Source organism: Dipodomys spectabilis, unplaced genomic scaffold (genome assembly GCF_019054845.1).
Source record: "Dipodomys spectabilis isolate Male_0828 unplaced genomic scaffold, ASM1905484v1 ptg000615l, whole genome shotgun sequence".
NCBI classification, from domain to species: Eukaryota; Metazoa; Chordata; class Mammalia; order Rodentia; family Heteromyidae; genus Dipodomys; species Dipodomys spectabilis.
The window spans coordinates 1-68,399 of NW_024871292.1; the positions used below are offsets into that span (position 1 = coordinate 1).

The 68,399-nt window shown below is 54.9% G+C and overlaps 6 protein-coding genes across 7 annotated transcripts; all 6 read right to left on the reverse strand.

Annotated features, from left to right (window-relative positions):
- Positions 1 to 5: 5 nt before the first annotated feature.
- LOC122101016 (heat-stable enterotoxin receptor-like) lies at positions 6 to 14,290 on the reverse strand (the record flags this gene model as incomplete). Its single annotated transcript, XM_042671384.1, has 13 exons — positions 14,062 to 14,290; positions 13,201 to 13,313; positions 11,888 to 11,952; positions 10,694 to 10,912; positions 8,274 to 8,395; positions 7,674 to 7,770; positions 6,862 to 6,979; positions 5,178 to 5,313; positions 3,927 to 4,012; positions 2,078 to 2,189; positions 1,028 to 1,109; positions 665 to 770; positions 6 to 68 (listed from the first exon to the last, which is right to left on the reverse strand). Coding segments are annotated over exons 1-13 (1,548 nt in total), but the record flags the coding sequence as incomplete, so codon positions are not given.
- Positions 14,291 to 19,753: 5,463 nt separating this feature from the next.
- LOC122101015 (histone H4) lies at positions 19,754 to 20,112 on the reverse strand. Its single transcript, XM_042671383.1, has one exon. The coding sequence runs from the start codon at positions 20,103 to 20,105 to the stop codon at positions 19,794 to 19,796; it is 312 nt and encodes a 103-aa protein (XP_042527317.1). The 5' UTR covers positions 20,106 to 20,112; the 3' UTR covers positions 19,754 to 19,793.
- A 3,803-nt stretch (positions 20,113 to 23,915) lies between these two features.
- Wbp11 (WW domain binding protein 11) lies at positions 23,916 to 35,388 on the reverse strand. The gene is given in 13 exon segments (XM_042671388.1): positions 23,916 to 24,499; positions 25,040 to 25,222; positions 26,015 to 26,166; positions 26,168 to 26,306; positions 26,436 to 26,537; positions 28,130 to 28,321; positions 28,946 to 29,145; positions 29,230 to 29,363; positions 30,540 to 30,736; positions 32,418 to 32,511; positions 33,255 to 33,286; positions 33,756 to 33,880; positions 35,296 to 35,388. Coding segments are annotated over 12 exon segments (1,923 nt in total). The 5' UTR covers positions 33,820 to 33,880; positions 35,296 to 35,388; the 3' UTR covers positions 23,916 to 24,065.
- A 3,720-nt stretch (positions 35,389 to 39,108) lies between these two features.
- Smco3 (single-pass membrane protein with coiled-coil domains 3) lies at positions 39,109 to 43,275 on the reverse strand. Its single transcript, XM_042671387.1, has 2 exons — positions 43,113 to 43,275; positions 39,109 to 40,040 (listed from the first exon to the last, which is right to left on the reverse strand). The coding sequence occupies exon 2, from the start codon at positions 40,022 to 40,024 to the stop codon at positions 39,347 to 39,349; it is 678 nt and encodes a 225-aa protein (XP_042527321.1). The 5' UTR covers positions 40,025 to 40,040; positions 43,113 to 43,275; the 3' UTR covers positions 39,109 to 39,346.
- A 415-nt stretch (positions 43,276 to 43,690) lies between these two features.
- Positions 43,691 to 47,327, reverse strand: Art4 (ADP-ribosyltransferase 4 (inactive) (Dombrock blood group)). The gene is made up of 5 exons (XM_042671375.1): positions 47,282 to 47,327; positions 46,669 to 46,711; positions 46,438 to 46,555; positions 45,026 to 45,734; positions 43,691 to 43,879 (listed from the first exon to the last, which is right to left on the reverse strand). Exons 1-5 carry the CDS (start codon positions 47,325 to 47,327, stop codon positions 43,755 to 43,757), a joined length of 1,041 nt encoding a protein of 346 aa, XP_042527309.1. The 3' UTR covers positions 43,691 to 43,754.
- Positions 47,328 to 50,403: 3,076 nt separating this feature from the next.
- LOC122101011 (matrix Gla protein) lies at positions 50,404 to 60,450 on the reverse strand. Of its 2 annotated transcripts, XM_042671377.1 has the most exons (5): positions 60,289 to 60,450; positions 58,938 to 58,970; positions 57,892 to 57,967; positions 56,482 to 56,625; positions 50,404 to 50,422 (listed from the first exon to the last, which is right to left on the reverse strand). In XM_042671377.1, exons 1-4 carry the CDS (start codon positions 60,347 to 60,349, stop codon positions 56,484 to 56,486), a joined length of 312 nt encoding a protein of 103 aa, XP_042527311.1. In that variant the 5' UTR covers positions 60,350 to 60,450; the 3' UTR covers positions 50,404 to 50,422; positions 56,482 to 56,483. The 2 variants fall into 2 exon arrangements, with proteins under 2 accessions (XP_042527311.1, XP_042527310.1); XM_042671376.1 differs by lacking the exon at positions 50,404 to 50,422 and having other exon boundaries at positions 56,221 to 56,625.
- Between the last annotated feature and the right edge of the window lie 7,949 nt (positions 60,451 to 68,399).

The following is a 68,399-nucleotide window of genomic DNA, read 5'->3' on the forward strand; positions in this document are numbered from 1 at the left end:
GTCACCTTCTTGTCGTACTTCCACTGCTGCAGCCGCTGCGTGGCGTCGCCCCTCCTGTCCTCGTCGATCTGCGTGGAACGTCCCCTGTGCGTCCATCTGGCCGAGGGCCGCCCCGCGTGGGGGCTGTGCCGCTGCGCGCCCAGGAACTCGGGGGGACTACCTGCCCCCCCACACCTCCTTCCCGGGTGTCTAATATTCCACCCCTCGCTCCGTGTCCCCCAATACCTCCCCCCGGCCCCCCTCCCTCCTTCTCTGCTCCCCCCCACCCTCAGCCCCTTCCAGGCAGGGATGGACAGACAGATGGGTGGGCAGATGGACAGACAGTCCTACGGGAGGGACCCATGTCTCTCTCTGCATCTGTCTCTGGTCTCTGTCTCTCTGAGACTGTCCCTCTCTGTCTCTGTCTGTCTCTGTCTCTGTCTCTGTCTCTGTCTGTCTGTCTCTGTCTGTCTGTCTGAGCCTCAGTCCCCATCTCTCTGTCTCTCTCTGTCTCTGAGCCCCTGTCTCTGTTTCTCCCTCTCTGAGCCTGTCCCTCTGTCTGTCTCTGTGTGTCTCTCTGTCCTCTTCTCTGCTCTCTGAAGGACCAACCCTGTGCACAGCCCATCCTCCCTCCCCGTCCCCCCTCCCACTCCCTCTCCCTGGCCCCCCCCAGGCCCGGCCTCACCTTGAGGCTCACGGGGCCGGCCTCGCTGGTCTCCAGGGGCAGGAGGCAGGCGGAGGGGATGTGCGACCACTTCTTCTGGCGGAGCTGGTGGTCCCTCTTGTATTTCCTGCCAAGGGGGAGGCACTCAGCACGTGGTGTCCATGGGACCCTGGGGGGGGGGGGGCGTGTGCACCCCAATGTCCTCGGCGGGGGGGGCACAGGGTGGGGGGGCGTGTGCACCCCAATGTCCTCGGCGGGGGGGGGCACAGGGTGGGGGGGGGCGTGTGCACCCCAATGTCCTCGGCCGGGAGGGGGCACGGGGCCAGGGGGGCGTGTGCACCCCAATGTCCTCGGCGGGGGGGGCACGGGGCCAGTGGGGCGCACCTGAGCACCAGCAGCGCGATGAGCAGCAGCAGCACCACCGTGCCCGTGAGCGTGAACACGGCGATCAGCAGCACCTGCGGGCCTGCGGGGGGGGGGGGGGGGTCAGGGCAGGTGAAGACGCCGTGCAACACTGCAGTGGGACACGGCGACACGGTACCACAGCGGCCATGGCGCCACGGGGACACTGCCACAGGCCACGGACGCCACAGCGGGACACGGACAGCACAAAGACACCGCAGCGGCCACGGACACCACAGCGGGACACGGACACCACAGCGGGACACGGACACCACAGCGGGACACGGACACCACAGCAGCCACGGACACCACAGCAGCCACAGACACCACAGCAGCCACAGACACCACAGCAGCCACGGGCTCCGCAGCAGCCCACGGACACCACAGCAGCCCACGGACACCACAGCAGCCACAGACACCACAGCAGCCACAGACACCACAGCAGCCACGGACACCACAGCGGGACACGGACACCACAGCAGCCACAGACACCACAGCAGCCACAGACACCACAGCAGCCACGGACACCACAGCAGCCCACGGACACCACAGCAGCCCACGGACACCACAGCAGCCACAGACACCACAGCAGCCACAGACACCACAGCAGCCACGGACACCACAGCAGCCACGGACACCACAGCAGCCACGGACACCACAGCAGCCACAGACACCACAGCAGCCACGGACACCACAGCAGCCACGGACACCACAGCAGCCCACGGACACCACAGCAGCCACAGACACCACAGCAGCCCACGGACACCACAGCAGCCCACGGACACCACAGCAGCCACAGACACCACAGCAGCCACAGACACCACAGCAGCCACGGACACCACAGCAGCCACGGACACCACAGCAGCCACAGACACCACAGCAGCCACGGACACCACAGCAGCCATGGACACCACAGCAGCCACAGACACCACAGCAGCCACGGGCTCCGCAGCAGCCACAATGTCATGGTGGGGTCGCACGGGCCACGGCATGGCAGCGACACCTCAGCGGGCCGTGGCATCCAGGACCCACCCAGGCCCGGCACGTCGTTGGGGAGACGGTGGTTCTTCCAGAGGAACGAGGGGCTGGCGTCCTCGGCGTGCGTGCGGTTCAGGTGCGTGTCGTAGGTGAGCAGGAGCTTGTACTGCCGGGAGGAAGGAGAGGGCATGGCGCACACCCCACCGGCCGCCACAGACACACACCGGCCGGCCCGGCCGCCACAGACACACACCTGCCGGCCCGGGACACGGCCACCAGCGTGGGAAGTCAGCCTGCAGACCACACGGCCACAACCTGGGCCTATGCCAGGGGCTGGCCCTCCCCCTCCCTCCCCTGCCTCCCCTGCCTCCCCTCCCTCCCCTTCCCTCCCTCTTTCCCTCTTCTCCCCACTTCTTGTTTTGTTTCTTCTCTTTCACTGTCTTTCTCTCCTTCCTTCTCTCCCCTTCCCTCCTTTCCTTCCTCCCTCCCTCCCTCCCCTCCCTCCTTCCCTCCCCTCCCTCCCTTCCTTCCTCCCTTCTTCCTTCCCTCCTCATTCATGCTTTCCCTTCCCTCCCTCCTTCCCCTTCTTTTCTTTTTTTTTTTTTTAGGTCCTGTCATGGGGCCTGAACTCTGGGCCTGGGCGCTGTCCCTCAGCTCTTCAGCTCAAGGCTAGCGCTCTACCACTTGAGCCACAGCGCCACTTCTGGCTTATTTTTTCTGCTTATGTGGTGCTGAGGAATTGAACCCAGGGCCTCATGCATGCAAGGCAAGCGCTCTACCACTGAGCCACCTTCCCAGCCCCCTCCTTCCCCTTCTTTCCTTCCTTCCTTCCTCCCTCCCTCCCTCCTTCCCTCCCTCCTTCCTTCCTTTCCTTCCTTCCTCCCTTCCCTCCCTCCCTTCCTTTCCTTCCTCTTTCTCTCCCTCCTCTTTTCTTCCTTCTTTCCTTCTCTTCCTTTCCTCTTTCTTGGCCTGGGCACTGTCCCTGAGCTTTTTTGCTCAAGGCAAGTGCTCTACCACTTGAGCCAGAGTTCTACTTTGGCTTTTTGCTGGGTTCATTGGAGATCAGAGTCTCACAGACTTTCCTGCCTGGGCTGGCTTTGAACCGTGATCCTCAGATCTCAGCCTCCTGAGTAGCTGAGTTTCTTTATGCTGCAGTATCTGTCCATCGCTGGCCCTGATTGATACGGACTCCTGAGGCTGTGGGGGGCTCATCCGCCATGCTGACATTAAAGCCGAAAAGACGGAAGGGAGCGCTGCTGGCAGGCAGCAGCTTTCCACGTTCAATTGAAGCATTTTCTTACTGGCATTCCATCAACAATCTGGTCTCTATGCACACTTATTTTGGATAATTGTTATATGTGTATATGCCGGTCCTGGGGCTTGAACTCGGGGCCTGGGTGCTGTCCCTGAGCCTCTTGGTGCTCAAGGCTGGTGCTCTACCACTTGAGCCACAGCTCCACTTCCGGCTTTTTGGTGGATCAGCGGAGCTGAGTGTCAGGGACTTTCCTGGCCGGGCTGGCTTTGAACTGGGGGCTGGGGTGACCGCACAAGCCGCTGCGGTCCGGATGGATCATTTTCCAGCACATGCATTCGCACAGCTGTGTCTGTGCACGCATGCGCGTGCACACACGCACACACTCACACATGCACACACACCTGTCAGCAGGAAATCACGCATGGCCTGCGCTCAGGAGAGAAGCGTAGCGAGAAGCCCTGGGCGACACTGCCCCCTGGTGGTGGACAGCTGTAACAGCCAGCCGCCCCGTGCCAGCCCCGCTTCTCTCTGCCCCCCGCCCCTCCCTCCGCCCCTGCGGCCCCCCGCCCCTCCCCCCTGCCCCTGCGGCCCCCCCCCCTCCCCCCCTCACCTGGCCTGAGGCCCAGCGCCTCCTGCAGCCTCACCCACCTTCCGGGTGTCCACAGAGGTGTACAGGAGCGCCATGGTGTTGTCAATGTCACCCCAGTCATCCAAGGTCACGGGGCCCCTGTAACCTAGGGGGGAGGGGAGCATGAGAGGCTGGGGGAGGGGAGAGGCTGGGGGAGGGGAGAGGCTGGGGGAGGGGGAGAGGCTGGAGGGAGGGGGAGAGGCTGGGGGAGGGGAGAGGCTGGGGGAGGGGGAGAGGCTGGGAGAGGGGGAGAGGCTGGAGGGAGGGGGAGAGGCTGGGAGAGGGGGAGAGGCTGGGGGAGGGGAGAGGCTGGGGGAGGGGAGGGGCGGGGGGGAGAGGCTGGGGGAGGGGGAGAGGCTGGGGGAGGGGAGGGGTGGGGGAGGGGAGGGGTGGGGGAGAGGAGGGGAGGGGCTGGGGGAGGGGGAGAGGCTGGGGGAGGGGAGAGGCTGGGGGAGGGGGAGAGGCTGGGGGAGGGGAGGGGCAGGGGAGAGGAGGGGAGGGGCTGGGGGAGGGGGAGAGGCTGGGGGAGGGGAGGGGCAGGGGAGAGGAGGGGAGGGGCTGGGGGAGGGGGAGAGGCTGGGGGAGGGGAGGGGTGGGGGTCTGGGGGAGGGGCGGGGGAGAGGAGGGGAGGGGCGGGGGTCTGGGGGAGGGGCGGGGGTCTGGGGGAGGGGCGGGGGTCTGGGGGAGGGGCGGGGGTCTGGGGGAGGGGCGGGGGTCTGGGGGAGGGGTGCTGCTGTGGATGCCCGTGGCGGGGTCCCAGGTCCACGCAGAGCCGCGGCCTCGTGCTTCCTGAGAGCCTTGACCATTACAGGATGCGTGCTATGTGGCGCACCCGTCTCCAGGCTGTTAGCCCTCACTCCACACACCACGCGTGACAGATGCCACGCATGTCATATATAACCGTATCATGCGCCATAGTGTGATGCACGCATCCGTCATACAAAATGATCACATACAAAATGACATCACACGCACTATACGCCATGTGTAATACGCAGCGCAGCAGAATCGTCTGATACATTCTCATCTCCCACTCACACTAGCAAAAAGCCAGAAGTGGCGGTGTGGCTCAAGTGGTGGAGCGCCAGTCTTGAATGAAGCAAGAGCCCAGGGTCAGCGCCGGGGCCATGAGTTCCAGCCCCAGCTCCGGTGCTCGCCCCAAAGCAGCGCTGCTGCGCTGAGTCGCTTGACGAGTCTTAATCCGCGTGGCGTGGTCGCGGGTGGAGGATGGGGACTCGGGGCCGCTCCCCGGCCCAGCCCCGAGGTCTCACCTGGGAAGGTGAGGTTCCGGAAGGCGAGCGGGAAGCTGGTGCTGTCCACGGCCTGGCCGCGCTGCAGGAAGAGCTGCAGGAGGTGTCCGAACAGCAGCGTGCCGTCCAGGTAGGCCAGCGCGAAGTCCTTCTTCTCCTGCCGGGGAGGGGAAAGAAGGCCATCGGGCCCCGAACCAGGGGAGGCGGTGAGCCGGCCTGGAGCCCCCAGGGGAGAGAAAATGCTAACTGACCGCAGGGGGACAGAGGCCGGTGCTAAGGCAGATCCCAGGGAGCTCGGCCTGGAGCCCGGATGCTTGCGGCTGCCTCCCCCTGCTGGCCAGAAAGGCCGGGACAGGGCTGAGACTGCACAGGGCTGACTCCTGGCAGAGAGCAGCCAAGGGCTCCGCTGCTGCCTTCCCGACTACACACACCGCGGCCCGCCGGGAGCACACGGGGCCGCACGTGTGTGTGCACGTGTGCATATGTATAGAATCTAGCCATATAGCCCTATGGAAATATAGGCAAGTATATAAAAATATATGTGCATGCAATAGATTAGATAATACATAGATCATGTAGGTGATACAGAAATAACATGTTATTGTAATATATTACTATATATATATATATATATATATACATATATATATATATATATTGTTTTTGTCAGTTGTGGGGCCTGAACTCTGGGCCTGGGCGCTGTCCCTTAACTCTTCAGCTCAAGGCTGGCGCTCTACCACTTGAGCCACAGCGCCACTTCCAGCTTTTTCCATTTATGTGGTGCTGAGCAATCGAACCCAGGGCCTCATACATGCGAGGCAAGCACTCTACCACTGAGCCACCGTCCCAGCCCATGTATTACATATTATAACATAATATATATTATTATATAACTTAATATTATATATTATTATATAATTTATTATATAATATATTATAAGATAATATATTATATAATATAAGATAATTTATTATTATATAAGTTATTATATAATTTATTATAATATATTATATATTTTATTATATAATATATTATATAAACATGATATGTAATATATTTTACATATTATACATTACATATTATATATTAAGTTATATAATATATTATATTAAAACATATACATAATGTATCATGTAATTATAATAATTCTATTATTATATAGTATATATAGTATTATATATTATATATTACATTAGTATATTATGCTACAATATTGATATGTCATATTTCATTAGATAATACTGTATATTATAATTATTACATATAGTAAGACATAGTGTCATAATATATAATACATAATGTAAACATAGATGGGAATGTATATATATGGATATATGTGTAATATAGAATGTTTGTAGTTTGATATTTTCACCAAAATAAAAATAGAAAGCAATAAGGCACCAGTGGCTCACGCCTGTCATCCCAGCTACTACAGAGGCTGAGATCTGAGGATCGTGGTTCAAAGCCAGCCCGGGCAGGAAAGTCTGGGAGACTCTGATCTCCAGTGACCCACTAGAAAGGTGGCAGTGGTGCTGTGGCTCAAGTGGTCGAGCACCCGCCAGCCTTGAGTAGCAAGAGCTCGGACTGGGGGTGAGGGAAAGCGGGAGAAAAATGAGGGAGGGGTCACAAGTGAGTTCAAGCCCCAGGATCAGCACAGACAGACAGACAGAGACACAGACACACGCACTCTCCCGCACAGCGTACCGGCAGCAGGCCCCTGGAGAAGGAGATGTTCAGGACGGAGTCTCTGGGCAGCAGCGTGAGGACCAGGACGTTGGTCATGGAGTCAGGAGCAGTGGCGTTGTCTTCAAAGTAGTGGTCACTGTAACAAAACCCGGCTCTGTGAACTTCCAGGGAATTGTGCTGAGCGCTGCGGCTCACGCCTGTCATCCCAGCCACTCGGGAGGCTGAGATCTGAGGATCGCGATTCAAAGCCAGCCCGGGACAGGAAAGTCCGGGAGACTCTGATCTCCCATGAACCACCAGAAAACCCGAAGCAGTGCTGTGGCTCAAGTGGTAGAGCGCCAGCCTTGAGCAAAAGTGCTCAGGGACAGCGCCCAGGCCCCGAGTTCAAGGCCCAGGGCTGACACAGAAAACATAACCCACAATGAGCATGTGGCCGGGTGTGGTAGAGTATTTCTATACTCCCAGCTACGGTGAGGGAGGTGTGAACAGGAGGACCAAGAATTGGGCCTGGGCCATGCCAGAGAGACCGATCTCAAAGGTGAACGAAAACTCTAACAAAGACCCCACAAGGCCTGGGCGATGCTCAGGCGGTGGAAGCCTTGCTCAGGAGGCTCTGGGTGCGAGTCCCGGTGCGGTCGCACGCAGGTAGATGCATCCACAGGTGAATAAAGAACACGGGAGCCGGCAGAGGCGGGAGAGGAAGGGTAGCTCAAATGCCATCCTATCCCGAGCCCAAAGCGCGAGCGAAGAGCACCCTGCCCCCCCGCCCATCCCCCGCCCATCCCCCCACACCCCCTGCCCACCGGGGGGGTGTCCGGGCGATCACCTACTTGAACAAATCCACCAGGATGATGACAGTGTTTTCATCGACGGCCTGGTCTCCTACCAGCTTGTTGATGTGGTCTGGGGTCCCGCAGGTGACAATCACTGCCCAGGGGGAAACGGGGGAAACGGACAGACAGACAGACAGACAGACAGACAGACAGACAGACAGAGGAGTCTATGGTGGGCCACACCTCGGCAGGAAGCACACCTATCCCTGAATCTGAACCTCATCCTGCGAAAACCTGCCCAGTGCCCGTGCTCACGCCTGCCATCCCAGCTACTCAGGAGGCTGACGTCTGAGGATCGTGGTTCAAAGCCAGCCCGGGGCATGAAAGTCTGTGAGACTCTGATCTGCAATGAGCCACCCCAATGCCAAACATGGTCCTGTGGCTCAAGTGGTAGAGCGCCAGCCTTGAGCAAAAAAAATAAAACTCTCAGGGACAGGGCCCAGGCCCTGAGTTCAAACGCAAGGACCGACACGTGTGTGTGTACATGCACACACACACACACACACACACACACACACACACACACACACACACACACACAGAGCTGGGTGCTGTGACAAGGGCCCAAGAGCACTTTTCTCGGAGTCCTTTCCTTACCATTACTCTTCCTGTGTCTGTCTGTTAAGAAATCCCGGAACTGATCTTGACGCCTCAGGGTTTCTTTGAAGCTGAGCACCTGAGAAAAGTAGGAGACTCCGGCTTCCAGCGCATTGAGGTACCTGCCATGGGAGGGGAAACTGAGGCTCGGGTCCGCGGGTGTCCTCCCAGCGCCTGGCTGAGAGGAATGGAGCTCAGAGGGGAGAGCTGTCCTCCTCGGGGGGTTGTGGTCATGTGCGCTCGGAGCCCTGTCTCCCTCGGTGCTGAGGACAGCGGACAGCTCTGATTCAAGAATCCCTGTGTGGACTGGAGTCCAGGCTGGGCCGTCCCAGAGAATGCTCACCATCCACCATCATATCGACCCATCACCTAGCATCCATCCATCCATCCACGTATCCAGCCATCACCTATCCATCCATCTATCCACCATCCATCATCTATCCATCCATCTATCTATCCATCCATCCATCCACCATCCATCCATCTATCCATCCATCCACCATCCACCCATCCATCCACCATCCATCCATCTATCCATCCATCCATCCATCCATCCATCTATCCATCCATCCATCCATTATCTATCCATCCATCTTTCCATCTATCCATCTATCCATCATCTATATCCATCCATCTGTCTATTCATCCATCTATCCATCCATCCACCATCCATCCATCTATCCATCCATCCATCATCTATCCATCCATCCATCATCTATCCATCCATCTGTCCATCCATGTATCCAGCCATCATCTATCATCCATCCATCCACCATCCATCATCTATCCATCCATCTATCTATCCATCCATCCATCCACCATCCATCCATCTATCCATCCATCCATCCATCCACCATCCATCCATCTATCCATCCATCCATCCATCCATCCATCCATCTATCCATCCATCCATCCATTATCTATCCATCCATCTTTCCATCCATCCATCTATCCATCTATCCATCATCTATATCCATCCATCTGTCTATTCATCCATCTATCCATCCATCCACCATCCATCCATCTATCCATCCATCCATCATCTATCCATCCATCCATCATCTATCCATCCATCTGTCCATCCATGTATCCAGCCATCATCTATCATCCATCCATCCACCATCCATCATCTATCCATCCATCTATCCATCCATCCATCCACCATCCATCCATCTATCCATCCATCCACCATCCATCCACCATCCATCCATCTATCCATCCATCCATCCATCCATCCATCTATCCATCTATTCATCCCTCCCTCCCTCTATCCATCCATCCATCATCTATCCATCCATCTTTCCATCCATCCATCTATCCATCTATCCATCATCTATATCCATCCATCTGTCTATTCATCCATCCATCTACCCACCCACCCATCCATCCATCTATCCACCTGTCCACCCATTCATCCATCCATCTATCCATCTATTCATCCCTCCCTCCCTCTATCCATCCATCCATCATCTACCCATCCATACATCTATCCATTATCTATCTATCTAGCTAGCTAGCTAGCTAGCTATCTAGGTCCATCTATCCATCTATCCATTCATCTATCCATCATCTACCTGTCTATCTATCCATCCATCCATTATCTACCATCTATGTATCTATCTATCTATCCATCTACCTGTCTGACCTATCTGTCTGTCATCCATCCATTCATCCATCCATCCATCATCTATCCATCCATTATCCATCCATCATCTATCTATCTATCTATCTATGTCTATCCATCTATTTGTCTATCCATCCATCCATCTATCCATCCATCTATCCATCATCTACCTATCTGTCAATCCATCCATCCATCCACCTATCTTTCGTCTACGTATCTTTATCTATCTATCTATCTATCTATCTATCTATCTATCTATCTATCTATCTATCTATCTATCTATCTATCTATCTATCTATCTATCTGTCTGTCTGTCTGTCTGACCTATCTGCCATCCATCCATCCACCCATCCATCCTTCCATCCATCCATCCATCCTTCCATCCACCCATCCATCCATCCTTCCATCCTTCCATCCTTCCATCCTTCCATCCATCCATCCATCCATCCATCCATCCACCCATCCATCCTTCCATCCATCCATCCATCCATCCTTCCATCCATCCTTCCATCCTTCCATCCATCCTTCCATCCATCCTTCCATCCTTCCATCCATCCTTCCATCCTTCCATCCTTCCATCCTTCCATCCATCCTTCCATCCTTCCATCCATCCTTCCATCCTTCCATCTGCCATCTAGCTGCTGCCTGTCCGGTCCATCTGCTTGTCTCTTGCTGGGCGTCTGCTTTGCGCCGGGCCCCTGGCGGGTGTCCGTGGCAATCCGGTGGGAGGGGAGGAGGGGAGGGAGGGAGGAGGGGAGGACGTGAGGTCGGGGGCGGGGAGGGGGTCCCCGCTCACCAGAAGCAGTCCTCGGCGTAGTCGGAGGTGTCCTTGTAGACGTAGGACGAGTTCCAGGAGAAGGTCTTGAAGGGCAGGTCCTGGGCCTTCCAGAAGTCCACGAGGAAGTACAGCAGCTTCCGCGCGGGCACCATGAGGCGCGTGAGCCTCTCCTTGTAGTCGCAGGACAGGCCGAAGCTGCCCGCGGACAGCATGGGGTAGCTCAGCTCCGTGTCCAGGCTGTGCGGGGGAGGGTGCCATCAGGACGGGGCGCACCCCAACTCGACCCCCCTGCTTCTTCTCGCATGTGGCGCAGGGGGTGACGCCCGGCCCTGGGGTCCCTGGGGGGAGGAGTCCTCTCCTGGTGGGAGACTTTGATTTGTTCTAGAATGATCCATCCTGGGAGAGGCGTTCCCCTCTCCCCCGGGCCCTGGGGACGGGCATCTCCAGGCCGGTCCGTGAACCTGTCGAAGCCTGTGTTGGGGGACCCTTGCTGTGGTGGCCGGGGTGGGGAGATGGGGGGGCCGGGACTCGGGGTGGGGCACGGGGGGGGCTGGGTCCCCCAAACTGGAGAAAGCATGTTCTAGAATATACATGCGTGGCTTTCTCTGACCTCATAAAGGCATCTGGTGAAGAACTTTGATTTCATTTATTTATTTGTTTGTTTATTTCTTGTCAGTCCTGGGTCTTGAACTCAGGGCCTGGGCGCTGTCCCTCCGCTCTTCAGCTCAAGGCTGGCGCTCTACCACTTGAGCCACAGCGCCACTTCTGGTTTTCTGGTGGGTCCTTGGAGATCAGAGTCTCACGGACTGGGGCTGGGCAGGTGGCTCAGTGGTAGAGCGCTCTGCTAGCATGCATGAAGCCCTGGGTTCGATTCCTCAGCACCACAACACAGAAAAAGCCGGAAGTGGAGCTGTGGCTCAAGTGGTAGAGCACCGGCCTTGAGTGAAAGAAGCTCAGGGACAGCGCCCAGGCCCCGAGTTCAAGCCCAGAGACTGACTAAAATGGCTGTCTCCCACTCAGATGGCAATTGGTGGACTGTCACTCACCAGTGTCCAGACCAGCGCCCTGACAGACCGATGACAACACACAGGGTCCCGATGTCCCCTCCCTACCCTGCCTAGACTGCAGGTGGCTGCCAGACACAGAGCCTCGTCCCTTCCCAGTCATCAGAGATCGACAAGGACCACGGTGACCACACAGCAGGACACTTACTACATCTGGAAGGTGGCGTAGGTGCACGAAGGTCCCATCAGCACACAGCCCATCTGGTTTCTCCTCTGCGGGAGAAAAAAAAAACAAGGCCACCCGGAGGCCTCAAGCTCCACAAACCCAACAAACAGGCCATCCAAGGGTCCGAGGGCAGAGCACGGAGAGCTGGGGCTGGGGCGAGGCCGGGGCGGAGGTCTGGGGAGAGCGGGAGGGTGGGGGGGGGGGCGGTGGTGCATGGTCAGCTCGCCGAGAAGAGGAGGATTCCTCATCCAGGGCCGAGTGGGAAGATAAGAGGAGGGACAGACACTGGGTCCGTAGCACCAGAGGGGAAGAGTGAATTGAAGATGGCGAGGGAGGGGGGAGGGGGGCGGTTCTGATTTGGGCAGAGCCAGGGAGATTGTGGATCTGGTGCTCCAGTGGTTGTCTGGCTCACCCATGACCTGGTTAGATGAGGGAGCCGGTGGGGGCCGACGATCCATCAGCCCCCTACTCCCATCTGCTCAGACACACAATCAGCCGCTCATCCTGACCTGCCGGCCCACAGGAAATGATGGAGGAAGTTTCCAGAACAAGGTCTCTCTGCTCTCTGGGACATACCATCTCATCCTTCTCTGGGCTTTAGTTAGGGCTGGGGTTAGTGGTCATGGGGGGAAGGGGTATAGGGATGCAGGCAAGAGCCTTCCTCAGTTTACCCTGTCCTATTTCAGGAACAACTTTAAGGTGAGGTTTCAGGTTATTGCTAGGCCGTTCACTTGTGATCTCGCAAGCAGTGAGGACAGGAAACATGCATTTCCGCCGTGGGCCCCAAATACAATTTTGTTTTAATTTTTGGGTGATGCTACTGGGACTTGAACTCAGGGCCGGGGCGCTGTCCCTGAGCTTTGGTACTCAAGGCTGGCTCTCTACCACTTGAGCCACACCTCCTCCACTCCTGGCTCTTTTTGATTTTTGGTTCATTGGGAACAAGAGTCTCACAGACTTTCCTCGCCCGGTCTGGCTTTGAACCAAGATCCTCAGATCTCAGCCTCCTGAGTAGCTGGGATGACAGGTGTGAGCCCTCAGCTCTGAAATATATATATATATATATATATACATATATATATATATATATTTTTTTTTTTCTTTAAAGATGTCTCCTCCTGGCTTTCCCGAAGGATGCCACAGGCCGCTGGGTTGTTCCTGACATCTTAAAAAAATAAATGAAAATTTAAAGGAACACCTTTCCCCTGGATGCTTCTGGAAGGGTGTGGCTCCAGGCTGTGTCTCTGAGCGGCGGGGATGGGCGGGGTTGGGGGGGACAAGGGGTGGGGGCTCACCGTGATCTCCCGCAGCAGGTCCAGGCCTTCACAGGTGCTGCTGCGGCAATCCCCGGAGTTGTGGATGAGGCCGTCCGAATACATGAAGGAAGCATTCACCTTTGCCTGGATTCCTGGGGCCCCCCAGGAAGGAGGGTGTGGAGGGGGGGAGGGAGTCAGCGTGAGTCCCCGCAGGACCGGAGGGGGGGGGTTCTGGTGGTCATTGGAGACTCTGATCTCCAAGGAACCACCAAAAAAATAAAAGGTCAGGAGCGGGGCTGTGGCTCGGGTGGTAAAGCACCAGCCTTGAGCAAAAAAAAAAAAAAAAAAAGGCTCAGGGACAGCGCCCAGGCCCCGAGTTCGAGCCCCAGGACCGGCACCAAAAACAAAACAAAAACAGATGCAAGAAGCTGAGCAGAAACATCAAAGCGACACGCAGGTGGCTGGAAACCATCCCAGACCGTTTGATTTTCCCCTTTCCTCTCTGCATTAGGCATCTCCTTATAAAAATTGTTATTCAACATACATGTATATAGACGCTTAAAAGACACCACGGAGCCCTTTGTACTCGAAGATCAGAACACCCCCCAAAAGCATAAAAATAATAAAAGAAGCTAAAATTCGCTGCGTGTTCACCACGTGGGCCGGGCCCCTGTGTGGGGTTCATCCCCCGTCACCCCATTTGGGGGGCTTGGGCCTTGGGGTCACCCAGATCTTGGGAAGGACAGGTGAGGCTTCTAAGACCCGGCTTTCGGTGTGGGGAGGGGATCCCAGGGTTCCCTGAACTCCTTCCCAGAGCCGAGCGGGGGAGGGTAACACGAGAGCGAACCCCAGGAGGGAGCCCCGGCCCCCCAGGGGGAGCGGGGAAGGGTGCTGACTCACCGGCCGCCAGCAGCCGCACCCTCACCACATCCAGGCCGGCATTCACGGCGTCCTTCAGGTTGTCCAGGGACTCGGGGAAGGCCGAGTTGTTCATCATCAGCACGCTGATCTGGTAGCTGCCGTTGTGGCAGTTCCGGCTCAGCTGTGAACCCCAGAATGCCAGGCCCGGCTGGCAGAGCAGCCACAGCCACCAACCCCACAGGGCCGGGCTTAAGAGAGGCCGCTCCATAGCTGGTTCACGCCACCACCATGTTCCTGCCTCCTGCCCCAGCGGCCCCGCCGGCCACCGGCTTGTTGGTGTTTTGGGGATCTAGGAGATCCCTCCAGACAGCCTGCAGTACCCCCTCCACCCCGACCTCCACGATCCTTTTGGGCCTGCACCCCACCAGACCCTGCCTGGAGTATCAGCCGGCCGGCAATCCACAGAAGCAAAGTTCACTCCGGTGTGTTTGTGCAGAGAAAGGTCACAGCCATAAACTGAGAGGCACCCCCCCCCCCCCCGCCCCGGCCTTGGGCCTCACCCCATAAAAGAACCTCAGGTGGTGACAGGTGACTGGGGGGGGGGGGGAGGAGGGGAGGGAGGAGGGGAGGGAGGAGGGGGAGGGAAAGGGGAAGTGGCTGTGAGGCCGGGAACACGGAACACGGCCGGGTGCGGCTGCGGTGGTTAAAGGACGTAGGGAAGATACCGACAGGACCGTCTGTCTGTCTGTCTGTCCATAGGGAGGCTTAGCTGTCAGCCAGGTATCACGCTGGAACTTTCCAAGCAGGAGGAGTTCGCTCTGGAGGCAGCCGATGGATTCACGAGCAAAAAAAAAACAAACCCCCAAACCTGCACTCCACAGTGGGAAACAAAATTGGAAGGGGTCTGGGCTCATGGTGGTATCCCATGAATGTTCTAGAAAGCCAGGGGGAAGCAGACTGGGAAGGATGGGAGGCCCTACTGGGCCTGGGTTGGGCCACTGGGTAGGAAGGCACATGGCCTGCTGGAGATAATCTGGGCCAGGGGTAGCACCAGGAGTCCCAGTCGCCATAGAAGATTCCAGAAGAGTAAGCAGGGCTGGGCCCTGGAGTCGCCTGCAGGTGATCAGGAGCCATCTCCCAAGTCAGGACAGAAAGAGACGTCTGTCCATCCGTGGAGCAGATGGATTTGGACAAGGTGGCTCAGGCTAGTGTGGGACCACACTTGGCTGCTCAGGAGGCTGAGATCTGAGGATCGCGGTACGAAGCCAGCCCGGGCAGGAAAGTCTGTGAGACTCTGATCTCCAATGAGCCAGCAAAACATAAAACAAAGCCTAAACTCTAGGCATCCACATAGAGACCCAAGGAGGAGCACAAAGGGGCAAGGCCTAAGTAATCCTGGCCCAAATGGACGCCAGGAAATGGAAACCAGAGAGTTTTGTCTTCTACGTTGTCTTTGCTTTTCTTTTTGTCTCGTGAGTGGGTTTCTCTGTCTCTAGAAGGGGGGGGCACAGAAATGGGGGGACAGAGGGGGAACCAAGGCAGCCATGGTCCTCACTGGACACCAGGTGGAGAATGAACTCTACCACTGGTGGGTGGGGACGGGAGGGAGACACTGGGGGAGAGAGCGAGGGACGGGGGGACAGGGTCCACAGAGAAACGCGCTCGTGACCTGACTGATGCCACTGTCACCCCTCTGCCTGCCACCTTTGTCATCACAATATATATATGCATATATATATACATGTATATGTATATATATGCATTTTAAAGCCTAAAGTGGAGCTGTGGTTCAAGTGGTAAAGCACCAAGGTGAGAAATGCTTAAAGACAGGGCCCAGGCACACACACACACACACAAACACACACATGCATGCACATGCACACGTGTGCACCTGCACACACAGGGGCTTGGTATTCAACTGGTCTGGGGGCTCGGGCGGGATTAAGATTCCCTGATCTGCCCAGCTAGGTGGCTGGCAGAGCTGTCCGCTGAGTTTGAGAACTCCGGGAGCGGGGAGGGGGAGGAGCCTGCAGCTCGGAGCAGCACCGGTGGTTCCCCGGGTCCCCTGGCAAGGATTTGGAGAGGGACAGAAGAAGGGGTGCTGGAGGAGAGACGCCCAGGTGGGGAGGGGCGCAGCTGTGTGGCGTCACGGGGCAGGTGGGCCGTGCGTGGGGGCTGAGCGCTGGCCAGGCCGGGCCTCTCCACAGACGTGGTTAGCAGAGGGGGACGGGAAGGTGGTCTTGGACCATCTTGAGGTCGGCCACTAGGTGTGAGGCCTCCCACGGGGGGCGGCCAAGCTCTGACCCAAGCCAGGACGGATGGCACCCGCCCCGCCACAGGGCAGCAGGGAGGAAGTGCCGCGCTGGGTTGCATCTGTGAATCTGAATTTCCTCCGGAAAAGAATGACCTCATTTCCCTGGGGTGTAGGGGGTGCGGTGGTGGGGGGGGCTGATGAGGCAGAGAGACAAAGTGTCCAGTGCTTTGGACTCAAATACAAAGAAAAAGGAATATAAATAATATACATTACTGGGCTGGGAAGGTGGCTCAGTGGTAGAGCGCTTGCCTTGCATGCATGAGGCCCTGGGTTCAATTCCTCAGCACCACATAAGCAAAAAAAGAAAAAAGCTGGAAGTGGCGCTGTGGCTCAAGTGTTAGAGCGCTAGCCTTGAGTTGAAGAGCTGAGGGACAGCACCCAGGCCCTGAGTTCAAGCCCACAACCAGACCCCCCCCCAAAAAAAATAATATATATTACCATCTTAATACCTATATTAAAAAATATCTAAGCTGGACGCCAATGGCTCATCCCAGCTGCTCAGGAGGCTGAGATCCGAGGATCGTGATTCAAAACCAACCCCAGGCAGGAAAGTCCGTGAGATTCTTATCACCAATAAATGGAAGTGGCGCTGTGGCTCAGGTGGTAGAGCACCAGCCTTGAATGAAAGTGTTCAGGGACAGCGCCCAGGCCCTGAGTTCAAACCCGGTGACCAACAACAACAAAAAGCAACAAAAAACAAGTGACCAACAACAACAAAAAGCAACCATAAAAACAAAACAAAACAAAAAAATCCCTATCATCCTTCCTTCCTTCCTCTCTCTCTCTCTCTCTCTTTCTTTCTCTCTTTCTTTCTTTCATCAGTCTGTCTTTTGTGCCAGTTCTGGGCTTTCCTCTCTCTCTGTTTTTTTTGTTGCTCATGGGACTTGAACTCAGGGCCTGGGCACTGTCCCTGAGCACTTTCACTCAAGGCTGGCACTCTACCACTTGAGCCACAGCACCACTTCTGTTTTTCCAGTGGTTCTTTGGAGATAAGAATCTCACGGACTTTCCTGCCCAGGCTGGCTTTGAAGCGTGATCCTCAGATCTCAGCCTCCTGAGTAGCTGGGATGACAGGTGTGAGCCACCATGCCCAGCTCCTCTTCCTTTTTAATTGAGCACCTGCTGGGAAGTGAACATTGAACCGTTTCCCTTAGACTTTTCTTGTTTGATCTTCCCAACTGTAGCTCAGAGGATTTTTTTTTTTTTTTAATGATCCTATATCTTTGTTTTATAGAGGAAGGAAACTCTTTTGGTAGAAGATCCCACGCATTGCATGTGGACAGTCCGCCTTTGGAGTTCTGGATCATTCTAAAGCTCTGCCGCCTTCCAGTCAAACCGGATGACTGAGTCTGGGGGCTGGAGCTGGTGTGGAGAGCCGGGGGGAGATGACCTGAAATGAAAATGAGTTCACAGAGGGACAGGAGGAAGTGTGGGAGGAAATAAAAAACTATGGGCCATAAATACATAAACGAGCTATAAAAAGAGCAGACACACAGCCAGTCGGACCGGGAGGAGAAAACCCTCTGTTCCACCGCCAAATAAAAAACTTGGGGTTCTGAATTGGTAAGGACATGATTATGTGCCACACAAAGTGTCTTTTAGTTCACTTTTATGAAAGCAAAAAAATAGATTTAAACAAACAAGTGGCCCCGGTGCTGGTGGCTCCCGCCTGTCATCCCAGCCACTCAGGAGGCTGAGATCCGAGGATCGCGGTTCAAAGCCAGCCAGGGCAGGAAAGTCTGTGAGACTCTGATCTCCCAGGAACCACTAGAAAACCAGAAGTGGCGCTGTGGCTCAAGTGGTAGAGCTCCAGCCTTGAGCGAAAGAGCTCAGGGACAGCACCCAGGCCATGAGCTCAAGTCCCAGGACAAACAAGAAGAAGACAAATGAAAAGGCCGGAAGGTCCATTTGGGGCCTGGCCTTGGTGTTTCCGGCCTGGCTGTTTCCTGCTCTTAGCCATTTCCTCTCCTGCCTGATTCCGCTCCTCCTTCCTATCTATATCTGGAAGCTTGGATTGGGCTGTGGGGTTCTCAAGTTAGCTTCCTGCAGCCCTGGTCCTCGGAGGAAAAGTAGGGGGGCATCGGGCCCCACTGCTGCAGGCCGGGGTGGGGGGGCCCTCCTCCTACCACCCCTGGAAGGCAGAAATTGCAGGGCTGAGGCGAGAGAAGGTTCTGGTGGCCTGGGTGCTGGCCTGGTACTTCTGCAAGTGCTGATCCTTGGGATGGCTGGAGGCTGGGCTCAATCTGACTTCTCCTGGCCCACCCTGGGGCTCTGGGTCACCCTGACTTCTGGTTCACCCTGGGGCCTGGGGTCACCTCAACTTCTCCTGGGTCCGGGGTCACCCCGACTTCTCCTGGCCCACCCTGGGGGTAAGGACCACACCCCTGGCCAGCCCGGGCCGGGTGGGTGCTGAGGGGCGGCCAGGGTGACCCCGCCTGGGTCGGGCTCCTTTTGGGGGGCAGCCTCAGGTCTGGGGAGCAAATGGGAGGCACAGGTGATGGAGGAGCCGTGCCCAGGCCGCGGGGCCGGGGCGCAGTTCGCGTCCCCCACCCATCCATCCATCCCTCCACCCATCCATACGTTCATTCACTCATTCATCTATCCATCCCTTCATTCACTCATTCATCCATCCATCCCTCCATCCGTTCATTCACTCATTCATCCATCCATCCCTCCACTCACCCATCCACCTACCCACCCACCCATCCATCCCTCCCTCCGTTCATTCACTCATCCATCCATCCCTCCTTCCATCCATCCCTCCTTCCATCCATCCCTCCCTCCCTCCCTCCGTTCACTCACTCATCCATCCCTCCCTCCCTCCGTTCACTCACTCATCCGTGCCAGCCCCGGGTGGGTGAACCCAGGGCCGGTGACGATTCGCTGATTATTATTTATAGAAAGACACACCCCTCGGTGCCAGGCCTCGGGCCTGAAGGCGGGCGCGCTGCCACTTGAGCCTGGTTCCTGGTGGAGATGAGTCTCGGGGCCTTTCCTGCCCGGGCTGGCCTCGAACCGCGATCCTCAGCTCAGGCCTGAGCACCGGCGCCCAGGCAGGCCTCAGTTTTGGGGACCCCCCCCAGGCCCTGAATCCGAGGACCCCCAGCTCTTCACCCTGGGGCTTCCCCACACTTCCTGAAACCTCGCCCGAGCCCACATCCAGGAGCCTCGGCCGACGCCGGGCGCCAATCGGCCAAGGCCCGGCCGCGCCGCGCTCCCTTATAAACATCGGGACACGCGGCCTGCGCCAATCAGAGGAGCGCCGCCGCTAAGCACCGCCCACCCCGGAGCCAGGCGCTCCAATGGGGAGCGGGAACGCCGCTCACCCTCATTTGCATACAAGCGAATACAAAGACCCCAGGGTACGGCCGGTGCGCGCGCAGCTCTCTTCGCGGACGCCTTGGGGGTGGGGGCCCTGAAAAGGGCCTTTTGGGGTGTGTGTGCGGCGGGGGCGCGCTCAGCCCCCAAAGCCGTAGAGCGTGCGGCCCTGGCGCTTGAGCGCGTAGACCACGTCCATGGCCGTGACGGTCTTGCGCTTGGCGTGCTCGGTGTAGGTGACGGCGTCCCGGATCACGTTCTCCAGGAACACCTTGAGGACGCCCCGGGTCTCCTCGTAGATGAGCCCCGAGATGCGCTTGACGCCGCCGCGCCGGGCCAGGCGCCGGATGGCGGGCTTCGTGATGCCCTGGATGTTGTCGCGCAGGACCTTGCGGTGCCGCTTGGCGCCGCCCTTGCCGAGCCCTTTGCCGCCCTTGCCTCGACCCGACATCTTCGCACGAGAGCCGCCGACGGTGCTCAGCCGCCACCGGCCACCCGGCTTATATGCACTGAGAGCGGACCTGTTTGAAAACCGCGCGGGTGGGCGGGGCCTTAAGCCACGCCCCCAGAGTCTCTGTTCTCCCAACGCAGGAAGCCCATCTGTCCGCACCGCCAGCCTAGGCTAGGGTTTTTATGTTTGTTTGTTTTTGGTGTTATTTGATAAAATAATTTTATTTTTTCTTTTGAACACATGTTTTTCTGGTCTCTATTTGTACTTTATATAGGTGTCTTGAAGTAGTTGCAGTGTATGGGTACAATGCGTCTTGATTAATGTCACCCCTTTCCGCCACCCAGCCTTCCCTCACTTTTAATTTCCTAGGCTCTACATTGATTTTTTTTTTATTTAGCCATTTTACACAGCTGTTTATGTACGCATGGCATTGCATCTTGGTGTGTAGTAACCCCTCCACATTTCCACTTCCCCAAAGGCCCACCCCACCCCTTGCTTTTCTTCATTGTGTGGTCTACACAGTGAATTGTTTTTGTTTTTGCCATAATTTGGTAACTGAGTTTATGCATCGGGGAGGTTTTTATGGCGCTCTTTCTCATCACTGGAGTTGAAAGCTAGTTCAGAGTCTGTGCTGGTTTGTTTTTAACCTGACTGGCTTCATCATTGACGTCTTGGGGAACTCTCTCTAGCAATTCCTTTTTGATCCTTAGTCTGGAAGATAGTCCTTCCCTACAGGAACTCTTGACAGTAAAAAAAAAAAAATCCCATTTTGAAATTTGTTTAATTTAGGCCGATTTTAATCTTTGCCCAAAGCATTTTTTTTTTCCTCTCCCACCCACCAAGCCGGGTACTGGTGGGGCTCAGCCCTGTAATCCTAGCTGTGCAGGAGGCTGAGGTTGGAGGATGGCAGGGGAAATTCTGGAGAATGAAGCGGCCAAAAGGCCAAAGTAGAACTGTGGCTCTAGGGTAGAGCACCAGCCTTGAGTAGGAAAGCCAAGTAAGAATGTGGGGTATTGAGTTCAAGCCCCAGTACCACCATTACAAAAATACGTAAATAACAACTTAGTGTCTGAGCTCCTGTCACTTAGCTGTAGAGTCCTGTGATGGTGAGAAATGAGGAAGCAAAGGAAAATTAGGAGGCAATAATTTCTGATCTAAAAAAGCATCTTATTTCCGGGCCCGGGAAGGGGGTGCAAATACCCATTGCTTCCTCCCATGAAGTCCCTGGGTTCATCGGAGAGGCCTGGGAACTTTTCAAGGCTGATTGGTGCTCTACCACTCGAGCCACAGCTCCACTACTGGCTCTCTGTCGGCTAGTTGTTGACGAGAAGCCCACAGACTTTTTCTGCCCCCGGCTAGCTTCGATCCCACGTCCTCAGATCTTCAGAATCACTGCCCAACATGGAAACTTGCACCTTCCCTGTGACCAGCAGGCCGGTTATTTATAGAGGGCGTTATGCAAATGAGGAGTCGGGATACCCACTCTTGATTGGATATCATTCTGGAAGGCGGGCCATAATCCAGCGAGCTCATTGGGGGCGGGTCCTGCCTGTCGCGCGGTTTGGACGTGCGGCGCCCAATGGGAAGGCGCGGCGGTTTGTGCGGAAGGAGGCGCTGCGGGCCGCTGGGCGCTGCGCCCCGCCCGCGTGGGTCCCCGGCGTGCCGCGCCCATCTGCCGGAAGTTGGGGTTCGCCCACTTGGGGGAGCAGTGAAGCGAAGGAACTTAAGTTCTGCGGGGTTTGGGGCCGCGGAGCCCTGGGCCTCCCCCGACCGCGAAGGCGCCACGCGTGGGCTCCTGCGTCCTCCCAACCCGACGCCCAGGCTCCGCCTCGGCCCCGGGGATTTTAGGGCCACCCTGCACCACCCCGCCTTTAGTTCCGCCTGGGGTCCGCGCACCCACAGCGCTTGTTTGCACACCTCCCTCCCTGCCTGCCTCCGCTGGGGCGGGCGCGGGCTCCCCGCAGGGCCGGCGGACACCTCCGCTGCGGAGAGGTTCGGTCCCCAGCCTCGCGCGGGACGCGGTACGAGAGGCCCGAGCACGCGGTGTGGACTGCGCCAGGCAGCTGGGCGGCGGGCTGGGGGCGCCGCGGGGGGGGCGTGGCCACGAGGGGCGCTCGAGGGGGCGTGGCCAGGGGCGTGGCACGGCTGGGAGGCGTGGCCACGAGGAGCACTCGAGGAGGCGTGGTGTAGGGTGTGGCATGGCGGGAAGGTGTGGCTAGGAACAGAGCGCTCTAGGAGGCGTGGCCAGGGGCGTGGCATGTCTGGGAGGTGTGGCTAGGAACAGAGCGCTCTAGGAGGCGTGGCCAGGGGCGTGGCGTGGCAGGGAGGTGTGGCTAGGGCAGAACGCTCTAGGAGGCGTGGCCAGGGGCGTGGCATGTCTGGGAGGTGTGGCTAGGAGCAGAGCACTCTAGGAGGCGTGGCCAGGGGCGTGGCATGTCTGGGAGGTGTGGCTAGGAACAGAGCGCTCTAGGAGGCGTGGCCAGGGGCGTGGCATGTCTGGGAGGTGTGGCTAGGAGCAGAGCACTCTAGGAGGCGTGGCCAGGGGCGTGGCATGGCAGGGAGGTGTGGCTAGGGCAGAACGCTCTAGGAGGCGTGTCCAGGGGCGTGGCGTGGCGGGGAGGTGTGGCTAGGAGCAGAGCGCTTTGGGAGGTGTGGCCAGGGCGGGAGGCCAGGATGGCCAGGGGAGGCAGGACACATGGCCTGGTTCCTCATCACCACACAGAGCTCTTCGGACGCCCCGGTCCACGTGACCCCGCGTGTGTGCGCATGCGCCGGTGTAGGACACTGCTCCACGGTCGGGCCGCAGTCGAGGCGCCCAGGGCCCGGCCAGCTCCGGGGGAGAGGGCGGGCCTGGGGGGTCCCCGTGCTCCCCACACCGCCTCCCGCTCCATGTGCGCGCGCGCGCGCGCGCGTGTGTGTGTGTAAGGCAACCACCGCGCCTCGCTCTCTTGTACCTTTCCATCGCATCAAACTGTTTCATGCCTGCCAGGAGGAACTGTGCGTGTGTGTGCGTGCGTGCGTGTGTGTGCGTGCGCACGCACAAGCACGGGCTGCTCCCAGCACAGCGTCTACCCCGCAGGGCGCGGGCCACTGCCGCGACCCATGACACGCCACATGCAGGTCATGACACACATCACACACCACACGTTCACCACCACACGCTGGACACGCCCGTGACCCTGGGGTTCATCAGAACCCTGGGGGTTCATCAGGACACTGGGGTTCATCATGACACTGGGGGTTCATCAGGACACGGGTTCATCAGGACCCTGGGGGTTCATCAGGACACTGGGACACGCCCGTGACACTGGGGTTCATCAGGACACTGGGGTTCATCAGGACACTGGGACACGCCCGTGACACTGGGGGTTCATCAGGACACTGGGGTTCATCAGGACCCTGGGGATTCATCAGGACCCTGGGACACGTCCGTGACGCTGGGGGTTCATCAGGACCCTGGGGGTTCATCAGGACACTGGGCACGCCTGTGACACGGGTTCATCATGACGCTGGGGTTCATCAGGACACTGGGGTTCATCAGGACACTGGGGGTTCATCAGGACACGCTGGTCGCTCAGGACTGCGTTCGTCATGATTCTGAGCATGCTCCTTGTCGTGTTGTCCACACGTCACAACACACTGGACAGACGCGTCCCGAGGAGGCGCGGCGCAGCTGGCTGGGATCAGGTCCTCAGGGTCCTGCGCTCCACGCCGGCCCCACCCCTCGCGCTGGCTGCGTCCCGAGGCTGCTCCGGGGCACGGCGCATGCGCGCTGCCCCCGCCCCGCGCGACCCAGACGGACGGCCAGGCGGAGGCCAGCGGGAACTACTTTAATGGAGGAATTGTACACAGCCACGCGCCCGCCGCGCTACGAGCCAAATATTACAAAGTATTTACAGAAAATATGAAAACAACTCAAACACCGAAGTCGGGAGGAGAAAGGCCGGCGGGGCCGCGGGCTCAGAGCAGCCCCTCCATCTCCTTCATGAAGGCCTCGTACACGTCGTCCTTGGTCTGCACCGACACGGGCGCCGCGGGCCCGGCCTTGGGCGCCGCCTTGGCCAGCGGCGCGGCCGCGTCCTCCTCCGCCTTGCGCGCGGGCGCCGCCGCCGCGCCCTTGTTCTCGCGCCGCACGCGCAGCGCGGTGGGCACGAAGCGCGTGATCTCCGCCTTGGGGTTGGTGATCTGCGGCTTGGCGCTGATGGTGGCCGTGGCCTTCTTCTCGATGGTGGCCGCGCTGGCCTCGTCCGCCTTGGGGCGCTGGATCAGGTTGGGCGGGGCGCTCAGCACCCCGGGGTTGGGCAGGGGCGCGGGCGGGAAGAGGCCGGGCGGCGCGGGCCCCAGCGGGGGCACCAGGGGCGGCCGCATCATGCCGGGCCGCGGCGGGGGGAGGCCTGCGGGGCGGGGCGGGGCGGAGGCGGGTGAGCGGCGCGGCCGCGGCCGGGGCGCTGCTGAGCGAGGCCCGTCACCCACGCACAGACACACAAAAGCCAACCGCAGCCCAACTCCGCAGCGACGGCCGCGGAGCGCGACGCGGCCCCGCGGGGAGGCCGGGCGCGTGCGCAGCCTCGGGCGCAAACTGACCGTGGGCACGCACGCGCGGGGCCGCCACCCGGGATCCTGACCGTGGCCTTGGGCACGCACGCGCAGGCCCCTCCACCCAGGATCCTGACCCTGACCGTGGCCTTGGGCACGCACGCGCGGGGCCACCACACGGGATCCTGACCGTGGCCTTGGGCACGCACGCGCAGGCCCCTCCACCCGGGATCCTGACCCTGACCGTGGCCTTGGGCACGCACGCGCAGGCCCCTCCACCCGGGATCCTGACCCTGACCGTGGCCTTGGGCACGCACGCGCGGGGCCGCCACCCGGGATCCTGACCCTGACCGTGGCCTTGGGCACGCACGCGCGGGGGTCGCGGGGCGGAGCCTCACCTGGGGGCGCAGGGGGCGGCAGCCTGGGCGGGGGTCCTCTCGGCGGGGGTCCGGGCGGCAGGCCGGGCGGGGGGCCCGGCGGAGGGCCCGGAGGGCGGCCGGGCGGCGGGCCGGGGGGCAGGAGGCGCGGGAGAGGCCCCCGGAGGCCCGGCATCCCCGGCGGCCGCAGGAATGGCGGAGCCCCTGGAAGACAAGGACAGCGAGTGAACCCAACCAGACCCCCGCAGCCAGCGGACTTCCCAGCCCCGCTGAACCGCACGCACTTCCCCCAACCAGCCGGAGCCGGAGTGTGCAGCCCCGAGCCGGAGTGTGCAGCCCCGAGCCGGAGTGTGCAGCCCGAGCCGGAGTGTGCACCCCGAGCCGGAGTGTGCAGCCCCGAGCCGGAGTGTGCAGGTCCCGACGCAGAGCCCGGCTCCTCAGGGCCAGGAAGCCATGGGGCGCTCAGAGCATCCTTCAAACAAATGAAGAGCCTCAGCCCGCGCTGTTTCCCCGCCCCTGAGGCATGCGCGAGCTTTGTCTCCATCAAATGAGCACAAACAGCCGGGTGAGCACCAGTGGCCCCGCCTGTCATCCCAGCCACGCAGGAGGCTGAGAGCCGAGGACCGTGGTTCAAAGCCAGCCCCGGCAGGAAAGCCCGTGAGACTCTGAATCTCCAATGAACCACAAAAAACTGCAAGTGGCGCTGTGGCTCAAGTGGTAGAGCCTCGAGCTGAAGAGCTGAGGGACAGCGCCCAGGCCCTGAGTTCAAGCCCCAAGACTGACAAACCACCAACGAAGGGATTGGAAAACATGCACGAAGGCGACAGGACCGTGCGACAGTTCCTGAGGAAGGGGACGGGGTGAGGCGTGGCGGCGTCTCTATGGCTGGGGTGGCATGGTGCGCGGGGGAGGTCGGGCGGCCTCAGCGCCCCCCGGTCCTGCGCGCCTCACCCCAACTCCCGGAAGGCCAACTGCGCGAGTGGGCGGGGTGCTCACCTGGAGGGGGGCCCGGAGGGAGGCCCGTGGGGGGCCCGGGGGGCCGCAGCGGCGGGGCGGGCGGGGGTCCCAGGGGCGGCGGCCCCGGCATGGGGGGCGCCTGCAGCTGGGAGGGGGGGCCGGCCTGGGGGGGGCCCTGCTGGGGGGGGGCCCGCGGCCGCGGCGTCGGCGTGCGCGTCATCCTTATGCTGCTTCTGCGGCGGCTTCTCGGCGTCCGAGTCGTCGGAGTCTTCCTCGTCGTCCTCCTCGGAGAACTCCTCCGCCTCGCGGCCCTCCTCGGGGATCTCCTGGCCTGGGGGAAGGCGGCACGCGACATCACGTCACGCTCCCATGGGGGGACCCGACCGGATCTGGGGACCGGCTACTGCGCGCGGACCCTCCCCTCGGGGTGCGGGGACACGCGTGGTGCGGCCTGCCTCACCCGCCATGCGCAGCATCGTGGCTTGAAGCGGAGTCAGCTCCTTCATGTGCTTCTTCTTCTTCCTGGGCTTGCCGGGCATGTCGGCGAATCGAACGCTCAGACCTGGGGGGCAAAGAGGGGCCGACAGCACGGGCAAGTGGTTTGTAAAGAGCGCGGCTGGAAGGCGGGGCCCACGGGGTAACGGAGCTGGTGGGGCGAAGCGCACGGGGAGGGGAGGGCGGGCCAGCCCGAGGGTGAACTGCCACACCAGCCCCGGCCACACAGCTTAAAATTTAAGCCAAAGCCCGTCATCAGCCCGTGCCGTGGCTCCCGCCTGTCATCCCGGCTACTCGGGAGGCTGAGATCTGAGGATCACGGTCCAAAGCCAGCCCTGGGTAGGAAAGTCTGTGAGACTCTGATCTCCAATAAACCACTAGAAAACCAGAAGTGGTGCTGTGGCTCAAGTGGTAGAGCGCCAGCCTTGAGCTGAAGAGCTGAGGGACAGCGCCCAGGCCCAGAGTTCAAGACCCACAACCGACCAACAAAAAGATGGTCATTTTCAGGCCCATAAAATCCTGCACCAAGATGAAAACGACCAGAAAACCAGAAACTCAAGCGTGAGTTATGTGAGGGAATTCAGCCACAATTTTTGTGAAGGATCCTTGAAAAACAGAATCCTGTTCAACTTGTAAAAAGCAATGTCACTTTGGTGATCAAAAGTAATCTACCAGCCAACATAAAAAGTAGAAGCAAACTGGGGGCTGGGCAGGTGCTTGCCTACCATACGTCAGGCCCCGGGTTCGATTCCTCACATACACACAAGAGCTGGAAGTAGCACTGTGGCTCAAGTGGTAGAGCACCAGCCTTGAGCCAAAGAAGCTCAGGGACAGTGCCCAGGCCCTGAGTTCAAGCCCCTGGACTGGTCAAAAAAAAAAAAAAGTGGGGGTGGGGTGGGGGGAGTTAGCATCAGGAAAAAGAAGTAACCAGGGAATTCAAAAACGAAATGTTTCATTTTGAAATTTTGTTTTCCAAACGAAATGTTTTGAAAACCCTTGGGTCCCTCCTTAACCCTTCACAAGCCGGGAGAAAGTTACGTGGAGCTGAGAGGCGCACGAGGGTGCGGTATCAGCGCAACTCGCCGCACACACGTGCGCGCGCGCACACACACACACACACACGGGTAACACGCAGACTCCACTCGTGCTCCTAGAAAGCTGCCTCGCATGCATAAAGCAACAGCAAGAAACAGCAGCCTATCCCTCGGCTGGATGGGATCTGCTGCAGGAGGAGAGTCTTCCATGAATCCCCACGACACACAGTGGCTGTGCTGCAGGCTTGTAAAAAAAAGCCAACAGAGGAGCAGCGCGCTCACCTTCGGGGGCTGGGGTGGGGGTATGTGGGGGGGGGGCCACGCTACGGCAGCGCACATGCGTGGACCAGTCAGGCCCCCCAACGGAGCCTCTGGCGCGGGTGACAGTGCTCTGTTCACAGACACGGCTCCCCACGGCTCTGGGAGCTCAGGGGCCCCGCACGTTCAAGGTGACACGTAAGACAGACGGCAGGGTCCTGACGCTACGGACGCTCCCCCACAGACCTCCTTCCCCTCTCCCCTCACAGGCCCCCACGGATGCCTGGTGCCCCTCCTCGCCCGCCCCGCTGGGAGCTGCGGCTGCGCACGCGGACCCGACCCCGCGGCGTGGGGCTCCGGCACACACCCGACTTCTTCTCTTCGGCGTGGTCCCGCTCGCCGCCGTCCCGGCGCACGAAGTCGTCGCCCTCGCTCTCGCCGTCGGACCTGTCCGTGTCGCTGTCATCCGTGCTGTCCCCCGGCTTGTCCTGCTCCATGTCCTCGGGGTAGCCGTCGTCCTCGCTGGTGCTGGACGCGTCGTCGTCGTGGCTGCGCTGAGCTGGCGGGGACAATGGGCAATCACGGACCCGCCATGGCGCAGGCGGGCAGGCCAGACCGCCACTGCCCGACGCCAGCCACTGCGACTCAGCCTGAGAACCGTAAGCGAGCAGAGGGCCCGCGGCAGGAGCTGAACGCGGAGCTGCTCAGCTGGTGTTCTAGCGCCTGAGCTAGGCCTCCATGCTGGCCTTGGGCTATCAGAAGACGGAGCAAGGGATTTCTCTGCAAAGCGGCCAGCCTCTGGCAATTTCTTTCCAGAAGGTCAGGGCCAGGGCCGGGGTCGGGGACAGGGTCAGGGCCCAGGGCCCGGAGTTCTAACCCTACCACTGAACAGTAAAAAACCAAAAGCCCCACCCCACAAGACACCAGAGGCTCCACTCAGCAATGGTTCTGCGCACACGGCTCCACGCGTGACCGTGCGACATGAGGATGTGGGAGGGACAGAGCTGCGGCTCAAGGGACTGGGAGAGGGAACCCTCCAGACACCCCCCACCCCCAGCGCCCCGTCCCGTCCGCTGCTGCGCAGGGAGGGGCTGGCGGTCAGGGCGCGGGGCGGGCGCATCGGGCCCGTGCTGAGGGCCAGGCACGGGCGACAGTGCACGCGAGAGGAACGGCCAGTCCTTACCAAGCTCCGGGCTATACAACATGTCCTCCTCGCGCCGGCGAGCGGGGAGGTCCAGGGCGAAGCCCACTTTCCGGCCATACATCTGCAGGACTTGGGGCGGTGGTGGCCCGGGCGGGGGGCCGGGTGGCTTCCGGCCAGGCGGCAGTCGGGGGACACCATGGCCGAGCAGTGGGAGGATGGAGACATTGCGAGAGGGAGGTCTGCAGGAACACGCGCCGCGGCTGAGTCCCACGCCTCAGATCACGCATCACGCCCACCAGCCAGCACCCCCAGAACCCCCTTACCCGTAGGCGGAAGTCTTCTTGAGGATGGAGGGCGGCTGGGCGCCGGGCAGTGGGATGTCTTGGATGAGGATGTTGGAGGGCGCGTGTGGCATGTCGGGCAGAGGGATGCTCTCCACCTCCACGTGCTGTGCGTTCTGAAACACACACGTGTGTAACACACGCGCGCACACACAGAGCTAGTGGGCAAATGGCGCCCGCAAGCCTGATATGCAACCAGCTGTTTTTGGTTTTTTTGGCCAGTCCTGGGGCTTGAACTCAGGGCCTGGGCGCTGTCCCTGAGCTGGTTTTGTTCAAGGCCAGTGCTCTACCACTTGAGCCACAGCACCGCTTCTGGCTTTTTCTGTGTATGTGGTGCTAAGGAATCGACCCCAGGGCCTCATGCATGCAAGGCAAGCGCTCTACACTAAGTCTCCTTCCCAGAGTGGCCACTGCTTTCTTACTCCTCTTATGATCAGCCGACTCTTCCTGGGCATGTCTCGAAATTGCCGTTTATAGAGAAACCAGACCCTTTAAAAGCTACCCTTAGTGAAATTTCAGACAGTGGCGTGCTCTGCTCTTTAAGTTACCCTGAATTCCCTGCAAAACGGGACTCAAACCACCTATCTACCTCACAAAAAAGTAAATGAATCAATCAATCACCTCACTGGGTCCCTCCTTACAATAAAACACAGGGCCAATGAGTGCTCAGTGCTGCACCCACGTGCTCCTTCCCACTCAATCCTGAACACGATCCAACATAATTATTTTTTCACCATGGAGTAGTTTGTCTGTTAAGGGAACCAGGAAGGAGCGTAACATATTCTAGAGATCCACGTTCTTCTTTAAATGGTTGTCAACAGATCAGCCCTTCTCCATTTGAGTGGCTTTTTACTATGTAAATGTATGTTTCCTCATTTATTATCCTGTTAATGGGAACCTGCACCATGGCTAGTTTTCGGCCGTTACTGTGCTGGTGGGAAATGAAACCGGGGACTCATTTGCCAGTGCAGAGGTTGAGCATATGTTCTACCTGAAGATATTTTGAAGATGTTTAAAGCCATCCATTTTGGGGCTCAGTGGGGAGTGCTTGCCTCACACGCATGAGGCCCAGGGTTCCATTCCTCAGCACTACATAAGCAGAAAAAGCCAGAAGTGGCGCTGTGGTTGCGTTCTAGCCTTGAACTGAAGAGCTGAGGGACGGTGCCCAGGCCCAGAGTTCAGGCCCCATAACCGACAGAAAATTTCAAAACAAAAAGCCCCACATCCATCCATCTTCCAGTTTTTAAGGGCATAGCTGAGCACGGCTCATTCTCGAGAGGAAGGGCAACTACCTTGACGGCATCGAAGTACTGGCTGAGCTGGGCCCTCTTCTGCTCGTACTCCACCTCCAGCTTCCTCAGCTCCTTGTAAATATCGGGGTTCTCTTTCTCGTACAGCCGCAGGATGCGCTCAAAGGTCTCGCGGAGCTTTTTGCGCTTGTCCTTCAGCACTTTCTCATTCAGCTGTGGCTGCTGCACTGGATTGAACTCTGAGAGAAAAAGCAGGGTTCCACCGTTATGTAATTTGAGAGGAAGGCCACTTCAGTTTCAGTCCTCGTGTGTGGCAACAATGCTACTGAAAACTGGTAACAAAAAGTAGATCTAAGGGGCTGGGAAATGGCTCAGTGGTAGAGAGCTTGCTTTGCATGCATGAGGCTCTGGGTTCGATTCCTCAGCACCACATAAGTAAAAAGAAAAAAGCCAGAAGTTGTGCTGTGGCTCAAGTGGTAGAGCACTAGCCTTGAGCTGAAGAGCTGAGGGACAGCGCCCAGGCCCAGAGTTCAGGCCCCACGACAGGACCCCCCTCCCCCAAAAAAAGGGGCTGAGAAGGTGGCTCAGTGGTAGAGTGCTCACCTAGACTGCATGAAGCCCTAGGTTCGATTCCTCAGTACCACATATACAGAAAAAGCTGGAAGTGGTGCTGTGGCTCAAGTGGTAGAGTGCTAGCCTTGAGCTGAAGAGCTGAGGGACAGCGCCCAGGCCCCGAATTCAAGCTCCACAACTGACACACACACAAAAAAGTAGACCTAGACCCGATGCCCTTTTCCATTTCCTTCAAAGACACCAGAAGAGACATTTATTAGATCTACCCTTTAAAAGGTACCGATTTGTGATGCGTGGGATTGACCCAAGGGCCCTGTTCCTACATGGACGCGGTGTACCACTGAGCCACGTGCAACCTAAGACTTCGCCCCTTTAGAACAGACATTCGCTGCGCTTCTACTTCTCAGCAGGGAACCCGAAGCCGTTTCAGTCACGGTGCTGAGAGCCGGTGAGGTTCCACCAGGCGCAGCCGTGTTAGGTGCCACGCCTCTGCCGCCCGAGCCCTGGTGTCTCACCCCCACCCTGTGTTCTTGGGCCGCTCCATGCACTCACTGAGCACCTGTCGCCCAACAGGTGGGGCTTGAATTCTGGGCGTGGGCGCTGTCCCTGCACTCTTCAGCTCAAGGCGAGCGCTCTATCGCTTGAGGCACAGCGCCACTTCAGGTTTTCTAGTGGCTTTTATTGGAGATCAGAGTCTCACGGACTTTCCTGCCTGGGCTGGCTTTGAACCGCGATCCTCAGATCTCAGCCTTCTGAGTAACTAGGATTACAGGCGTGATGCCCGGCCGTGAGACTCTTATCTCCAATAAACCACTAGAAAACCAGAAATGGCGCTGTGGCTCAAGTGGTAGATTGCTCGCCTTGAGCTGAAGGGCTGAGGGACAGCGCCCAGGCCCAGAGTTCAAGCCCCACGACCGACCCCCCCAAAAAAAATTTCTGGTGGCGGACAGTTGATTTTCCAACCATTTAGATAACGGTTCCATTCTGACACCCTCTGACTTCCCAGTGGCGTGAAGCTGTATGTAAGGCACTTAGCACCAAGTGTGCGAGTACCACACACGTCCTAGGCCCCTTGTGCCTTCTACCTCTGCACAGGAGCCGGTAATCATGTGATACTCAATACTTTACACAGGCTGTGGCTTGCCGGCAGTGTCTTCTCTTAGGTAGACCGCCTAGGCAGTGATCTTTCTTTAGTTTGATGGAGTGAAGGCGTGATTGACAGGTAGGTGTCAGGACAGGACTGTGCTAGCTGAGGTGGAATCGTGTTTTCCATATTCTTTCTGGCTCTCCTACTGGGGTTACCTCACCTGCTGGGGGACCCTTCCTCCGCCTGAGCCAAGCTCTTACCCATCTCGTCTAGCTTCTCCATGTCCCGGATGATCTGCTTGGGGTCCTTCATCTTCAGGACCGCGGCCCGCACCATCATGCGCTGCTTCTTATTCTAGAAAGACGCAAGGGGGAATAAAATGGATGCTCAGATTCATTCATTCAGAAATCTGAATCTTCCCTTGGTTTATGATGATTTCTTTCGAGCAACAGAAACAAGAGCTAAATTGTTTTGTTGTTGTTCTCAAAAGTCTTTTAAGACTTTAGTAAAAAGCGCCATGCTTTGGCAAATATGTCAACACCTTCCCCAGTTAGTAAACACAAAAACATAAAAAGTCACAGCTAAATTTAAAAATTTACATGGGAACAGCAAAAGATTTTGTACAATTTGGTGCTAAGCAATAAAACAAGCTAAGCAATAAAACAAGCAGTGCAAAATTGCCAAATAGCTACATTCCCTTGCGTGTTAAAGCATGATATACATAATATATGAAAGGCTCTTTCTGATATAGCTGAATTGCTTTTTTTTTTTACAAACTCAATGTCTAGTCAGAAAAACAGATAAAGAAAATATTTAACATATTTATAGTCACCCAACAGTGACTTCTAACAAGGCAGTGGTGTTTAGTAAAGAGCAAGAAAAGAGAAATAAAACCATCTAAAAAGAGACAAAAATACCATCATACACATGATGAACTATGCAACAGTTCATTGTGTAAGTGCAACAATTTTTGGCATGGCTAAGAGTTTTAAGAGGTACAAGATTTTTGGCAAACAATCAGCTATGTTATTTGGAAAACTATGGATCCAAAATGGGGAAGATAAACCCAAGGGCCCTGCAGGGCTCTGAAGCCTCACCTTCTTTAATTCTCTCTTCCGGGCTTCCTTTCCTGAAAGGGAAGAGGGAGAAGCAATGAGAGGTTCAAGCCTTCAGCCTGAGCAGTTTCCCCGTAACAGGCTTAGTTACTGTGGAGGTGCCCCGAGGCACCGCAGGCCAGCTGTCTGGCAGCACCCTCTAGACATTTCAACCCAAGTGTCAAGGCATTCCTGTTTCCTGTTTTCCAGAAAACAAGCTGCGGATCTTCATGGAAAAGACACCATAAATACTAAGAGCCTGCAAAAATCAATCTGCTCAACATTTTGAACACAAACACACACACACACACACAAATATCCCTTAAACCAATTCTACTCTGCTTGCCAATTGGACGTGGTAATATAGGAAATACAGGCAGGACTTTATGTGTGTCAAGCGGTCATCTTGTGCCCAGTACTCTAACTCTGCAGGCCCTACTGCTCGAACCACTGAAGTGGCCAGGAAGAGGCGTATAAGGGCCATCTGCAGCCCTGGCTACTCACGGGCTTGGTCTGTGGGGTTCATGAACTTCCCACTCTTGGTGGAGGAGGTCGATCTTCGTCCCATGGTGACAATCTGGGTGGTTCACTTACAACTTAAAAAACAAAAAACAAAAACCGAGAAAAACCTGTGGAAGAAAAATAAGTAGCTTACTTTTTCCTGCATATTTCCAACATGTCTTCCTCTTTATAATAAAGGCTCCTGTCAATCTCTGGAAAGAAACATGTCTTTGGGTGTGAATTCATTCGTGAGACTTTGCTCTTAATGTTGACTTTAGCACCTGTGCAAGAACAAACAGCCCCAACTTTCTGGACCACAGCGAGATTTCCATTATCCTCTAGATAGGTAATAGTGAACATCACTGCCTCAGTGGCTGACCAACCTACCCGGCTCCTTATGACTCACAGCAAATGACTCTTAACAGGGGAAAAAAAAAAAAAAAGAATCAGGCGGATGGATTACCAGCCAAGCATGTGTGTGTGTGGGGGGGGGGGGGGGGGGGGAGAGGAAGCTGTCAAACCCCCGGTGTCACCTCCCCCCTCACCAATCAACTAGAAATTACTCTGTGACACCAACCATGACGACAAGAGGCCATGGGGGCCTTTTTCTAAGTGTCGGTGAAAGAGGAATCAAAAGGGGGCTCGGGAGACGGGGCTCTGGGATCAAGGACAAAAAAAAAAAAACCGCCTTCCCTGGCCACCTCCCAGGGCCTTTCTTGGCCATGTGGGCGGCCGCTTCCAATCCTTCAGAGACCTTCTGTAAGTTTCCACGAGAGGGGGAAGAGGCCTAGATAGATATAAATACCTAACGTATATGTATAAACATATACATAGCTATAAGCTGGTATGGTGGGGGGGGGGGGGGGGCCCTGAACATCTAAGCATCTAGAACATCTAAGCATCTAGAAGTCCCCATGGGGGGAAGGGGGGGAACCAAGCCCTACATTTTCTATTAAGTTTCTGCGGGCCCGGGGAGCGGGAGGGTCCTAAATATCCAGAAGTTTCCACGGACCTGGGGTGTCGACCCTAAACGTCTAGAGGTTTCCACGCACCTGGGGTGGGGGGGGGGGGGGTGGGGGGAGAGCCCTAAATTCCTCGACGTTGCCCTGGGCCTGGGGAGGAGGGGGGGGGGGGCAAACGTCTAGAAGCCTCCATGGATCCAGGGTGTGTGTGTGTGTGTGTGTGTGAGTGTTTGGGGGAACCCTCAACTTCTAGACGTTTCCGTGGACCCGGGCCTACACTTCTAGAAGTTTCGGCGGGCCAGGCTCCCCCCTCCCCCCACACCCCCCCCCACACCCACCCCGGGGAGGGGGGGTGGCGGCCCGCGACGGCGCAGGCCCGCAACCGCCGGGGCCGCGGCGACGGTTGGCGCCGGCCCGAGCCCCCGGGCGCCCCCGGCGGGGCCGGGCTCCGGGGCTGCGGGCGCCCCCGGCGGGGCCGGGCTCCGGGGCTGCGGGCGCCCCCGGCGGGGCCGGGCTCCGGGGCTGCGGGCGCCCCCGGCGGGCCGGGCCGCACACGCACCCGCACACGCCCGCACACGCACCCGCGCCGCCGCCGCCGCCCGCCGCGCCCGGGACGCCTTCACCTCCGCCGCCCGGACAGCCGCCCGGACACCGCCATCTTGAAACCTCGCGCCCCTCCGCCGGCCGCACGTCACTTCCGGCCCCGCGGACGGACGTCCTCGCGGCGTTGCTAGGCGCCGGGACCAGCGAGAGGCACCCGCGGGGGCCGGGGGCCAGAGGAGCTTCCGCTCCCGTCCGCCTCCGATTGGTCGGTTGCCAGCCGCGGGCCCGCCTTCCTCTGCGTTGACTGACGCACACTGCCGCCCAGTCCGGGGGAAAAGGAAGAAGCCGAGCCCTGATTGGCTGATGGGCTTGCCTCTGGGACCAGAGACGTTGCAGCCTGGGTTTGGAAGGTCCAGCGCTCCGGGCGCCCTGGTCGCCAGGCCCCGAGGGCTCCTTCGTATTTCTTTACGATTGTTGTCTCCTCTGTTCCTTTTGTGCCGGCCCTGGATACTGTCCCTGAGCTTTTTCACCCAGTGCAGGCGCTCCTACCTCTTGAGCCACAGCTCCACTGCCAGCTTCCTGCTGATTCATTGGAGATCAGAGTCTCAGGGGCTTTCCAGCCCTGGCTGGCCTTGAACTGTGATCCTCAGCTCTCAGCCTCCCGAGTAGCTGGGAGGACAGGCGTGGGTCTGTGAAGTTTTCTTCCCCCTCTCCCTCCCCCCACCTCCCCCTCCTCCCCCTCTCCCTCCCCCTCCCCCTCCTCCCCCCCTCCTTCACTGTTGTTGTTGGGATTGTTATTATTATTATCTGACCTGAAGGGGGCGGAGTCATTTCTGAGGTTCATCTGAGTATTCCCTTGTAGAAAAATGAGCCATGGCTGACTCCATCCTGTCTGATGTTTGGAGAGACATGTTGGTTTTTCCCAGAATCTTTTTTTTTTTTTTGGGGGGGGGGGGTCCGGTTGTGGGGCCTGAATTCTGGGCCTGGACACTGTCCCTCAGCTCTTCAGCTCAAGGCTAGCACACTACTATTTGAGCCACAGCGCCACTTCCGGCTTTTTTCTTTTTGCTTATGTGGTGCTGAGGAATCGAACCCAGGGCCTCAGGCATGCAAGGCAAGTGCTCTACCACTGAGCCACCTTCCCAGCCCCTCCCAGAATCTTTGAACGTGCCCTGGACCTCATCAGATCAGTCCTACAGCTGACCTCTCTTTGTTTTGTGGATTTGTTTTTGTTTCCTTATGTCATATTCTGGGTCTCCCTACAGACAGCCCAGGCTGGCCTGGAACTCCTGATCTTCTCGCTTTCTGAGCTCAGAGACTACAGGTCGCTGGACATCTTAGTGAAAATTCCTGGAGGTCTGTTTGGATTCCAGTGTCAGGAACAAGATCTAAGAGCTCAGGGGTGAGAAGCCAGGTAAGGGAAAAGAAAATAAGGTCTGGAAGGGGAGCGACGACAGCAGATACTCCGCAACGAATCTACAAAAGCAACGACGGAAGGGAAAAGGAAATGGAGATTGCAGATGAAAAATAAAAGCAGGCTTTCCTCTAGCTGATTGCAAGTTTTCGTCGGGCCGCTGGGACTCCGGTGTCACACACGCCCGTCACGCTTATCAGATGTGTGAGATCCGAGGCCCACTGCTCAGGGCCCCCAGATGGGAAACTAAAAAAAAACATCCTGTTTCAGAAGAACCAGCAAAAGCAAGACTGGAGGCGTGGTTCAAGTAGTAGAGATCCGGCCTCAGAAAGCACAAGGTCCTGAATTGAACCCCCCCCCCAACAAAAGCCCCCCCAAACAAGCAGTTTTCCTCTCTTGTGATTCCTGAAGGAATGTCGGAGGAGTTAGTGGTTGCAGAATGCTTTGGAAAGCAAAAGCCTGCAGCTACAGGAGCAATGTCGAAGCACAAAGGGCTTTTGTAAAGCGTAAATAAATGGCTTTTTTTCCCCCTAAGATGGAAGTCATGAAGCGCACCGCCCAGCTTGGGTTTTTCCTGAGAAAAAGCTCCTCCCTCCCCCCCCCCCCCCCAATCAACCATGGCTTTTCTTTAAAAGACAAGTTCTTAAAAGAGGACCACATTTCCCCCCCCCCCCCTTCTGAGTGTGCGTAGCTGGAGCGTGCTTTTTGCTTTTTAAATGTTCCACAGCAATAGAACTAGGCAGAAACGGACTCAAGACTTGACTTACAAAATGGTCCCCTCCCTGGACAGCGCCTGAATAATAGCGAGAAAATTATACTTACAAAATAAAATGTTCTTCCAAGCGCCAGTGGTTCCCGCCTGTCATCCAGCTACTCTGGAGGTTGAGATCTGAGGATTGTGCTTCAAAGCCAGCCCCAGGCAGGAAAGTCTGAGAGACTCTGATCTCCAATAAACCACTCAGAAAACCGGAAGTGGTGCTGTGGATTAAGTGGTAGAGCACCAGCCTTGAGCTGAAGAGCTGAGGGACAGCGCCCAGGCCCTGAGTTCAAGACCCACAGCCGGCAAAAAAAATAAAATATTATATATTAATGTTCCATAGTAAATGCATTGCATTTAATACCAACAGAGCTGTTTTTTAAAAATAAAGATCATCGTTGCTTTATCTTTAATATAAAATCCACCCAGATAACATGATATAATGACAACTTCACAAAGCTATGGTCTCCCCTTTTATTTATGTATTTATGTATGTGTGTGTGCATTTAATTTTGCGGGTCCTGGGACTTGAACTCAGAGCCTGGGCGCTGTCCCCGAACCTCTTTGTGCTCAAGGCTGGCGCTCTACCTCTTGAGCCACAGCACCACTTCCGGCTTTTCTGAGTAGTTTATTGGAGATCAGCGTCTCAGGGACTTTCCTGCCCGAGCTGGCCTCCAACCTCGATCCTCTCAGATCTCTGCCTCCTGTGCTGCTAGCAAGGATTACAGGCATGAGCTGCCAGTGCCCGGCTTCATTGCCCTTTTATTTTCAACCTCAGGAGTTTCCACAAAACACCATTTAAGCTAAAATAACAATATGTTGAAGGAATCGTAATAGTAGAGACAATCATAACAGCATGACTGTTTCTATTGGAAATAGCGTCCCTACTTCTGTTTGAAAACCCCAGGTTCATCATAATAGCTAGGATATGGAAACAACCCAGATGCCCCACCACAGATGAATGGATCCAAAAATTGTATCTATACACAATGGAATATTATGCAGCCATTAGAAATGACAAAATAATGGCATTTGCAGGGAAATGGATGGAGCTAGAAGGAATCATGTTGAGCGAGGTAAGCCAAGAGCGAAGAGACAAACGGTACATGGTCTCCCTGATAAGTGGATGCTAAATCCAAAATGTTAGGTGATAGGACAAAACTAACAGGACTTAAGAAACAAAGAACTCCCGCTCATCTGGTCGAACCATTACTAAATATCCTCATGCTGCTGATCACATGTATGGTGTATAACATGTGAACACTGTTGTATGTTATAGACTGTGATAGACAATTTGCTCCAGGAAAGTTAGAATGAACTTGTGACTTTAAATGAGCATCATTATTCCACAATACTGTGAAATTCTGGAAATTATGTAATCACTTAACCACAATTAAAAAAAAAAAGAACCTCGGGGAAGGTAGGGAGGGAAAGGATGGTAGGGGGAAAACAATGGAGGGGGTAACAATGCTCAATAAGAAGTGTACTCATTACCTCACTCATGTAACTGTAACCCTCTGTATAGTATCTTTACAAGAAAAAAGAAAACCCCAGGTTCCGGTCTATCCAGAAGTTACTGAACATCTCCTCTTGGTACTAAAGGAACCTGATGTGAATGGTTAAAGATAAAACCAGGAACACGTGTCTATATATATATTTTTAATGTGAATGCTAAGGATTTCCACTGGAAAATAAGTCAAGGAACAACCTCACCCACCCCCATCTCTGCTCCCCCTTGGACCTGGGTACCAAAGTCCTGGGTAAATAATATTCCACCTCTGTGGGTCGATTCAGGGTTTCGGGGCGGATTCAAAACTCCAGACGTAGGGACGTGGAGGAGCTGACGTTCCAAAGCGGTTTACCTTTCTGCTAAGTCGAGGGCCTTCAAGGAAGCCAGGCGGCCTTCTAGTAGCTTCTCTTATCTTGTCTGGAGTCTCACCAGCTCGGTGACCTCTGCGATGGCCCGGTGGTACCTGTCAGAGGCGGATTTGAACTCCACCAGATGGGCCTCGTAGCTCTTGATGGCTGCCTGCAGCTGGCTCTTCTCCACCGCTCCCAGGATGGCGCGGACGATCAGCTCGAGGCCCAGGCCCAGGACGGCGACCCCGACGCTGCCCAGCAGGGACGCGCCGATGTGACCCAGGGCGGCTGCCAGCTTGTGCAGGAGCCCCTCCGTGGCACCGGAGCCCACCAGCCTCACGGCCACGGCGCTGGCCGCCGCCGTGACCTCCCCCAGGATGGCCGAGATCACCTTCTGCACGATGGCCACCTTGTCCGTCTCCTTCTCCTTCACGTCCCGCAGCTTCCGGTACAGCGTGGGCTCCAGCTTGTCCCTCAGGGCCTGGTCTACCTGCTGCAGCTCCGTCTGGATGCCCCGCACGGCTTCAATGACAACGTCACAATTCTCCTTGATGGTCCCCTGTCTCCGCATCTCGATGGGGGGCAGCCTGCACCCCAGGTGCGTGTTGAGGACCCCGATCAGCTCATTGGTGGCCTGGAAGCTGTCCAGAAGGCAGCCCAGCAGCTGCTGGTGCAGGCGGGTCACTTCCTGTCGCCTCCTGGGGTTGTCCGGGAACAGGAAGTCGCTCTGCGCCATGTGGGGAGGGTAAGCTCTGAAAAGGAGAACAGGACACCCCCATGAAAAAGTCCCCCCAGCAAGCCGGGCGCCGTGGCTCACGCCTGTCATCCCAGCCGTCCCGGAGGCTGGGGTCGGAGGATTGCGGGTCGAGGCCAGCCCAGGCAGGAAAGTCCGTGAGACTCTGATCTCCAAGGAACCACCAGAAAACTGGAAGTGGAGCTGCGGATCAAGGGGTAGAGCACCAGCCTTGAGCTGAAGCATGCAGGGTGAGAGCCCAGGCCCTGAGTTCAAGACCCAGGACCAGGAAAAAAAAACCACCTAAAGTCCTGAACAGTGTCTGCCCTGTGCAGTTCATCAGGATGGATAAGCCAGGGACCATGAGCTGTGAGAAAGATCTCTCAATACACAAGAGGGTATAAGCAATTAGTTTTCTCTCTATGAAACCTGGGGTCAATCTATGGAAAGTATGGATGACAGAATAGAATCCATTGATGCTTAAGACTCTGCATTGTTTAGTGGCGGGAAATTCTCTCTCTCTCTCTCTCTCTCTCTCTCTCTCTCTCTCTCTCTATTTGCAAGGCTGGTGCCCCTGAGCTCTTTCACTCAAGGCTGGCGCTCTACCACTTGAACCACAGCGCCACTTCTGGTTTTCTGTTGATTCACTGGAGATCAGAGTCTCACGGACTTTCCGGGGCTGGCTTTGAACCGCGATCCTCAGATCTCAGCCTCCTGAGTAGCTGGGATGACAGGCGTGAGCCACAGGTGCCTGGAGGTGGTGGGAAATTCTCAGTGGGAGACTTCGTCGTGTTTATCAAGCATTTGTTTAATTAACAAATAAACCTGATGGGTTTCCAGAAGTCATAAGAACGTGTCTAGGAATTACGGCCCAGTTTGGAGAGTCTTTGCTTCCCAATGCTGGTGATTTCCCCAGACGCTCATCAGATCTGCTAAGAGGGTGTTTTTTTTGGGGGGAGGGGTCAGGGCGGGGGGGGGGAGGAGGTTACTAGCCACTTCTGCACAGATTTTGGGTGGTTCTGGAAAGGGCTTTGTCCAGCAGCGGTGGACAGAGCTGCCCGATGGATGGGGGAAGCGGTCACCAGCAGGGGGCGATGGCGATCCCGGGATTTCTTTCTTGAGCCTGTTGCTGAGCAGCAAGCCGGGCTCGGGGCGGGTGCGACTTAATCGGAGAATTCTGTAGCCCCAACAGTTTCAAGTTCAAATACACGCACACAAGTTACACGGGGACAGGACGGGGGACACGGGAACTGGACATCCACACACAGCCAGACCCAAGGAGGACACAAAGGGCCAGGCCTCTGATCAGAGAAAAGAACAGCGATCCGATGGACTCTAGGAAATGGACGCAAGAGGCCTTATTCTTCCATGTGGTTTCTGTTCCTTTTTGTCTCATGGGTGGGTTTCTCTGTCTCTGGGAGGGTGAGGGGGGGCACAGAAATGGGGGGACAGAGGGGGAAACCAAGGCAGCCGGGGTCCTCACTGGACACCAGGTGGAGAATGAACTCTACCACCCGTGGGTGGGGACGGGAGGGAAAACCTGGGGGAGAGAGGAGGAAAGGGGGGACATGGTCCACAGAGCCATGCGCTCGTGACCCGACTGATGCCACAGTCCCCGCTCTGCCCGCCACCTTTACGATCACAATAACTTACAAGGAAAACAGATGTGGCTGTGCTGACTCTGCTGGCCAGCGTACAGCCTTGGAGGAAAATATCAAGGGGAGGCGGAGCTGAGCGGGGAGCAGGGCGGGGGGCAGGGCGGGGGGGCATTGCCTCTCCCCTTGGCCTCACAGTGACTAAGTCGGCAGTCAGGATGAAAGGGTGCACCGGGCGGTAGAACCACCATCGGCCCGCGATGGCCTCCGGAGCGCGAGGTCTGTGGAGCGCGAGGTCCGTGGAGCGTGAGGTCTGTGGAGCGAGGCTGCGTGGCGGTTTGACATGGTGGTGTTAGCGAAAGGGGTTTGCAGCCCAAAACCAAGAGAGGCTTGCTGGCCATATTCTCAACCAACAGTTTTCAGGATAGATTTGTAAATGACCCAAGACTATCTTGACCAGTATAAAGAGTCTCTCTCTCTCTCTCTTTCTCAATTCCTGTATCTATCCATCCATCCATCTATCCATCCATCCATCCATCCATCTATCCATCCATCTGTTCATCTATTCTATCTATACATCTACCTATCTATCTATCTATCATCTTATCCATCAATCTTTCCATCTACCCACCCACCCATCCATCTATCTGTCAGTCTGTCTGTCATCCATATGTCCATCCATCTATCATCTCTCTATCCATCCTATTTATCTATCTATGTCTAGAAATATGAAGTATACGTAATACATGATAGAGATATGCACACATACAAATCACACTTTACTAATCTAGTATAGTGTTTGCACCCCAATGCAAATTATTTTACTCTTGTCAGTTTTTCTTCTAATTATGTTGTGCAAAATAGGCTTCTGTCATTGTGGATAAAGAGATCATTTTGTCACCAAATGTTTCTGGGTTCTTAAATGGCATAGTTTTTTTTCTTTCTTTCTTTCTTGGAAGCGGCTACAATGAAATCGCATATCTTTGTCTCCAATTAGACCCTCAGTATCCCCTAGTTTAGTTCTCTAACCGCATCCTCCCCTCCTAGGACAATGCCAGAGAAAGGAGGGAAAAAGGAATTTAAGAAGAGAAAGTTACACGGCCACTGCTCTGATGGGTGGAAGAATTACATTTCCTGGAGCAAGTAAAGGTTTGATCGGACGCCTAAGCCTTCTAAAACAGAGGAGGGAAACCCAGCTGGCCCACCTCTGAGTTACTTCCTTAGGAGAGATAGCTGGAAAAAAACAAAACTCACTCAATGCACAGGGGCTACGGGAGCGGAGCTGTGGCTCTGGCGGTAAATCACCAGCTTTGAAAGTAGACTGGTACCAGAGGCACACACACACACACACACACACACACACACACACACACACACACACACACACACACACACACTGTAAGCAGCTTTTATTACCTTAAGCATGTATTGGAAATCGCACCCCAAAGCCATTTACACTGAGAACACAGAATACATGTTTACAGCCAGATTCTTACCCCGTTGCCTTTGGAGTTGGGTCCGGCAGTAGAGAGAATTGTTGAAGTGCTTTCCCACCCCCTCTCACTCCCCCCCACAGTCTGGATGTTTCTAGATGCTTCCAGTGGAATGTGATGACTGGCAGGCTTTGCGGGGGCCCCGTCCCGGCCCCTGCCTGCCTGCTTTGTGGGCTTCCCCTGCGTTGGGGTTCACAATTCATTGCGTTCCCAGATCAGGAGAAACGTGATGATAGGGGCGGGGGGGGGGGGGAGAGAAATTTTAAATCTTCCATGGGGGAAAAGCCCCCGAAGTGGCGCTGTGGCTCAAGTGGTAGAGCGCCAGCCTTGAGCTGAAGAGCTGAGGGACAGCGCCCAGGCCCTGAGTTCAAGACCCAGGACTGACAAAAACAAAAAACAAAAAAAAGACATGGGCTATCTGGTGTGTGTGTATGTGTGTGTGTGTGTGATGGAACTTGAACGCAGGGCCTGGGTGCTGTCCTTGAGCTCTTTCACTCAAGGCTGGTGCTCTACCACTTGAGCCACAGCGCCACCCTGGAAATCCTGTAGGATGGAGATGGGGGGCTGGGAGGTGGGGGCTGGGGAGGCAGGGGGGGGGATAAGCTCCTTTCCTTCCCCCCAGCGGCCGTCTTGGAGGCCCGGGGGTTAAATGTGGCTCAGGAGGAGCCAGGACGTCTCTAGGCCGAGCTCTTGTTGGAGGACGTGGAGGCTGACCACGCAAGAGATGGAAGCCAGGAGCAGGGCGGAAGGGGCGGGCTGACCACCGGAAGCTGCACCCAACAAAAACAGTTAGAGATGTTCTAGGTAGCAGACACGTTTCTCAACAACAGCAGCAGCAGCAATAATAATAGAAGGAGCTACTTTAACGTGAAAACTTCCTGATGAAACCTGGGAAGTCTACTTACTTTTACAAAACATTTTTCTTAGATTATGCCAACTCAGACCTCAACTTGCTGACTCCCTCCCTCCTTCCCTCCATCCCTCCCTCCTTCCTTCCTTCCCTTCCTTCCTTCCTTTCTTTCTTCCTTCCTTCCTTCCTTCCTTCCTTCTCTCCCTCCCTCCTCTTTTTTCCTCTCCCCCCTGCTTCCTCTCCCTCCTTCCCTCCTTCCTTTCTTCCTTCTCTCCCTCCCTCTATCCCTCCCTCCTTCCCTCTTTCCTTCCTTCCTTCCTTCCTTATCTCCCTCCCTCCCTTCCTCCTTCCCTCCCTTCATCCCTCCCTCCTTCCCTCTTTCCTTCCTTCCTTCCTTATCTCCCTCCCTCCCTTCCTCCTTCCCTCCCTCCTTCCCTCCCTCCATCCCTCCCTCCTTCCCTCTTTCCTTCCTTCCTTCTCTCCCTCCCTCCCTCCTTCCCTCCATTCCTCCCTCCTTCTTTCCTTCCTTCCTTATTTCTTCCTTCTCTCCTTCCATTCTTCCCTCCCTCTTACCCTCCCTCCCTCCCTCTTTCCTTCCTTCCCTCCTTCCCTCCCTCCCTCCCTCGCTCGCTTGCTTGCTTGCTCTCTCTAGTCTTGCTGTTGGATCCCGAGAAGGGCTCCCTTGTGAAAGTGTCACTCCATCAGAATGCTCGGCCCAATCCTGCGGTGCCACGGCCCCTGCTGGCCTTGGGCCAGTTCTGCCACCCGCGCCCCAAGCTCAGGGCTCACCCCAAGTCCCTGCCATCCAACTCACGCTGGTCCCCGACTCTCTCCTCTACCATCCCCATTCCCAGCTGGCCCTGTGCCCAGCGACTCAGGAGGCTGAGCTCTGAGGATCGCCTGTTGGAGGCCAGGAAAGTCCGTGAGACTCTCATCTCCAAGGAACCACCAAAAAGCTGGGCTGGCGGTGTGGCTCAAGCGGTAGAGTGCCAGCCCGGAGCGAAAGAGCCCAGGGACGGCGCCCAGGCCCCCCCAAGCTGGACAACAAGAGCAAAAGCAAGATTACCTTTCAGCAGCTGGCAGTTGTAGGCGCTCCTGTTGCCGGCCGAGCGCAGGAACCACCGATCTCCACTCTGATGTTGACTCCGGTTGACGACCCGGAACACCTCGTAGGGCGGGACCAGCACGGCCTGCTGGGACGAGAACGGGGGCACGCGTGCCCCGAGACAGGTGGTCAGTGTGAGCAGCGTGCGCGCGCCAGGCCTCCGGGCCTCCTCGCTCAGGAGAGGGGCCAGGAGGAACTGGCCCAGGCGGACGGTGACCCCGACATCGGCCTCCAGGGTGACGTCCCTCATGGCGTGGTGCACCCGGTGGCACGGGCCCCCGTCCCGCGTGGCCACCTCCGCCCTCAGCAGCTGGACGGCCGAGGTGAGGTAGTAGTGGAGGAACTTGAAGCGGAAGGCACGCTGGTACTGCCGGCCCGAGCTGGCATCCCGAGCCAGGGCCCTGGAGAAATCCGAGCGCACGGTGGCGTCGGACACGTAGAGCAGCAGGGCCACGGCGTGCGTGGGGGTCAGGCCCGGGGGCGGCGGCCTCGCGTGGCCCAGCCACGCCAGGTGCGCCCGGTGCCACAGCCTGGAGTAGTTCCGGTGGGCGTCCACCTCCCGGGTGAAGTAATCGCGTTGGGTCAGCACCTCCATCACCTGCTGGTGGCAGCCGTGGTACTGGTCATCGAAGGAGCCCGGGGCCAAGTCCACGTCGATGTCACGGATCACCTAGAAGTGACCAAGGAAAGAGCCATTCCCACGGGCTCATTTCGGTCGGACAGGGAGAGACGTGGTGGCAAGTTTGCCAGACTTTATATAAACCCGTGTGTGTGTGTGTGTGTGTGTGTGTGTGTGTCCTGGATCTTGAACTCAGGGCCTGGGCGCTGTCCCTGAGCTCTTTCACTCAAGGCTGGCGCTCTACCACGTGAGCCACGGCTCCACTTCCGGTTTCCTGGTGGTTCCTTGGAGATCAGAGTCTCACGGACTTTCCTGCCCAGGCTGGCTTTGAACCGTGATCCTCAGATCTCAGCCTCCTGAGTGGCTGGGATGACAGGCGGGAGCCACTGGCGGCTGGCTATGAAACTTCCTTTTCTAGGAACACAGTACCTCTTTTGAATTCTCTTGGAGATAAGGCTTTCAATGAGGCATGTGGGGGGGGGGGTTCTGTGAGTAACAAACCTCCCCAGATTCTCACAATAAAGATTGGAGGGGGGAGGAATGCAATCTGGAGGATCACTGTTCCCACCATCCAGGGTTCTGTTGACACATCTTTGGGTTGGATGACAAGCGGGCTTGTCCAGGGAAAGTTCCCAAAGGAGAGGCTAACCCACCCTGCGCCAGGAGGTTGCCTAGTAATAAGTTATTGGTTATGCCGGGCTTCCCCGATCCCGTTAGAATGTTCTGGAAAGATCCACCCTCTAGAAGCTCCTACCTCTGGGCTCCCTGTGGGGGTCATCAAGACCAGCAGCAGCAGCGGGAGGGGCAGACGGTTCCTTCCCTTCTCCAACTCAGGGGTCTTCTCCACCCTCTCCAGTCCTGGCCACTGCATCCTGAAGAGAAGGCTCAGCTCAGAAAACCCCGCTTAGTCCAGTCCTGCCTGGCTGGGTGGGGCCCCGGGGGGGGGGGGGGAGCGTTCAGCCCGGGCTCTGCCAGGAAAACATACGTGGTCCTGAACTGGGTGGGGGTGGGGATGCGCAGGGTCTTATCTACAGCCACAGGCTTCTTGCGTGGGTCATCCGATTGGTGCCAGGTGGGGCCTGGCACGCCCTGTCTCTGATAGGCCCAGAGTAGGAGAGCTGTGTGTGTGTGTGTGTGTGTGTGTGTGTGTGTGTGTGTGAATGCTGCTTTTTCCAGGCATGTTCGAAATTCTCCAATCTAGGGACTGTAGTTGAATGAATTCAGAGCTTTATCCTGTGTTTGTGTGTGTGTGTGTGCGTGCACTCCAGTCCTGGGTCTTGAACTCAGGGCCTGAGCGCTGTCCCTGAGCTCTTCCGCTCAAGGCTGGTGCTCTACCACCTGAGCCACAGCGCCGCTTCCAGTTTTCTGGTGGTTCCTGGGAGATCAGAGTCTCAAGGACTTTTCCTGCCGGGGCTGGCTTTGAACCGTGATCCTCAGATCTCAGCCTCCCGAGTCGCGGGGATGGCAGGCGGGAGCTGCGTAATGGTTCAGAGGAAGTAGCTTCTGTTGGAAGTTTTGGCACTGGGTTTTATGTCAGCAGCTTCACTTTTCTCTTTTTTTCTTTCCCAGGCTGTTGGGTTTGGGTCGGCGCTCCTCACCCGCCCGGTGCCGGTGCTGTACCACCTGAACCACGTCCTCCGCCATTCTGCTTTGCTCGCTCCTCCGGTGAGGTGATCCTGTATTTAAAAAAAAGTTTAAAAAATTGTGATGACAAAGGTGACGGGCAGAGAGGTGACAGTGACATCAGTCGGGTCGTGAGCGCGTTTCTCTGTGGACCCTGCCCCCCCGTCCCTCGCTCTCTCCCCCAGTGATTCCCTCCCGTCCCCACCCACCAGTGGTAGAGTTCATTCTCCACCTGGTGTCCAGTGAGGACCCGGCTGCCTTGGTTTCCCCTCTGTCCTCCCATTTCTGTGCCCCCCTCACCCTCCCAGAGACAGAGAAACCCACCCACGAGACAAAGAGAAAATAGAAAAACCACATAGAATTAAAAACCCTCTTGTTTCCATTTCCGGGAATCCATTTCCATCGATATTATTTTATGTGAGCGGAAGGGCGGAGGTGCTTTGTGTAGTGATGTTTCCATTTGTATTTCTTTTTAGTGCCTAAGATGACAAATGGATACCATTAAAAAAAAAATTGACCGAGATGGGCAGCGTGTGACCTTTGTGCTTGAGCTAGCCTCCAACCTCTATCCTCCAAACCTCAGCCTCCCGAGTAGCTACAGTGCCAGCTCTGCATCACTGGGCTGAGCTCTGAACTTCCCAGCCATCACCGCGGTTCTGTTTATTAATGAATTTCAGAATATGGAGAAAAGCATGAAAGGGATAAAATTTACCCAAACTCAAGATAAAAGCCACTGTTTCGATTTAAAGTTTTAGTTGAAACACACACACACACACACACACACACACACACACACACACACACACACATTGTTCTAGAAACGAAATAGGCTATGCTGCTGGCCGAATTCAGTTAAACATGAGAAATCGGGCTGAAGTCCAGTTTCCTTCATGTTATTGAGCTGGGAAAATCAGAGAAGATAGCACTAGTGTTCTGGACCCCCATGAGAGGGGAAGGTTTTAGTCCCGGCTTCCGTGGGCCTGGTGAGTATCAGCTAGAACCCATCTTCGTGATCAGAGACGATCTCTCTCCCCTGCAGACCCCTGGCCCACACCTTTCCGTTTCAAAGCCAGCCCAGGCAGGAAGATGCGCGAGACTCTCATCTCCAATGAACCACCAGAAAAAACGGAAGTGGCGCTGTGGCTCACATGGTAGAGCACCAGCCTTGAGCAGAAGAGCTCAGGGACAGCTCCCAGCCCAGAGTTCAAGACCCAGAATAAAGAAGAGGAGGAGGTGGAGGAGGAGGAGGAGGAGGAGGAGGAGGAGGAGGAGGAGGAGGAGGAGGAGGAGGAGGAGGAGGAGGAGGAGGAGGAGGAGGAGGAGAGGCCTTTAATTAGTAATATCTGTGCAGGTCTTTATTAGCAGTATCTGTAAAAAGTCTCCTTGATTTTCCACCCCTAACCACCATTTGCAGAAGAATTCCACTAGAGAGCAGCAGAGACATTGGTAACTTTTAATAATCACACTCCTGGGAGAGAGGGGAGGGAGGGAGGGAGGGAGAGAGAGAGAGAGAGAGAGAGAGAGAGAGTCTTTAAACATAGGGTAGAGGCCAAGATTGCCTGATTGTGTATGTATGTATATGCATGTATGTGCATGTGTGCATGCGTGTATGTGTATATATGTGTCTACGTGTATGTGTGTATGTGTATGCATGTGTCTATGTGTGTATGCATGTGTGTATGTATATGTGTGTGCATGTGTATGCATGTATATATGCATGCACATTGTGTGTCTACATGTCTATGTGTCTATGCATGAGTGTATGTGTATATATGTATGTATGTGTGTGTGTGTGTGTGTGTGTGTGTGTGTGTGTGTGTGTACTTTTCTGGATTAAGCTGGAGAAAAGCTAACTTCCCGCCACCACGACTAAGTCTGAGGATTCCAATCCGGGTCCTGGGGTGACAGTTGAGCATGTGTTGACTTAGAATTCGGGGTGCGCCCAGCGGCCATGGGCTTGAAAGGTCTCGATCCTTCCAGGCGTGGCTCACGTGACATCATGTGTGGTGGAATGTCACAGGCCTGAGGGGCCCCCCTCCGTCCGCTGTCCCCCATCCCCCATCCCCTGTCCCCCATCCTGGATGGCCTGCACCCCCTCCCCTCTACCTCTTAGACCAGTGGAGGAAGCAGGCCAGGTCCCTGCCTGAAGTCCCAGCTAGTCAGGCCGGCTACCAATCATGATTCTCACTTCTCAGCCTCCCGAGTTAGCTGGGATTACAGGTGTGCGTCACTGGTGTCTGCCTCTAACATCATCATCATCATCATCATCATCATCATCATTCATTTTCTTGCAGAACAAAGTCGCCACCGTTGCAAATAATCGCGTCGTGAATTCGAGGCAGCCTCTGTGTGTTTAAACGGTAAACTCAGAAGGGAGCGGGAACAGTCAATCAGTGTTTTGGCTGGGACGGAGTTTCTCTGAACCGGGTCTGTGGTTTTGTCGCTTCATTAGTAATACCCTGATGACTATTTTTCTTTGAACGTCTTTGAATGCTGTCTCGGATCAGAAGGTCTCTGGGCAAACCCTAATTGCTGTCAGGGAAAGCCTCATTTTTCCAGCCATGGCTCCTGAAATGGCGCAGCTCGTGGGCCGTACTGGATTGGGGGGAGAGGAAAGTTCACGTCCAGCTGGGGCCTGGGGTCTGAAGCTTGGATGGGGGGAGGGGGGTCAGTAACCCAGAGGAACCCCTGCCCTCCTCCCCCAAGTCCAGCTGCAGCCGGGGTCGTGGGTTGACCCACGAGGAGGTGCTGGGTGTGGGGTGAACTGCATCTCCGCCTGGGATGGAGAGCCCAGCCCCCCCTGCCCCCCGAGAGACCCCGTCTGCCCCTGCTCAGTGCTGCGCCTGAACCGCCTCACACAGCTGTAATCCATGCTCTGCCACCACCGCCACAGAGGAGTCTGAAGCAAGGGAAGAGATGAAAAGTCCTTCAAATGACCTTCACACCTGGGGTGGGGGGGCGGTGAGCAAGAGGCTGATTGCCGAGTGTTCACCAAGGACAAAGGGCCTGCCTTCCCTCCCTCCTTCCCTCCCTCCCTCCCTCCCTCCTTCCTTCCCTCCCTCTTTCCTTCTTTGCTCCCTCCCTCCCTCCCTCCTTCCTTCCTTCCTTCCTTCTTCATTCCTTTCCTGGGACTTGAACTCTGGGCCTGGGCGCTGTCCCTGAGCTCTTTCACTCAAGGCTGGTGCTCTACCAATTTGAGCCACAGCTCCACTTCTGGTTTTCTGGTGGTTCCTTGGAGATCAGAGTCTCACCGACTTTCCTTTCCAGGCTGGCTTTGAACCTCCATCCTCAGATCTCAGCCTCCTGAGTGGCTGGGATGACAGGCGGGAGCCACTGGCTCCCGGCCCTTCTTGGGTTTTAAGACTGGGGTAATGCAGGGCAGGGATGCTGAGCGGGCCTCCTGGCTTGGCCTGGCTTGGGGTGAAGTGGCTGGGTACCTCAGGTCCTTTCGGGAAGGGGCTCCGCCTCCTAACCCACCCTTCCCAGAACTAACCACCTACGGAGGCCACCCAGAGCCTTCAAAGTCCTGCCTCCCCTCCCCTCCCTCCTCTACCCGCTCTGTGGTCGCTTTGCAGTTGAACCACAAAGAGGGCATTTTTGTTAGTGTGTAGAGAAACCCAGCCTCAGGACGGCCCAGCCCAGGTGGACGGACCCGAGCCACAGAGCATCACAGAAGGCGGCTTAGAAACATAGAGACTCAGGAACAAGGATGGAGGACCGTGGGGCCCGTTCTAGAGCCCAGCCGGGTAACAGGCCTCGGAAGACTTTGGCCTGTTCTCCTCCAGCCTCTGCAAGGAAGCAGGCCACACAAGGCCTGGCACCCCGCGCCCGGGCGGGGCCCCGGGGCAGGCCCGGACTTGACCTTGACTTTGAAGCTGTCTGGCTGGCAGCACTCACCGGCTCCACGCTATTTCCAAGTGTGAGAGGAGTGGTATGGGCGTGCATGGGTGTGTGGGGGTGTGCGTGGGGGGGGGGACTGTCAATGTTTTTCAAGCACAGATGGTTTATTTGTCCGTCTTGCAGAAGCAGCGGAGTTTTGGCTTGATGGTTTGTTCTGGATTGTTCTAGGGTGGGCCTTCTTTCCCAGCCAGGGGAGAGTGCTTGTCTTTTCCTGTTCTGCTGAGCATCTAGCCACTTGGCACCAGTGGGTGATGCTCATTTACCTGTCATCTGGGGGGGGACAGTCACCCCATGATTCTAACCCCCCCCCCCGCCAGGGATGGGCATTGCTGTCTCCCATGTCTAGGCCCGGGATTGGTGGTGTCGGGTTTCCTGACTCTGGACACACACACACACACACACACACACACACACACACACACACACACACACACACATTCTCTGTCCCTCCCTCCCTTCTTCCTTCCCTCCTTCTCTCCCTCTCTTCTTCCCTTCCTCTCTTTCCCTCCTTTTCTCTCTCCCTTTCTCCTCCTCTCTCCTCCCTTCTTCTCTCTCTCCCGTCCCTCTCCCCTCTCCCTTCCTCCCTCCTCTCCTCCCTCTCTCCCCCTCTCCCTCCATCTCTTTCTCTCCCTCTCTTCTCCCACTCTCCTGTCTTTCTCTCTCCTCCCTCCCTTTCCTTCTCCATCTCTCTCTTCCCTTTTTCTCTCCCTCTCTCCTTTCTCTCCTCCCTTTTCTCCCTCCTTCTCTCTCCCTCTCTCCCTTCCCTCCTCTCCTCCTTCCCTCCTTCTCTCCCTTTCTCTCCCTCTCCCCTTTCTCCTTCCCTCTCTTCTTCCTTCCTTCCTTCTCTCTCCCTCTCCTCTTCCCCTTCCTTCTCTTTCCCTCCCTCGCTCCCTCTCTCTTGCCAGCCCCTCTCTTTACTTCCCATCAGCCTCTGCCTGCCTGCCCCCTGCCCCCTGCCCCCTGCCCCACGCGTGGACGGGGCTCTGGACCCTCTGGACTCCGAGGGCCGTGTCCGCCGAGGAGGGTTCTGTGGACAGAGAGAGTGTGGTGTGGGCCAGACTGAGCAGGTCCCAGAATGCCTCACAACTCCCAGCCCGTGACTGTCTTTCTGTCTATCTATCTATCTATTATCTATCTGTCTGTCTGTCTGTCTGTCTGTCTCTGTCTGTCTGCCTGCCTATCTATCTATCTATCTGTCTGTCTATCTGTCTCTGTCTCTCTGTCTGTCTGCCTGCCTATCTATCTATCTGTCTGTCTGTCTGTCTGTCTGTCTCTCTGTCTCTCTGTCTGTCTGCCTGCCTATCTATCTATCTGTCTGTCTGTCCTTCTGTCTGTCTCTGTCTGTCTCTCTGTCTCTCTGTCTGTCTGTCTATCTATCTATCTATCTGTCTGTCTCTCTGTCTGTCTCTCTGTCTGTCTGCCTGCCTATCTATCTGTCTGTCTGTCTGTCTACCTGCCTGCCTGCCTACCTATCTATCTATCTATCTATTTATCTACCTATCTGTCTTCTCTCTATCTACCTACTCATCTATGGAGCTATCATCCATCTATGTATCTATCATCTACCTATGTATCTATATGTGTACGTATGTATCATCTATGTATGTACCTATGTATATATGTATGTATGTATGTATCCACCTACCTATCTATTCATGTATCCATCCATCTATCTATTTATCTATCTATCATCTATCTACCTATCTAACTAGCATCCTCTCCTATCTATCTATCATCTACCTACCTTCCTGCCTATCTATTCATCTATCTATCAATCTATCTTCTATGTATCCATCATCCATTGATTTATCTTCTATGTCTATCATCCCTCCATCCATCTATCATCTACGGCTCACCTCTCCCCTCTCTCTCTGTCTATCACAGACCTCCCTCTCCCTCTCTCTGTGCAGATATTCGAGGAGTGTATCAACGGGACAGAATTGGTCATCAGGGACCAGAGCAGCTTCCAAGGAGATCCCTGATTGGAAAACGGCACCGTAGAACAAACCCTCACTTAGGAAAGATTGGCCCCTGTCCGCTCTGTATTTCCTTTGGACTCTCAGTTCCCCTTTGTGTGTACAAGAGCTGCATGCACACACACACACACACACACACACACACACACACATGTGTTCACGTTCTACTCAGCTTGGTAATTTGGTCCCCGCTTCCCTGTCCCCTGCGGCCTTCCCGTACCAGGGCATTTACCGGGGTAATGAACAAATGATCTCCTCGCGCTCTGCTCTATAATTTCCTTCTTAGCGTGCACGCAGGTTGGAGGCCTAACTCCCTCCCCAGGAATGGAGGCGAAGACAACGGGTGGGATTCTCGTGGAATCATTCTCTCATCCCAGATCATAATCCTTCGGGCACCTTCCCAAGAAGATTCTCTCTCAGAATGGCTAAAAATCGCCTCCCTAAGCCTCGGTGGATTACTTTCCCCCTTTTATGTGTGCCAGGAGGCTGGGGGAGGGGGTAGAGACACAGCAGGTCTTGTTCAAGCACAGAAGAGTTTACTAGACCTCCGCCGCCACACAGATCCCCGGCTTGAGCCAAGATCTCATTTCTTGAACAGTGAGTGAGCGTTCAGCGCCTAACCTCATGTTTGAACAACCCTGGGTAACTCTGGTCTCTGGCTTTCCTGTTTGCTGCTTCGCTTTCAATGCCCGAATTCAGACGAACAGGAGAGATGGAAAAAAGCTCCCTCCCCGCACCCCCGCCTCCCCCCATCCCACAGGGAGGTCACCCCGTCCATTTCTCTGAAGGCAAGAACAGAGGAGTCTCCTAGAGCATGCTCAGCGCACAGCCATAGACTCCAGGCGGGGTGAAGGGGGGGGTGTCTCTGTTTTCATATCAGAAACATTGGGGTCCATTTCAATTTGATACCATCGAGAGAGAGCCCTCCCCCCACCACGTCACACTCAAAATATACAAAGCCACTGGGCTGTCATCCCAGCTACTCCGGAGGCTGAGATCTGAGGATCGCGGTTCAAAGCCAGCCCAGGGCAGGAAAGTCTGATCTCCAGTGATCCACCAGAAAACCGGAAGTGGCGCTGTGGCTCCAGTGGTAGAGCACCAGCCTGCAGCGAAAGAGCTCAGGGACAGCGCCCAGGCCACGAGTTCAAGTCCCAGGACCGACACAAATAAATAAATAAACATAGAATAAGAAAGAAACATATTAATGTATTTCCAGGTTGTCTAGAACAACACATCCTCTCTCTCAGCTGTATAATTAAGTTTTCTCATTTGCTAGGGCCGCCTGCTGGAGATCCAGCTCACTCACATCCTAGGAACAAGCCAGCAGACTTGGGAAGTTTAGGGAATGTAGTGCAGCCCCAATTCTTATAGCTGGACAGGGGCCAGTACTGATGTATGATGCTTCCTCTTAAGAGCAATCCGTCCTGCAATTCCTTATTTGGCTTTATTTGGTGCTCTCGGTGCTTAATTTGGTAAAGGAAAGTAGGTTTCCTATTACCCTTCTTCTACAATGGCTGACAGATGCGTGCACGTATCTATCATTACGACTCAGCTGAGGAGTAGCACCACGGGCCGCCGTGTATTACCAGCTAGCAAATACATTCCTCCTGCCTTGGCTGGAGATCGGAAGCTCCGCTTGCTACTGATAACCAGGAGCCTCTACCTTTATTAACAAGACAGTTCCTAGCCGGGCACCCGTGGCTCACGCCTGTCATCCCAGCTACTCAGGAGGCTGAGATCCGAGGATCGCAGTTCGAAGCCAGCCTGGGCAGGAAAGTCCATGAGACTCTGATCTCCCATGAACTAGCAGAAAACCGGAAGTGGCGCTGTGGCTCAAGTGGTAGAGCACCAGCCTTGAGTTGAAGAGCTCAGGGACAGCCCCCAGGACCTGAGTTCAAGCCCCAGGACTGGCAAAAATAAAAATAAAAAATAAATGGTGTGCATTAGCTATGCAGTGTGGTATGGTGTCCCCTCCCTCCCCCCCCAAGATAGCAGCTTTCCTGAGTTTCCTGAGGCTGTTTACATGGATAAAGCTGTGTGTCTTAACATCATCCCTTAGCTTTGTCTCCCCCCCCCCTTTTATTACTATTTAATCCTAGTTAGAATTAACTAAGGCAAAAATTATATATATACACACACACATATGTATATATATGCATATATCTATATGTATCTGGGTTGTGCAATGGTTCATGCGTTGTTGCGATTATGATACAGTTGGACCAAAGTCTGTCAGCTTGTGATATTTCCCTTCCTTGGTTTTCCTTTCTGTTAGATTTCTTGAGGCTGCTATTTTATTGCTTTTTTGGGGGTGGGGGTCCGGTGGTGGGGCCTGAACTCTGGGCCTGGGCGCTGTCCCTCAGCTCTTCAGCTCAAGGCTAGCGCTCTACCACTTGAGCCACAGCGCCACTTCCGGCTTTTTTCTTTTTGCTTATGCGGTGCTGAGGAATCGAACCCAGGGCCTCAGGCATGCAAGGCAAGCTCTCTCCCACTGAGCCACCTTCCCAGCCCTGCTATTTTATTTCTGTGTTTGTCTGGAGGCTTGAACTCAAGACCTGGGCATTGTCTCTCTTGAGCTTTTTCGCTCAAGGCTGGCGCTCTACCACTTGAACCACACACACACACAGCTCTACTTCTGGCTTTTGCGTTGGTCCATTGGAGATAAAAAGTCTCACAAGACTTCCTTGTCTGGGCTGGCTTTGAACCTCTACTCTCCTATCCTCCAATCTCAGCCTCCTGAGTAGCTGGGATGACAGGCATGAGCCACCTATCCCCAGCCTGAGGTTTCTTTTTACCCTGACACGTAAGAGAAGAGAAATAAACGGAGTCAACCCTGAAACAGCCCCCCTTACAACCCGAAAACCCTGGAAAATTCGTAACAGGAGCCAGCCACCCACTTGCTCCCCAGCAAAGAAAGAAATTTTCTCCTTCTATCTGTCCTCAGCCAGAGACAGATGTCACAGAAACTTCAGTTGGGCCACCATTTCAACATCTCACCGTTTCCCCCCAGAAGAAATAAAACAACGACGACGACAAGATTTACGAATGGCAGTATCAAACCAGAAGTTTATTATAGCTCATCCTACATGTCGACAACCTGGAACTCCCTTACTTTTCCAATATGGGGGTGAGGGGCACAAAGGTAGGGGACACAGCCAGACAGGTAGCCTCAGGAATCAAGCATCTGTGTGTGTGTCTGTATATGTCATAAAGCTACAGCTTGGGGGGGGGGGCGCTGTGGGTTCAAAACCAGGCTTTCCTAAAGACGCCAGGCCGGGCCGGTGGCTCCGTCCTTGGCCGCTCACTTGGCTCCTCTGCGCTTCCTGAAGTAGCGGTTGTAGGCCGCGTTGTAGCCGTAGACCATGGCGTAGCGCTCACAGAGCTTGTAGTCATCGCAGGCTTCTCTATTGACCTCATAGGGCGGCTTGTTCCGTTCTCGGATCCTGGGGAAAATGGCGCCAAGGCCAGAATTGAGATGCACGGAGACAAGGGGAAAAGCAGAACCAAAAGCGAAAAGGAAGAGGAAAAAAATCAGAAAATCAGATATTGATGTCAACAATATAATTATATAGAGAGATGGCATATAAGGTAATAGATACAGAATATAATAATAGATATAGATATAATAGATAATAGAATGATATAATAGATAATATATAATAGGCAGTATATAATAATATAATAGATACATAGTAATATAATACATATACGATAGATAGCATATAATAGTATAATATTAGATAGATAGATACATAGATAGATAGATAGATAGATAGATAGATAGATAGATAAATAGATAGATAGATGGATGGATGGATGGATGGAAGGTAGGTAGGTAGTAGGTATGTAGATAGATTAGATAGACAGACAGACAGACAGACAGACAGACAGACAGACAGACAGATAGATAGATAGATAGATAGATAAATAGATAGATAGATAAATAGATAGATAGATGGATAGATAGAGGAAGGACAGGGAGAGAAGGTAGAATACACTTTAGTTTTGTTGTTGTTGTTGTTTGAAAGAAAGCAGAGTATTTCTTCCTGCCTTTCCCTCTCCTTTCTGTGACTTTCAAAAAAAAATTGGCTTCCTTTTTTCTGTTGTTGTTGGTTGTGAGGCTTGAACTCAGGGCCTGGGCGCTGTCCCTGAGCTCTTCAGCTCAAGGCTGGTGCTCTACCACTTGAGCCACAGCGCCACTTCCAGTTTTCTGGTGGTTCATGGGAGATCAGAGTCTCAAAGACTTTCCTGCCCAGGCTGGCTTTGAACCACGATCCTCAGATCTCAGCCTCCTGAGGAGCTGGGATGACAGGTGTGAGCCACCGGTGCCCAGCCTTAGATTTCTAAATATTCAATTGTCTTTGTATATTGCTTATTTATATATTCATATAGGTCAGTCCTGGGACTTGAACTCAGAGCCTTGCATTTTTGCTTAGATTTTTTTCCCTTCAAGGCTGGTGCTTTAACACTTGAGCCATGCCTACACTTCTAGCTTTTGTGGCTAACTAGAGATGAATCTCTTGGAATTTGTTTTTCCTGGCCAGGCTGGCTTTGAACCTGTGTTTTCAGAGTTGAGCCTCTTGAGTAGCTAGGATTACAGATGGGAGCCCCAGCGCGTGGCCTGGGTGGGTGTACACGGGTGTGCATGTGTGTGCGCGTGCATGTGCGTGCACTTGAGTATTTCTCGCTCCCGCAGTTCTTGTACGTACCTCTCCTGGGCTTTTGCGCGCCATCTCTGCTGTGGGGACATGAAGGTGTTTGCATTCCTCCTGTTAATGAACGGGCCTTCAAGCAGACAAGAAACAGGGGCCGTGTTAGGGGAGCGGTGGCTGGATAGATTTCCAGGAAGATTCGGCGTTCCACCCAGAGTTAGACAGAAGCAGAGGACGGCCAAGCAGGCGTTCCTGAAATGCATCCTAGCCCAGAAAGCTCAGCCATCCCCTGCTAGGACTGAGACACTTGTCACCTTGTGTTAGTCCCTCAAATAATTTATTTGAGGAGAAATGCTCATCCCCAGGCCCCGAACCTTTAAAACAATATAAAAATCATGAACAGTTAAAAAAACAAGAGCGATATTCTACTTGAAGTTCTTTTTTTTTTTTTTTTTTTGGTGCCAGTCCTGGGGCTTGAACTCAGGGCCTGGGCACTGTCCCTGAGCTTCTTTTGCTCAACGATGGCGCTCTACCACTCGAGCCACAGCGCCACTTCTAGCTTTTGCTGTGTATGTGGTACTGAGGACTTGAACCCAGGGCTTCATGCACGCTAGGCGAGCACTCTACCACTGAGCCACCTGCCCAGCCTCTGCTCGGGTCTTTTCTGTGCAGAAACTTAATGGCCTTGAACTTACTATGGAGGGTGCTGGGACTGCGTATTTTTGTCTTTGCTATGATTTTCACCCCCTCATTTTCCATTTCTGAGGCTAATGTGGCACTGACTTAAACTTTTCCAAATGACATTTCATGTCTCTGAAGTAAGTTGAAAAAATGGCACATTATATTTTCAACGGCATATTATATTTCCCCGAGCTTCAATGGTTTGCTCATTTTTGATGGCTGTATTTTTTTTTAAAACCATCATTGCATTTTTTTAAAATGGACTTTGATTTTTCCAAAAGAAGCTCCTCTTCTTCTTTTCCTTTTTTTTTTTTCCTTAAATAACTCCCCCCAATGACACGTCTAGCCACTTGGCTTCTTGAAAGAGGGAAAGAGGGAGGGAGGGAGAGTCATGAAATCAAGAAGTCAAAAAATTCACTTACTGACTTCGTGCGACTCCATGCTCTCGTGAGATTCTGGAATTGAGAAAGAACAGCAACAACAAAGATTCATCATCTAGTTATTTATCAGACACTCAAACGGTCTAAGTATAGGGATGGGAGAGGAGGGAGAGTCCAAAAGATGCTGAGAATATACTTAACAATGTGGTTATTACAAACTCCAGGAATCTAGGGCTTTGCCCGTTCTCAGTCTCTACGTGGGCAAACGCTTGGGTTTAATCTGATATCTGGAGAAATAGTGATTGGTTTGAGTTACCCCCCCCCCCCCCGGCTCTGGGGGTCCTCAGTTCAGCACCCTGGGACACGTTCAAGGCTTGGGCACTGAAAATGAGCAATGAACTCTCTCTCTGGCAGACTGAGCATCCTTGGCTTCTGAAGGAGAGCAATAGAAACATCCGGAAGGGATTTCTCTGGGCAGACAGAGAGAGAGAGCTCAGCGGAGCCTGAAGGGCACATTTTTCTCCATTTTTCTAAAGCCTGGGTTAAATCCTCTCAGTCTCCCAGAGACCGGAGGAGGAGAGGCCCAGGGTGCTTTCTGCCAATCTGTCTTACACAGAAAGTTCGTGAAGAACTTCAGGAATGAGCAGGGATAAACCTCAAGACTGTGACTGCAATCGAGGCTTAAGAAAAACCAGACAAACCAGCACACACACACACACACACACACACACACACACACCACACACACACAGAAAGAGAAGCAGCAGAATGATATTAAATAACTTGGTTTCCAGAATAACTTTCCAACTCCTCTTTGGACACAGACAGACACAGGCCCTGATCTCTAGAGATCCAGAAAACAAACAAACAAACAAAACTCACTACTCTTTATCTTGGCGGGGGATAATGGACATCAGGACTTTGATTTTCCTTTCTCGTTTGCAATGAATTTGTTGGGCATAGGCAGAAAATTCATAATAGCAGCCTATACCCAGTAGGGGCTGAAATACTTCAGAGACAAACTGATTTTCTTCAAGCTACAGCCTTTAATCCATAGCATATGTAATAATATATATAAAATTATATATATGTACATAAAGATGTATATATATTATATGCTAGATTGCCGGGGCTGGCAAATTTGATAGTTTCTTCTGCAAATCGCCTGGGGTGTAGACTCACCCCAGACAAGCCCTCCCTTCCCGACCCCCTGTAGAAGCTGCTCATTAAAAGTATTTGGAGATCGCAGACCCGAGATCCACAGGCTTGATGGATGGATTCTGTATCCGTGGAGATCTGAGAAGTTTCCCTGCCCAGCCTTGAGCTGGAAGAAGGAGGAGGGAAGGGCAGAGGGGAGGGTGGGGGGGGGGGGTAAACCCAAGCCAAGTCTCACCGTAGCACACAGCCAGCAGGGCCAGGGCGGCCAGGACGGCAAGGAGGAGCAGATGCTTCATGGTTGCGGGGCCCGTGGCTCGGTTTCCCCCCTGCGTCTGTCTGTCTGTCCGTCCGTCCCGAGGTAGGGAGAGACTCCTGCGGGCTGGTGGAGACAGAGGCTGAACCCGGTTTTTTTATAGGAACTTGAGCAGCTGACAGGGGAGGGGCCGGAGGGGTTGGGGGGAAGGGAGGGAAAAGGGGAGGGGAGAGGGGCTGGCCTCCATCTGGCCTCTGGAACTTTCCCAAAGATTCCTTGCTTCCACGCGCTAGTGGGCACCTTTCCCGGGGCGGGGGTGGGGGGTGGGGGGGCAGTTGGCTGTGTGACCCCAGGATCTGCACACCGGGGCTTGGCCTTCTCCCCTGACCTCCCCCCTCCCTGGCTGGACACACAGCCACCAGTGCTGGGTCTGAGAAGACGGCAGGGGGCGGAGGGGGGGGGGGGGAGAGGAGGAAGGGGCTGTCCTGACAGACAGATGGACGGTGGGACAGGGGCCCCGGCAGGGCTGAGTGTGTGTGCAGCGGGGTCCTTGTCTGACGGCGACCTTAGTCAGCGGCTGTGGAGTTTGAGGGGGTCACAGGCCGAACCCCCACCCCCCCCAGCAGCCGGTCACAGCACCCCCCTGCCCTCCACATCTCCACCCTCCCCACCCTCCATCCAACTCACCTGCTCATGCAGCCCTCCCTCCCTCCCTCTTTCCCTCCCTCCCTCCCTCCCTCCCCCTCCCTCCCTTCCTTCCTTCCCTCCCTCCCTCCTTCCTTCCCTCCCTCCCTCCTTCCTTCCCTCCCTCCCTCCTTTCTTCCTTCCTTCCTTCCTTCCTTCCCTCCCTCTTTGTTTCTTTCCTTCCTTCTTTCCCTTCCTTCCTTTCTTCCCTCCCTCCCTCCTTCCCTCCCTCCTCCTTCCTTCCTTCCTTCCCTCCCTCCCCCTCCCTCTTTCCTTCCCTCCCTCCCTCCTCCTTCCTTCTTTCCTTTCCTTCCTTCCCTCCTTCCCTTCTTTCCTTCCTTCCTTTCCCTTCCCTCCCTCCTTCCTTCTCTCCCTCCTTCCTTCCTTCTTTTCTTCCTTTCCTTCCTTCCCTCCTCCCCTCCCTCCCCCTCATTCCTTCCTTCCTTCCCTCTCTCCTTCCCTCCCTCCTTCCTTCCTTCCCTTCCTCTCCCTCCCTTTTTCTATCCCTCCCTTCCCTTCCTCTCCCTCCTTCCTTCCCTCTCCCTTCCTTTCCTTCCCTCCCACCTCTCCCCCTCCCTCTTCATTCCTTCCTTCCCTCCTTCCTTTTCCTTCCTTCCTTCCTCTTTTCCTTCCTTCCTTCCTTCCTTCCTTCCTTCCTTCCTTCCTTCCTTCCTTCGTCCTCCCTCCCCTCCCTCCCCCCTCCCCCTCCCTCCCTCCCTCCCTCCCTCCCTGGCTGTGGTGTTTTGTGTCAGTTCTGGCCTGGGACTATAACTGAGGACCTGTGAAGGCCTCGTTCCTCTCCTCCCTGTGCTGAGGACGCAGATTTCGGGACATCTCCAGCTGTGTGCTGAGGACGCAGACTCCGGGACGTTTCCCCCCCGTGTAAGGCTGTGCGTGGGGCGTGCCAAGCCCCCCGAGGGGCGCGGCTGCTGCGTTTCTCGCCTGTGCTGACCTTGGCCCTCAGGCAGCAGCGCTCAGCCCCGGCCCAGAGGAGGAGGACAGGGCGGGGGGAGGGGGGGGAGGTCCACCACGGGGAGACATCTGCTCAGAAGAGACTTGTTGGGCTGGGTGCCGGTGGCTCACACCTGTCATCCCAGCGACTCAGGGGGGCTGAGATCTGAGGATCACAGTTCAAAGCCAGCCTGGGCAGGAAAGTCTGTGAGACTCTGATCTCCAAGGAACCACCAGAAAACCAGAAGTAGAGCTGTGATTCACGTGGTAGAGCACCAGCCTTGAGTGAAAGAGCTCAGGGACAGCGCCCAGGCCCTGAGTTCAAGACCCACCGCCCAACAAAGAATAAAAAGAGCCTTGTTAGTTGGAAGATGGGGAAGAAGCCAACCAACTAACCAACCAACCAACGAATGATGTCTTCTTTTTCTATTGTGTTTCTGGGACCCAGCAATGGCATCAGAGTGACCACTGATCTATTTTTCTGTACCAACTCCATCTCTCTCCGTGTTGCTGGTCTCTTCTTCTCCCTCAAAACTCTCCTAGCAGAGAGCCCTTGGTTTCTTTGAGGAATTTTCCTGGCTCCAGTTTTTTTTTTTTTTTTTTTTTTCTGTTCCCTGGGATTTATTTACAGAACGTTGGTTTTCCTGAGTTCATATTATTATTATTTTATTTACTTATCTATTTGTACTGGCAGCACTAAAACCTTTACCCCCTGCCAGTTAAAGAAAAAAAAAAAAGGCAAATAAGAAAAGAGGAAAAAAAAAAAAACACCAAAAAAATCAACAACCGGAAGTCACTTTCTAGGCCACGAAGGGGAAATAATGGAGCTGTAGAAATTAGATGTCATGGGACAGCAGCGTAGTCTTTGGGGAAGCTTCTGGAATGGATTCGGAGTCTCTAGTTTCTTAACTGACCTGAGTTTTCCAGGCAGAGAATATCCCCGCCCCCTTTTCTTAGTTTGTTTGTGATGAGCTCAGTGTTTATCAATTGCAGGTGTGGCTGCAAAGGTTAAATCAACGGAGTCCCGGTTGGAGCAACGGTATTTTCCCCCCTTCTTCCTATACAGATATTCCCCACCTTTATTAAAGGCTTTGACCTAAAAATGATCGAGCGGGAGAATGCTGATGGATGGGGTTGGTTGGATCCTCACAGTGGCCATATTGAGGGGTGGAGCCTAGGGAGAGGGCCTTAGGCCTTTGGGGGCGTGGCCTAGGCCCTTGGGGGCGTGGCCTTGCCCATTCCTGTTTTCCTCTCAGGTTCACTAAGGTGAGGGTCTTTGTTCCATCGCCTGCTGATTTCTCAACTCTCCACAGGCCAGGAGCCCCCCCACCCCCTCGCCAGACCCCCCGAAACGATTACCCAGAGTCGATCTGTGTTCCTTTGAAAGTAGATTATGTCGGATATTTTGTTCCAGTGAGGAGAGGCTGACTTGCATAGGTGGCAAATAGCTTCCGAGATGGAGGCCTGTATGCGTGACCGTGTCATCTGTGAGGCCCTGGAAGGAGCCAAGTTCACCCATCATCGTTTTTTTGTGATTGTACATTTCATAATAATCGCAGAAGCCAAGTATAGTTGCCCACATTTCTGTGTGTGTGTGTGTGTGTGTGTGTGTGTGTTTGGGCTAGTCCTGGGGTTTGAACCCAGGGCCTGCGTACTGTCTGTGAGCTTTTTCACTCAAGGCTGGTGCTCTACCACTTGAGCCACAGCTCCACTTCTAGACTTCTTTTTGCTGGTTCATTGAAGATAAGATCCCCATGGACTTCCCTGCCTAGGCTGGCTATAAATGGTGATCCTCAGATCTCAGCGTCCTGAGTAGCTGGGATGACAGGCGTGAGCCACTAGGCAGGGCTCCACACTTTAAATTTTTTTTAATTAATTAATTAATTAATCTATTTATTTGTCCGTTGTGGGGCTTGAACTCAGGGCCTGGGCGCTGTCCCTGAGCTCTTTCACTCAAGGCTGGCGCTCTACCACTTGAGCCACAGCTCCACTCTTGCTTTTCTGGTGTGGTTTATTGGAGATCAGAGTCTCACGGACTTTCCTGCCCTGGGCTGGCTTTGAACCGTGATCCTCTGGATCTCAGCCTCCTGAGCAGCTGGGGTGACAGGCGCGAGCCACCGGCCTGCTGGTGTGGTCTGATGATTCTGTCCCTAGGGTTCTTCGAGCACTTAATTTCAGAGTAAGCGTACAATTAGATGAAGATATACATATGTAACGGATCATTCCTTTAATTAAAAAACAACACAGAATGATACTGACTCCAATTAAGCCTGGAACATGAACAGACTTCTGAAGACAAGGCTGAATTCAGTGCCGGAGCCCAGAGTCTCCCTCTCCTCCCTTCTCCTCCCTCCTGCCTTCAGCCCTCTGCACACTTCAGATCGCATATAACGCGCCAGCGCAAACATGGAACTTTCCAGAAAGCTTTTAGCTCGCTTCAGGAATCACCGAGGCTTCACCCAGGCTGGGAACTTGTGTTTGCTGCCTGGGATCTGGTCACCAAAGAAACCTTTCATAAAGCCAATTTCTACTTACTGAAGAGGTCAAGTGAATAATTAATAATTAATAATAATAATGAAAAGGAAACCTTAACCTCCATTTATATAATGCCCCTTTAACTGTTTTCCAGAGCCAAAGACAGAGCTGCTTCTATGTCTCCGGCCTTGGCTGGAGCGAGGGACGGTTGCTGTTTATTCTTCTGGCTCTGGGTGAGCTCTGTCGTTGGGGAGGAAGGCTGGGGCTTTCTTGGGCCTGAGGAAGAAAGTGCCATGTTGGAGCTGTCGCCCGGTAATTCCTTACAGTGGCCCAGTCAGTATTTTAATTGGAGAAAAGTGGTCAGGACATTCAAGACACCCGCTAAATACAGACTGGAGGGCTGGGCAGGTGGCTCGGTGGTAGAGCGCTCGCCTTGCATGCATGAGGCCCTGGGTTCGATTCCTCAGCACCACATACACAGAAAAAGCCACTAGTGGCGCTGGGGCTCAAGGGGTAAGAGCGCCAGCCTGGAGCAAAAGAAGCTCAGGGACAGCGCCCAGGCCCCGAGTTCAAGTCCCAGGATTGGCAAAAAAAAAAAAAAACACCCATAAACAAACAAGCAAATTAGCAGAGAACACTGGGAAGCCATTTCCTCATGCTTCTTGTTGCTCTGTGTTCCAGTCCTGGGGCCTGAACTCAGGACGTGTGCACTGTCCCTGAGCTTGTCTTGGGGCCGGTGCTCTAGCACTCGATCCGCACCCCTACTTACGTCTCTCTGGCTTCCGGTTCCTCCTAGGCCAGCAGTGTGCAGAGGGGTGACAGTGGCATCAGTCAGGTCACGAGCATGGCTCTGTGGACCCTGCCCCCCCGTCCCTCGCTCTCTCCCCCAGTGTCTCCCTCCCGTCCCCACCCACGAGTGGTAGAGTTCATTCTCCACCTGGTGTCCCGTGAGGACCCCGGCTGCCTTGGTTTCCCCTCTGTCCCCCCATTTCTGTGCCCCCCTCATCCTCCCAGAGACAGAGAAACCCACTCAGGAGACAAAAAGGAACAGAAATCACATGGCAGGATCAGACCTCTTGCGTCCGTTTCCCGAGTCCGTGGGATCGCTGCTCTTTCCTCTGATCACAGGCCTGGCCCTTGGAGCTCCTCCCTCCCAGCGTTCCCCTCGGGTCTGGCTGTGTGTGGATGTCCGGTCCCGGGTCACCCGTCTTGTCTCGGGGTGTTTTAGATCCAGCTCCTGCAGATGAGGGAGAACATGGAGTCCTGGGTCTCTCTGAGCTCGGCGGACCTCACGTCACACAATCCATTTCCCCCCGGGAATGACACCACCTTGTCCTTCCTGATGGCGGTGGAAAGTTCCATTGTGTACAGCTACCACATTTTGGGGATCCACGGGTCTATTGTGGGGCATCGGGACTGTTTCCGAAACCGGGCATTTTGTTTTTGTTTGTTTTTAAATCAGAATATCTTGGTTTGAACGCTGGCTCTGCCCCCTTGCTTATTTTTTGTCAGTCATGGGTCTTGAACTCAGGGCCAGCGCTGTCCTTCAGCTCTTTCACTCAAGGCTGGTGCTCTACCACTTGAGCCACAGCACTACTTCCGGTTTTCTGGTGGTTCCTTGGAGATCAGAGTCTCACAGACTTTCCTGCCCTGGGCTGGCTTTGAGCCATGATCCTCAGATCTCAGCCTCCTGAGTCGCTGGGATGACAGGCGGGAGCCACCGGTGCCTGGATCTCTTGCTTTTTGTGTGTGATAGCCAACAGATCCACGCAAACTCCTGAGCTTACTAATATTTGTCCATGACACAATTAGGGACCATCAAACCCTGACTCAGAAAACGATTTTATGGATGGAATCAGCCTCCATACATCTGCCAACTTCAGGCTGGTGTGTAACACGCACACACACAATTTTATAGAACCTTGGTTCAGTTGATAACTCAGTTGACAACTGATAACCAAAGCAGCTATAATCTTTTTCTTTTTTTTTTTCTTTTAAAGGGAGCCACACGGAATTAACCAGGCCTTTCTTGTCCAAAAAGAACATCAACAAAAAAGGGAAATCTGGAAAAGCTCAGTTTGGTTGGCCACGTTGCTCCGTGGCTGTGTGTGTGTGTGTGTGTGTGTGTGTGGCTGTTGAGCAAAGCATTTGATGGTTTTTCAGCTGAAATGCTGGCATGTTTCTTGTGGCTCTGTGCTTTTAAATGATTGCGTCCTTGAGATGCATAAACAAGATGGAGCCGGGATTATACACCAGCCAGCGTGGAGGGAACTCGGTGTGCTGATGCGATTTTGCAAATGGGATGGTCCTGTCCACGCCCGGCCCTGCAAACCGGGAACACGACGCTGTGAAAAAGCTCCATTCGGAGGCCCTGTCCCCTCCTTTAACATCCTGGGGGCTGGGGGGAAGAAACTTGTCCTGCCAGGGTTGGATGGAAGAGCACTACATCTCATGGAGCTGAGGGCTTGCAGTCTGGTTTCATCGTCTTTTATTTTGCAAACGACTCCAGGAGGAGGAAGATGTAGGGCTTGCAGTATGGTTCAAGTATCAGGGAAAAGTAGAGTCACAGGAAAACCTGGGCGGACCAAAGGAAGGAGAAGAGGCCAAGAAAATAAGAGAAAAATACGGTGGTGGGGAGGGAGTTGGGGGGAAGGGGGTGAAAATGGGGGAGGGGTAACACCGTTCAGAAAGAAATGGACTCCCGGCCTGACTTATGTCACTCTTTCTTGAGGATGCATTTTTTTTTCCACTACTATTTTATGAGCAAGGGATCCGACATGAGACCCATCTCTTGTTTTCCTGGCCTCTTCCCTCCTTAGTTCGGTCTCCTGTTTACCAACCTTCCTAATAACACTAAGAAATACTTAATTTAAAAGAATACATTGGGGCTGGGCAGGTGGCTCAGTGGTAGAGCGCTCGCCTCGCATGTATGAGGCCCTGGGTTCGATTCCTCAGTCCCCCCTACACAGAAAAAGCCAGAAGTGGCGCTGTGGCTCAAGTGGTAGAGTGCCAGCCTTGAGCAAAACGCGCTCAGGGACAGCGCCCAGGCCCTGAGTTCAAGACCCAGGACTGGCAATCAATCAATCAATCCATCAATCAATAAATCAAATAAAAGAATACATTGAAATGGGGTTAAGCTGTCCTTGAATTCATGTCTTTCAGTCAGCCTTCTGGCTTTGGTTAAGCCCTTGAATTCATGTTTATCTGACTCTCATGTTTATCATGTCTGACTCTCTGATGTTTCTTTTTTTTTTTTCTGGTTGGTCATGGGGCTTGAACTCAGGGCCTGGGCGCTGTCTCTGAGCTCTTAAGCACAAGGCTAGTGCTCTATCACTTGAGCCACAGCGCCACTGCTGGTGGTTCATGGGAGATAGGAGTCTCATGGACTTTCCTGCCCGGGCTGGCTTTGAACCGTGATCCTTGGATCTCAGCCTCCTGAGTAGCTGGGATGACAGGCGTGAGCCACTGGTGCCAGATTGCTGAGGTGTTTGATTATCTTTTCCTTTCCTTGATCTTTATAGAAGGACACTGGGCTGGGATTACAGGCATGAGCTTCCCTGCCCAGAGCAAGTACTGGATAGGGGAGAGGAAGGAAATGTTGTCTCTCTTCCCCTTTTCCAAGAATCTGGCTGTGTTTGTTGGAACTAGTTCTGGCCCTTCCTGCTCATCCTCAGACCAGGCTGCCACGTGAACTTTCTTACAATGTCAAAGCCAGAGCCCTGAGAAGAACTCTGGGATACACACACACACACACACACACACACACACACACACATATATACACATATACACACATATATACACACACTTATGTAATATATATATCTTACATATATTTATATACATTTATTTATATATATTTATAGCTTATATTTATAGGTTTTATTATTTATATATGTATTGATTGATATATTTATATATATTTTATATATATATTTTTTCAGAGCCCAAAGTTTTGGAGGACAAATCACAATACCGATGTT

Bases quoted from the DNA above. Each gene is read 5' to 3' on its own strand.
- Art4 (XM_042671375.1), bottom strand. From the start codon at position 47,327: ATGGCGGAGGACGTGGTTCAGGTGGTACAGCACCGGCACCGGGCGG. The intron at 45,735-46,437 runs GTAGGAGCTTCT...GGTCACTTCTAG, and splicing joins CCCCCACAGGGAGCCCAGAG to GTGATCCGTGACATCGACGT. The intron at 43,880-45,025 runs GTAATCTTGCTT...TGTTGGGTGCAG, and splicing joins CAACTGCCAGCTGCTGAAAG to CTTCCGGTGGTCAGCCCGCC.
- LOC122101011 (XM_042671377.1), bottom strand. From the start codon at position 60,349: ATGAAGCATCTGCTCCTCCTTGCCGTCCTGGCCGCCCTGGCCCTGCTG. The intron at 57,968-58,937 runs GTAAGTGAATTT...GTCTGCTTGAAG, and splicing joins CATGGAGTCGCACGAAGTCA to GCCCGTTCATTAACAGGAGG. The intron at 56,626-57,891 runs GTACGTACAAGA...CATTTTCCCCAG, and splicing joins CGCGCAAAAGCCCAGGAGAG to GATCCGAGAACGGAACAAGC.
- LOC122101015 (XM_042671383.1), bottom strand. From the start codon at position 20,105: ATGTCGGGTCGAGGCAAGGGCGGCAAAGGGCTCGGCAAGGGCGGCGCC.
- Smco3 (XM_042671387.1), bottom strand. From the start codon at position 40,024: ATGGCGCAGAGCGACTTCCTGTTCCCGGACAACCCCAGGAGGCGACAG.